Here is a 71,083-nt window from a genome sequence, read left to right as displayed (position 1 = left end):
ATACATTACTGTCTCTAACATGAAGGACATGCAAATGTTTTTTCATTTATTTTAAGGTCTGAGTTTTGTGCAATAACAGCTCTTTTTTGATGGACTTTCCTCTTCCGTGCAGGGGACAGTCCCTGACAGCCCCCGCCTAAACTCACCAGTCTTGATGTTTTGAATGCAGGAAGGGAAAAAAAACAATGCAAATCAACAGGGTTTGCACATGGAGTTTAGGAAACACAAGGACACGGATTCACAACCAAAGATGCGTAATACGCTTGTTGTCTGGACTTACTATACATTGTTTCCTGGTCCAAGCCTCTACTCTACTATCACAACAGCCATTTATGAGCACTTAATTTATAGCACACCTTTGAGCTAAGCTTTTAAAGACTCAGACACCAACATTTTAACAATTCAAAAAAGATGAATGACTGTATGGCAGTAATAGAGCAGCACTGTTTGTTGTTTGCTTTTGTTTGCTTTTGTGTTTGGAGCCGGAAACTGTGATATCAGACTGTCAGACTCCAGATTGTTGTGACCCATATACACTTTTGATTTGAATAATGATATTGATAAAGCTATTAAACTTTCTTTAATCTTTCTGGAAATTAGGAGGCAAAAAAAAAAAAAGAGTAGGTGTTTCAATTACTGGTGATTCTTCAACTACATACATTTTTAAGCCTCAGAAGGTTATTTATTTATTTTTTTTTTTAATTTCTACATTTTTTATAATTATATATTTTAAAACAAATAGCAGATTATAATGAATTTGTTTCAATTGTTCATTATTACACATGTACTAATTGATAAAACAGTTTCTGGACATGATTACTAAAAACTAGCTAAGAAGCAAAACTTTTATTTTGGATGCGATTAATCACGATTAATCATTTGACAGCACTAGAACAAATATATGTTGTGTATATATATATATATATACACACACACACACACACAAGCAAACACAAGCAATCAAAAGCAAACAACAAACAGTGCTGCTCTATTACTGCCATACAGTCATTCATCTGTCTTGAATTGTTAAAATATTGGTGTCTGAGTCTATAGTAAGTCCAGACAACAAGCGTGTTACACATCTTTGTTTGTGAATCCGTGTCTTTGTGTTTTCTTAAACTCCATGTGCAAACCCTAATGATTTGCATTGTTTTTTTCCCCTTCCTGCATTCAAAACATCAAGACCGGTGAGTTATATATATATATATATATATATATATATATATACACACACACACACACACACACACAACATACTGTACATTTATTCAAATATTATCCTAAAAACACATACGTATTTATAGCTTGTGAAATTAGCCATTTTATATAAAAACATTAAAACGGTTTAAAATAAATTCCCATCAGTTATTTCCATCACAGAATGCTTTAAACAATAATCATTTGAGATGGAAACAGTGATAATTAGCTGTAATCTGGATTACGGATTATGTCAGATTCCTTAAAATTAAGTACTTGTAATTAGATTATATATTTCAAAATACTCATAATCAGACTACAGTTACTTTTTATTGATTACATTATTACATGTTATTCTCACAATGGCGGTAAATTATTCATAATTCATTGATTCTCCCTACTGCTACTTTTTATATCTTTCAAATTTTCCTTTCTAAAAAAGCCTACTGTTTATATACGTTCAGAAGGTCTTCCGTCACAAACCTCAGTTTGGGAAACCAAAATATCATGTTGTTGATGACAAAGAATGGAGTATATCTTCTTTCTCTTTGTATTTTTATATCAGTATGGTACAAGATTATCCTGTTCAAATCAAAAGTAATCTAAAAGTAATCAAAATGTAGTCAGATTACATTACCTTAAATGTTTAATGTAATGGGTTACGTTACTAACTACAATTTTTGTCATGTAATCTGGAATCAGTAACCAACTACAATTTGTATGTAATCTAGATTAGAAATTGCATTAAAGTTCATAACTTTTAAAAACACTGGCATTGATAACAGACACAAAAAACTAGTTTGAGTGTGTTTTAAAAGCTTATTTTCCAAAAGTCCACCAAGACCAAAGCGGTCATATAATGTAGCACCCATACTGTATATTTCCCATAAATCAGCACAATACATCAACACAGACATACATCGTCTGCGACTTTCTCCAGTCGACTTTCAACAAAAACAGCTCTAAAGATCAGAATTTTGGGCTCATGTTCTTTTGAGACCTTCTAAATAAGACGTATAAATGGGATGATGGTACGACCACGCTCTGGACACAAAAGAGAGGGAGAGGAGAAAGAAAGGAGAGTGGGTCGCCGCCGTTTTTTCCTCCTTGTGCTTTTGAGAAGCGCAGGTTAAAAAGCAGCCTCTTTCATTGTGCCTCTCTGGGCCTAAAACAGTCCGGTTATTGTGGCGCCAAGTGAAAGGCTAGTGTGGCATTTATCTGAGAGACAAGAGGAGGGGGCAATGAAAGGAGGCCGAGTACAAAACACACTTGGAATAAAGAAATATAACAAGAGAAAGGGAATAAAAGATGTTAGTGAAGGGCCCCCTTTGCGAAAAAAGCTGCACAAAAACCTTCCGCCACCCCCTTCAGGCAAAGAAAGACAAAGGCGAAAGACATTAAAATGTGCTGTTTTCTAAGCCTGGCACACTTTTATGTCCAATCTTGAATCAAATGGACATTTTCATTTTGTTTTATATAAGCATACGAGTGTGTGTCCATGCAGCGGTTTGTGTGCAACGCATTAGATGTTGTTATCCAAAGGTACGGATCATAACATCACCAGCTCCAGAAGGCTCTGGGTCTTGCTGGCACGTCCTTGAATGTCTACGGGTCTTTGAAACGAGTTAGGGGTCTTTTGAGAAAAGACGGTGCATCTGTGGGGTTGTCATGGCAACCAGATTTGTGCTACGAGGAACACAACAGGTAATTCTAAGCAACCGCAGGTCTCAGTCTCAAGGCCGAAGTGAAGATCTGTCGGGAAGCAGCGGGTGTTGAGGATAACCTCGTAGTGTTTAAAACCTACTTAAAAACCACAACAAGAATGTTTTAGGACAGTCCACTGCTCCAAAACAACATCTTAAAAGGACAGTTCATTCATAATCTACTCAGCCTCATGTCATTTTAAAACTGTGGAACACAAAAGGAGATATTTTGCACAATGTTCAAGCTGTCAAGGTCCAAAAAAGCACTATAAAAGTAGTCCTTATGATGTATGTGCTATGTTCAAAATCTTTGTGTACCTTTTCAATTTGTAAATATAACAAAAAATTATTACAATACGTCTTACAAGAAAATACTATTTCAGTCTTTCTACTTCAAAACTTCATGGTTAATTTACTGCGTTACTTGCAGATTCTTCAGAATTATTTATGAACTTTACAGGCAATTTCTGAGTGAAAAATGTTTCAAAGTAAATCATATACCAAATTTTTTTCAATGTGTGAGAAACAGACTGAAATCTTAGTCATTATATTTGTTAAAAATATCTGCCTCGCTATCAGATCTAGCTGCTTAAAGGAATAGTTCACCCAAAAATGAAAATTATCCCATGATTAACTCACCCTCAAGCCATCCTAGGTATATATGACTTCCTTCTTTCAGCCTAACACAATCGGAGTTATATTAAGTAATATTCCGGCGCTTCCCGGGTTTGTAATGGCACTGAATTGTGCCTGAGTTTTTGAAGCTTCAAAAATTGCATCCACCCATCATAAAAGTAACCCATACGACTCCAGTGGGTTAATAAATGCCTTCTGAAGCAAAGCGATGGGTTTTTGTAAGAAAAATATCCATATTTAAAACTTTATAAACTATAATAACTGGATTCCGGCAATGCACGTTCACGAGAGAGTCGAGTAAAGTACAAAAACCCATCGCTTTGCTTCACAAGGCCTTTATTAACCAACTGGAGTCCTATGAATTACTTTTATGATGAATGGATGCACTTTTTGGAGCTTCAAAAACTCTGACACTATTCAATGCCACTACCAAACTGGGAAGAGCCAGAATATTATTTAATATAGTACCGGGTTCTAACCAGATGCGATACGATAAGATTCCAGCAACAAACAATTTGTCTGTCCATACCAGACGCGATAAAGTCAATCAAAAATCACAGCCAATCAGAAGAGCGCGTGGGCGGGCTCTCCCGGCAAGCTCCTGGCATTTCGCAACAAAATGGATAAGTACATAATCAAAATTAATGGATATTACACGATTTTAACATTATTAAAATACATACTGAGTTACTGAAACAATCTTTGTCATAGAATACACTGTCTGTTCACAATGAGTTGACAGTTTGAACGTTCTTGTTTCGTTTAATTTATTTTGAAGATCTGAGGTGAATTGTCCGTTGCTTTCAGTACGGCACACAAAATGATATTCAAACTCACATTAGATGATTTAACATTAAATAAAGCACCTAAACATTAATTGAGATTATCATTGCCATACTTTGTGTTGTTGATCTAGCCGTCACGTCGCAAAAAATAAAAACCGTTTCTAAAATAGAAACGTCGCGTGTCGCCATCGCGGCCAGTTAGGATAAAAACTCAGATTAACATGGAAAAGTTACCTTTTATCGCGTCTAGCTGGGACACAGTGTAACTTCGCCTGAAAGAAGAAAGTCATATAAACATAGGAGGGATAATTTTAATTTTTGGGTGAACTATTCTGTTGCCTGTTCATTTTGGGTGAACTATAACTGTTCCTCACACAAAACTATGGTAAACATGAGAGCGAGTAGCCTAAATAACGAAAGAAGCTTCATTTTTGCACAAACTACTTAACAATACACTGTAAAAATGATTTTTAAAGTGTTTGTCAAGATTGTTGGAGTTTGTTTCAGTATTTATACTTAAGAATTTCATGTTTAAGTAGCCTAATATTGTTACTTGCCTTTCTTTTTAATTATTTGTTAAATTTACTAGCAATTTCTGAGTGAAAATTGTTTCAAATAAAATCCTAGGCCAATTTTTTTCAGCGTAGAACAAATCAGTCAATCTAAAACAAGGCAGAAACTCAACTGTTCTCTCTTCGCCGTAGTACCACCTGGCAGTACATTCAGATGGGGCAGATAGCGGAGCTCCATCGCTCAACGTGAGGACCCAGACAGGAAAGGAAGAAGAAACCTTCACCTCTCAGGACATCCTGAGACCCCGCGCCTCCCTCCCCACCCCGCCGGCCACTTCACCGGCGCAGGACGGAGCACGTGGGCTCCTGCTGTCAAAAACAGGATACACACTCACCACTCGGCTGAGAAACAACGGCTAATAGAGAAACAAGGGTGGGAGAAGGAGGCATGACGGAGGAAGACCAGAAGGATATGATGGAATTGTTTGGGATGTTACGAAAGCAAAACCCAGAATTATGCCAATAGATGGTTTCAACCTCCTCCAACTGTGTGAACATCAAGTTCACTTCTGAGAAATTTTCTCTCTATGAGATAGGAGTAGTTCACCCAAAAATGAACATTTTAGCTTTATTTTCTCACCCTCATGGCACATTTTCTGCAGTTTTGGAGCTTGATAGAAGTGGTCGCAACAAACTGTTGTATTGATTCTTTAAAAAAATTCACCATATGGGTTTGAAATGAAGACAAAGTTTCATTTTTGGTTAACTATTTAACTTTAAATCAACTCTAAAAGCATGTGTTGGATGTTCTAAACGTCGAAAATAATCTGAACGAACCTGAAATAACAGGCAAAAATGGCACAAACAAACTCTAATCAAGAAACAAACTAATCACAAAAGCGAAGGATGTCGAGTGAAAGGCAGATCAAACGCAGCACGAGAAGGAGCGGCTGGAAAAAGTGCCTCTGCGAACAAATGTTGAGCTTGTATTTAAAAGCCACATCTGTATGCAGTATCACACTTTCTGATAACATCTCAGAGATGCTCCTATAACGTCTTGCACAAGCAAGCAGAGACGAGAAATACACACACTCCCACTTACATACACACACAACCCCCGTTTCTACAAAACCTAGCTATATTTATGAACGGTGCAAGTGCAAACTTTAATATGATCACGTTATTTAAGTCAGCAGTAAAATTATGCACTTTTCTCTAGTGACATTCAATATTTCAGCTTGATATTATCATGACGCTCCCTGGTCGCTCCACCAAACAGAAACTTTCAAGAAAGTTTTAAACTTTTACATTTAAATTACAACCTTTAAAATGTGGTTCAACTCTAGAGAGCTGATATTTGTCAGCTCATACGTACAGTGACATAAATTGACAGCTTTCTGGCAAAGTTGCTTCCCCCACGCTTTCGCTACATTAAAATTGCTTTCTCTGTAAGTCGTAAATGATACATTTCTGTGATTCTACGTTAGTGATGAGTCAACTAGGCATCTGAGGAGGAACTAATCATGCTATTTCTCTTTCACTGAAAAGCTCAGGTGTCAGACATGGTTAAAAAATATTTGTCTGACATGGCATGATATGAAATGCTGCCTTTGCTAATTACTAACTAATTAGTCACAGAGGTTTTTATGTTTGGGGTCTAATAGCAATGGAAAAAATAATTTGTAAAAACATTTACATGTAAAAAGAATAATAATTATTTCAAAACTCATCTCTTATTTTCCCTTTCTACTCTTTTAATAAGTTCCTCTGAACTAAAAAAAAGTTATGATTGATTAATATTATTTACCTCTCTGTTTACCACAAATTATGCACATAATCACGGGGTCTCGGAGACCCCAAAAAATATATAGCATTTTTCAAGCAGGATCTTTAAAGTGTGCTGAAATGTGAAACAGTCTATAATCAGATCTCATAATATTAGGAAAGAGCCTCAAAGACATCAAGCTAACAGTATTTTGAGCCAATAAAAGAGGACTTTCAGACCACAAATTACAACACATCTAAGATTTTAACCAGTCACCCTGCAAACCTCAAAATAACTGTCATTCAAGTTACCCAGTGTAATCTGTGGGCTGTTTGTTTGAGAATTAATAAATAACAATCCTTGATTAATTTGTAAAGAAACAAATCATGAGGCTGTGGTAGTTTATTAAAATATCAACCCGCAGGAACACTACGCTGTGTTCTCAAAGTTCACGGCAGAGGCCGGTGGAGTTCATGCAAATGACTGCGGGATTATTTCCTGGTCACATTCATTACAACTGAAAGCGGCCTTACTGCATTAGAATGACAGTTTATCTGACAGAGAGAGGATAGCAAGACATTTGTGTTTTTACACATGACAAACAAACAAATGAAGCCCACACAAATCTGTTGACAATATTTGCACTGACGTTATTATTCAGATTAATGTAAATGATTGAGCTGGATAGCATGTTTTATATTTAGTGTGGATTTTTTTTATACTTCTTATGTAAAGTCAATGATGTTTACATTTGAATTAGATATATTGATAGTGTTTCTGTAGGAAATAAAAACAAAAACAAAAATACAGTTGTATGCAATTTAAAGGTATAAAAAATAAGTGAAAACTGGTCTAAATTACCAGAAAATATTCTATTATATCATAAATTACCGGAAAATTTTAACTAACTGGAATTACGCCAATTTGAGTCATTTTGAATGACATTTTTACTATATTGTCCAGATGCTAGAAACTACTGGAGCCATGGGAAACTTTCTATTACCTAAACAAGATTCGAACAGTGGATACATGTTTGCTTTTCCTTGTCTCCTTTCAATTTTCATTTCATTCAACATAATTCTTCTCCTAATTTAAACAATTATACATTCAGGGCAATAAATCCACCCTGCAATTTGCCCCTGAAACTTTTATGTGAAACCTTTTGTTTAAGCTCACACCCAAACCAGCATATTCAGTCCAAGTCAAAGTCATGTTCAAGCTTGCATCACATGAAAGTTCACCTTTTGCCCATCTTTCTTTAATAAATCTCAGAACTTGGTGCAGAACAATCACACACGCGAAATAATTTCAAAAAGTCCAGCAACGGCATGAGGGATCAAACCTGCTTGGTAGTTAAAAAACTCAAAAAAAATATTACGTTAAATATTACAGCTTTAAAGTAAAGTAAAGTAAAATAAAGTAAAATAAAAAATAAAAACAATTAAATTAAATTAAATTAAATTAAAATAATTATTAATTAGTTTGACATTTCTAATTAATTAAATAAAAAAAAACAAAAAAACATTTGGCACGAAATAATGCTGCAGCATAAATGTGCCACCCAAATTAAATAAAGATGCAAAGAAAAATATTATTTTACCATTGTTAAAGTATTCTTTGTAACACTAAAGATCAATAAAAAAACAGAAATGTGTAAAAGCATGCAAAACTTAATGCAAAACTGAACACAAAACACGCAAAGTTGCATAGCAAGTCTTACCTAAAGTGGCTGAGATCACCGTTATGACAAAATCCAGAGAGTGATGTGCGTTTTGATGGGCGGCTGTCAGATTGTCAGATTGCTGAAACTTTCTCTGTTCTAATGTTCTAATGGAGGCCTTTCTAATTTCCGCTGTGGGTCTGAGATCATCTCATGGTAAAGAGAGAGGGTAGGTGGAACAAAAACTGGAGGTTTTTGGGAACACGTAGGCGAAAAGTGAAAGTCTCATGGCACTTTCCAGTTGACACCTCTCACGTGCGGAAAGCGATTTTAACCATTTCGGACAAGACGCTTGCCATTAGAGATTATTTATAGTTTACGTTTAAGTTAAGTTACGTTGCTATAGACTTAAGATGGATCTACAAAAATGTGTTCAATGTAGTAAATGTTTCAGACACAGCAACAAAACATGCACATTTTCGACATTTGCATTTCTTAGAAACAGTGATTTAAAGCAAATAAAAATTACATTTAAATTCAAAGTTTTGTAAGTAAAAAGGAAACCATTTTGGACAAGATAGCATATGTTCTTCTATGTTCCCAAACATTAAACTTGCATCAACAGAAACACACCAACAATGGTAAGCTGGAATTTACAAAGAGTTACAAAGTAATCTAACAAAGTTTTGACATTTGTACAGATAAAATTACGTTCCATATTTCTGACAGGCCCCCAAAACACTGAGCCCTTTGACTGCAAACACAAGCGTCTGAACAGAACGCAGTCAGTGAGCTGCACTCAAAGCGTGAAGATGATTTGATGGACAGCCGCAACGATCGAACGCATTTATCAGCGCGAGCTTCTCCGGCCTGCTCTGTTTGATTTCATTGATGTTGTGGCGAGCCCTGAAAAACTCCCTTAACAAGCTATTGTTGTCTCTCTCTCATCAAACCCCGGCTCAATAGGACACATGAAACAATGCAGACCCGAGCAGAAGAGGTCAAAGTTTGACTAACAGAAAGAATAGACTTTTGTTCATTCGCCTGTCCTAGCTAAACTCTCTGCTCTATGGGAAATAATGTCACGTCCATCAATAATGCAAAGGTTTCAGCAGAAGTTATCAGGAGAGCTTTTCAAACTTTTCCTGTATTTATACTTCACAGTTCAATCTGCATCATGTGACTGGCTGCATTTTGCTCAACGCTAACAAACGTGGCATCGACAGAGGTTAAAGTTATTGGAATCATCCAGCTGAAAATATGAGAGATGACAAAGAAATACAATGGTGAGTGAAAGTGTTTATTTAGAGCTTAATAATGTGTCAGCCTTGATATGGACATGAGTAAATGATTGATAAATGTCCATTTGGACGATTTGAACAGGATTGCATTAATTTGGAAATCCCAACAGCTTTGTCAATGGATTAACAACAACTTCAGATTCATTTAGTAAATCACAAGTGCATAAATTAAGTGTTTGTTTTCTTCTCTTTTTAGATTTTTCCCATCAAATTGTGTTACGATAACGACCACACTTCAATCTAGGTATCAGTCACTGGAAAACCCCTATTAGTCGACCACTAGAAACCAGAAGAGGACTCAGAATGCGATGCATTTTCAGCATGTTTGCCATCCAGTAGAATACTTCAGCCTTGACTGTCAGATAAGAACACAACAGAGTTTGTATAAATCAGCTTATGAAGTGATCTGGGCTCAAGACTTTGCAGAGACCGGATGTATAGACCCGCTGACAGCTAAAGAGAACCACCACTGGTTTCCTGACCTCTCAAACTGAGCATACAAATATACAAAGAGATTGATAAGAATGGAGAGAGGGACGCAAAGAAGGCAAATAAGGCATAGCGTAAACATAAGATGGATAGAAATGAGGGGAAGAGCAAAAGGTCAGAGACTCCCTGCTGACAGGCAGCTTTGTGTGCAGTCAGCCACTGTGAAGCCAAACACTCACGACCACTTCGCCAACTTCCCCTTTAATAATCTGTCGACATGCCCGCCACAATGGAGGTGCACAACTCAGGTGCTGGATGTTCTTTGGCAGGATACAGACGGGATATGCTGCCTGCACTGGCACGACAGGCTTATTTAACCTTGCACATACAAACGGAGACAATAAAATGACTACTTAGAACTCATTATCAAAGTTTTACACCTATTCAGCGATTGCGCCACAGTCGGTCTGCCCTGAGGTGCTTTGCTTTCTGGTTATTCCGGAAGGCTGATATTCTTTAACAAGAGAGCAACAGAAAATCTGTGAGACCTGTCAGCTACCTGAATAGCAACTCTTAGCGGGTGTCCAAATTAAAAAAAAAAAAAAAAAAAAAGAATGTTGAAAATCCATTGAAATCAGATACAGTCATTCTCATCTAATGATACAGTGATAGACTGATATATATTAGGCCAATTATCAGCTGATTTTTATTAATATAAAATAAGCAAATGTAAAGTTATATATATAATTAAATGTTAAATGTATTATTAAATAATTATAAAACATTAAATAAACTAATTTATATAGTGTAAGATAGATTTAATTTCAGACATTTTGTGTGCATCTTATTTGCTGTCATTAAATTGTATCATGTATAATAACATCTGCCAACTAATATTTAGATATCGACATCTGCCACTGAAAGGCCCATATCCGTCAACCACTAATGTGAGCTGCAAATTACTTTCCTTTCCTTTATTAGGGGCTAAAAAGAACCTATAAGTTCTTGGTTAATTGTATATGCACTTTTAAGCACATGAATCACTATTAAGACCCATTGATCACTATTCAGATATTTGAATGATTAAACAATCCAAAACAAAGCAACCTAAGAAGAGAAAAACACAAATTAAAAAATGTTTGTAGAAAGTTATAGTGTGAGCTCACCTCAATATGAGATAAAAACATACATGTATTTGGAAACGCGTGCATTCAAAACCCCTTTAATTTCCTATTCAAACATATGCGTTAAAGTTCACGTCAAATTGAGCAGGAACTTCTGTGAAACAAAACAACTAAGAACTGCTTCTTAACTTAGCCTACAATAAATGGCTGCAATGCCCTTAAGGTTAAATACTTTACATATATTTTTAGCTCACGTTAATAATAATTCATTGAGTATGCGTTGAAAGCAGGTTGTCATTTCCCATTCAACCGTGTGCACAAACATGCAGTCCTGACACACCACAGGACAGTTTCAGGTGGAGAAACGAGTTCGTGTGATGCAGAAATATTAGTCAAAATGAGATTTGTTTACTTTGCAGGTTCATAAAACTGGGACATTTTGACTTTACGGAAAAGTAAAACTCACGCCAAGGTAATTCAAGTGATGACAGTGTACCAAAATTCTCGTCCCAACGATCTACTTCTGTTAGTTTTAATATATCCCACTACAAACAGACACTAACGTGCAAACATTTGTGCGTAAAGTTTCAAACAAAGCGCCATTTGCCCCACTTACCAACTCCGAAAGAACTGTGCGCTGCGCTTTGCGCTCCCCAAACTTTATTCCTTCAGTCTTTCCGTAGTCTCTGGGCCCGCAGAATCGATAACGCCGCATGCAAAATGCGGTTTCCTCGTGTCAATGAATAATACGCCTCTGTCTGTCAACGGCTTACAGCAAAACCTGAGACTGTAAGCGCACAGCTGATGAATACGTCGCACTCTCTCCGATCCAGCCTCTCTTTACTCCACACTGACTTTCTGGTGTTCAGTTTCCAACATTCTCGGTCCTGCTGCCTGTCATCCACCTCCCTCTTAAAGGGAAAGCTCTTCTCTCCGGGTTTCCCTTGGTAAAAGGAAAAATGTTGGAATCCTTGAAGGGGGAAAGGGAGATGCTGAGTCCATGAGTACCTGCTGTTTAATGTGATTTTATCGTAAGGTTAATGTAGCTTTAATGCACACAATTAAGAAAATATGCACATATGGAGAGTTTTGGAAAAAGTGCATGATAACATGCATTTTTATACTTTTATTTAAAAAAATAATAATTTTAATTTAAACTATTTAGTCTTATTCTACCATAAAACCATAATATGTATAAAAAAAAATAAAAAAAAATTCATGATTTATCACATTTTATCTTTTGTCAAATCAACTTCAGTAATTAATGTGGTTCAGATAACATAATATTTTGAGTTTCTGTTGATTAAACCACTCGCCTTCATTGTATTAACTTAATTTCAATGAACTCAAAATTTTAAGGCAACCAGGTAACTTACTTTTTTTAAGTTAAACCAATAGTTTTTTTGTGCTGTATAGAAACGTTAGTGCTTTTTTTGTCAGTTTTCAAGCCAAAACTAACTCGTTTTGATGGTTTGCAGTGACATAAGTGACATTTTCTTGGTAAACTGACACATTAAATGCTAAATTTATTGATGTATGTTGTGTGTCATCTAAAGAATTGAGAGAAAAATTTGTTTAAATAATGACTTCTGAAATTTGAAAAAAACCTTTAATATTATGAGGGAAAAAATATACAAAAAAATTATATTTATTTTTTAAAACAAGTGTGAAATGTGTTATGACAGAAAAATAGTGGCATGCCATATCCATGCTTGCCAAAGCTGTAAATCCTGACACGCAATACTTAAACATTTAGAGCAAACCCTCAATTAAGACCTTTCCAACAGCAGCGTCATTGTGTTGAAGTTCTCTGTAACGAGGGGCTCCATCACAGTCACCCCACTTGTGACATTTGCACGGGGGCCGGTTAGCCAATCTGAATCATCGGAGTCCTTCAAAGCGCTCCAGACCTGCGTTTTTATGTCTCTTTCTGTCTCTTTTTCCCCCCAGCGCACGCACAACTAGCCATCACAGCGCAGGGGTGAGAGCGCAAAGCCGATGTGCCATTTCTAATCCCCTCTGTTCCTGCCTTTGTGTAGTGGCCCAGCAGGAAGTAGGAGCTGGGCAGACAACAATTAACAAAAGAGCTGTGAAGAATACAATTAGCCATCAATAGGAAACCACAGGCCTTTGTGCCTGTTTCCATGGAGATGCTTGACTACCACTATTCCAGGATTACAGAACCTTACCCCCCCTCCACAACACCACCACTTCTTCTGTGTTTTTTTCCACTCCGTCTTTCTTTAACCCTCTCCATCCTTCTTTTCTTCCTCTGCCTTTTATATCCACCTCTCTTTCTTTATTTCCATGTCACTCTCTTGTCACTAAGTAACTCTGGGGGCTTTAGGCGAGCGTTCGCACCTTTGTTCTGCTCTGAGCTTTTCAGGTCTTCTACCTTTGTGTCCCCTGCTGGGCTGAGGTGAAGGTGGCGACTTTTTTTTTTCATTACTCTCTCCCATTTTCTCCATTTGTCCAAAGGATTACCCAGAATGAAGCTTTGTAAGGGGTTGAGAAAGACCTGAGCTGATGAACGCCGCCTCAGTGTTCTAGCCCTTCTGAAAAGGGTTCATGGAAAAGAAGTCTTTATTGTCCATCTGGACACTGTATGCTTCGGCATGGACCCCGCACCTTTTGTCCTGGAGTCCATAGTGTTTATTAGTGAGTCACGCTGTTGTTTATCAAAGATAATGAGTTTTTGTTCTAAAACGTGTTACAAAGATTCCATTTACAGTGTGTGAAATGTTCCAAAAACATTCAAATGTTCTCTCAATGTTACGTCATCCTCGCAATTCTAGCGTTTCATTTATGAATCAGAACAAATTTCTGCCAAATCATTCAAAAATATTCTATTCATCATTCAACATTTAAATTGAACCCAACTGTTTATTTCAAAATATTTTATTTATTTATTCTGCTCGAGTTTTATGAATAAGGCCCCTAAACGTTCAAGCAATGTTGCACTGAGGAAGGTGAGAATTTTTATTAAAAGATCATAAAGATTTTCCATAAATATTCTTTTAAGAACACTTTTTTCTAACAATTGCACAACCTTTAGGACAGAAAAAACATACTCTTAAGAAAGTACTTGAACGTAAAACTCGAGTTTAATGACATAAGAATTTAGTATCTCTATCGCCCCCATGAGGTTTATTGCAGCCACAGTAACAATGACAATGAATGTTAAAGGGATAGTTCACCCAAAAATTAAATTTCTGTCATTAATTACTAGGGATGCACTGATACCTTGCACTCATACTCGTAAAAATACCCCCGATACCAAAGACCGATACCTCACGTGACGTAACTGACAGAATTGTCCGTGCACAGAGACACCGGCGGCAGCAGCAGAAACAATGTCAGCCTCAGGGGTGTGGAAATACTTAAAAATTAATGATGACAACCCACACATTGCGAACTGCATGCTTTCAATCACAATTCGTTTAAGTGACACATTCAGTGAAGGCGGAATCGCGCTGAATGACAGATCAGAAGCGCGCGCTCTCTCTCTCTTTCTTGCGCGCGATCAGTTCTCCTCGCGCCTGAATGGTCAAATGCACACATAGTTGTCAAAATGTCCATCGTGTGGAGTATCTCACGTAAATACAGTCGGTTGTGGCTTAAGTGGACGTAAACATTTGGGTGAAAACAGGATATGTGTCAGTATCCATCGATTCGGTCTTAAAGGGACTGTAGCCCATATTTGTCATTAATGTTAATAAAACAACAAAAGATGTTAAATAAATGTATACATGGTAAATAAACCCACTGTATCTGAAAAACAAGTTTATTTAATTTGTATTTTTGTATTGTTTGTAATTTGTTTATATATTGCAATTATATATATTGGTAATTATGCCCTTTGAAGGTTATTGGACACTGTGAAATTTTTGTTCTTTAAGTTTGTGACAAGCACATAAAAATTATTACTTTTTTCATTACAGTAATAATAAAGAAGCTGTCCTACATTCATTAGTCTCACTGTGTTGTGCCTAGAAATCTGCAACATCATCAAAAAAAAACGAGAGAGAGAGAGAGAGAAAAAAAATTAATAATAGGCATCGGTATCGGTATCGGCGAGTACTAGAAAAAAAGTATCGGTACTCGTACTCAGTCCTTAAAAAATAGTATCGGTGCATCCCTATTAATTACTCACCCTCATGTCAATCCAAACCCATAAAACTTTCGTTCATCTTTGGAACACAAATGAAGATCTTTTTGATGAGATCTTTTAAAATCCATTGACAGCTATGCAACTATCACTTAGACGCTTCAAAAAGTTCATAAAGAGATTGTAAAACTGATCAATATGAATCGAGCAGTTTAGTCCAAATTTTCTGAACAGACACGATCACTTTATATGATGAACAGATTGAATTTAGGGTTTTATTCACATATAGACATTCATCAACTCACACATCAGTTGTGGTAAACGGAAACCCAAGCATGTTCGCTTGACGTGCGAGAACCAATAAGGTTCATTCTTGTGTTACGCAGCACTTTTGAACTTCTGCAAGAACCAATGAGGTTCATTCTCGTGTTACGCAGCACTTTTGAGCTTCCGCAAGAACCAATGAGGTTCACTTTCATGTTACGCAGCACTTTTGAACTTCTGCAAGAGCCAATGAGGTTCATTCTCGCACATCAAGCAGTTTTGGATGAGCTTCTGATTATGTTCGCTGATCAATCTTTATATGTAAATAAAAGCCTAAATTAAATCTGTTCATCATATTATAATGCGATTGAGTCTCTTCAGAAAATTTGGACTAAACCACTCAACTCACATGGATTACTTTTATGATCTCTTTATGAACTTTTTGAAGAGTCAAAGTGTCAGTTGCGTCGCTGTCAATGGAGGGACAGAAATCTATCAGATTTCATCAAAAAGATCTTCATTTGTGTTACAAAGATGAACGAAAGTCTTACGGGTTTGGAATGACATGTAATTGATGACAGAATTTTCATTTTTGGGTGAACTAACCCTTTAAAAGTGAAGTTTCCCATACAGACTGGGATGCTCAAACAAACACAGCAATGTTTCAGCATTTATGCTTTTTGAAGGAATCAACCTATGAATGGTTTACTTGTGTGCTTGCACAGAGTATGTTTCTGGCCGTTGTTGGAACGTACCCTATGAGCTCCCAATGTCAGGACAGGCCTTTTGTGCATCAAAAGACTGGTGAACCCAAACACTCTACATCTTGCAAGCATTTCTGCAGAACCGTGGCATTTACAAATGCAAATGACTCCATAGAATGAAGACGTTAATTCAGTCTTTTGGAACACAACCAAACGTTCTTTAGACCCCTTGTCTTCATTATAACACAGCCTGCCTGTCAGGCCTGCAAGAATCACTCTGTATTCTCCGCGCTACACACTATGCCAATTAGGCAATCATTGTGACTAATAAGAATAATCTCACATTGTGGTTGCAAAAATGTCTCACATTATAAAAAGAACTTTGGGAGCGGATATGCCTGTTTTCTGCCTTCCTGTTTGCTTGTGCTTTGCTGTGCTGTTTTACCCCCCAACTCGCCTATTAAAGATCTTTATCAACACATGCAAATGTATCTCGTTGAAAGCATTATCAATCATGTGATTAACTTCTTTGTTTTCCCGCTGAACAGACCCTAGATATTTTAAGATACAAACATGTTTTTGTGCTTGTTTTTAATATGTGTGAATGATAAACTGATTAGAATATGCTGACTTAGGTAGTGTTTTACCACAGTATTTCAGTGATGTTATCAGGTAAGCGCTTGTGCAAATGTATAAAATTGCTTTGTTAATAAGACAAAACATATGGAATTAATTCATTTAGGATTCCAATAAGTGATTTACTTTTGAACCTTTGACATTTTATGGATTAACTAGGCCACCAAATCAATCATGCTTGTTCAATGTGGCTGCAGTGTGGAATTGTGGGATAACAACATAAACCACCATGAAATGATTATTTTCCTTTGCAACTGCTATTTGTGCCGCTTACGCTCCAACCAAAATGGCATTTTTGTCTATGTATGCACTTCGCAAAAACCAATGTGTCCTCATAAAAAAGGTGCAAAAAATGTTGATGGGGAAATAATACTGAGCCAGATACTCACTCAAACCGCATGGGAGGGAACCGGGGTGATATAGAACAGCAAACATGACAGATATTCACCTAAAAACACATTTGCGATAAGGTCAAGCGTATTATTTCTGAGAATTATCGGAAAGCCGCAACCCGTTCCGATTTCTTTTTCGTTGATATCAAGCAACAAACGTGTTTGTTTGTGAGAAACAGGCTGCAAAACATTCCTTTTTGACCGCAAGCGCTCAGTGAAATCACAAGAATCAGGTCTGCACAACCTAATTGAGGTAAAAGCAATAGCAAAAAAGCAGCAGGTGGTTTGAGAACCAAAAGATTTGAGTGGCAAGTTGGGCCCCGTGTTTTCGGGCCAATTACAAGCTTTTTGTGCAACTTGGCTTTCATCAAATATCTCGCACCTGAACAAAATGGGCTGAGAGGCACCAAACAAGTTTATCTGATGGGGCTTTCAGGCTTTCGGCATTTCCATGTGCCAGAATTCTCTCTCCAAACCGGTGGATATGGGCGAAGGGCATTAACCTCGCCTGTTTCATGTCTGCTTGTTTGGATCTCACATTGTAAAATGAAAAACTCTACAGAAATGAGTATCACAGCTCTGCTAAAGCAAAAATATACAATCAATTACAAAAAGGAGTATAGTATGTATGACAGAAAAGATATTGCACATGTAAATATCACATCTCCTTTACCCATAATGCAAACAAGCTGCAAAGAGGCTGTTGCCAAAATACTTTGTATATTAAATTTTATAGGAATAGTTCATGTACCAATGAGAATAGAATTATTTATTCACCCTCATGCTGTTGCAAACCTGTATTCTGTTTATATATATATATACATATATATATATATATAAATTAAACTCAGTCTTTTCAACTGCATCAATGATGTCAGTGCTTCAAATTTGAGCTGTTTTCCACATATGAACCACATATAGAACTTTTATATATAGTTTTGTTTTGTTTTTTGCCATTTTTGGAGCTTGAGAGACATGTACATTTATGCATTTGGTAGACACTTTTATCCAAAGCAACTGACATTACATTCAAGTAATTTTTTCCAGTTCATGCTTTCCCTGGAAATTGAACCCACAACTTCATTAGCGCCATGCTTTGCAGTTTGAGCTAACAAAACACAGGACAGATCTGGTCAAATGTGAACTAAAAACAATCCTTTAAATTGGCATGTTTGTATCCAGCAATCAATCTTGCAATGGTGCTTCAGATTGCTCACAAATCAGATGTACTGTAGTGCACAAGTCATATAGACTGTTTTTATGCAATACTTGTAGTGTTTTTTGTAATTTTTTGAGCTTGACAGACACTTGCATTTATGAATTTGGTAGATGCAATTCTCCAAAGCAAATGACACTGAATTCAAACATTTCTTTTTTCAGTGCACACATTTTCTAAGGAATCGAATCCATGACCTTGGCATATGCTTTACTGTTTGAGCTACATGAATGCAGGAGAGATGTGGTCACATAATGAGCTAAGGTCAATCTTTTATGCATGCTTGCATCCAGAATCAGTAATATCATAATTGATATGGAGCTTCACAATTTTCCATACAAAGCTAAATCTATCATAAGGCTTATGGAAGTCATATGGAACTATTTATTTATTATTTTATTTTTTTTTAGCAATTTTTGGAGCTTGGCAGACATTTACATTTATGCATTTGGTAGACACCAAATGCATAAATGCAAATGCACCAAATGCATTTGGTTTAACCAAAGCAACTGACATTACATTCAAGCAGTTTTTTCCCAGTCCATTCATTCCCTGGGAAATGAACCCACAACCTTGTCGTCATTAGCGCCATGGTTTACCATGTGACTGTTTATGCAATACTTGTAGTGTTTTTTTATTTTATTTGAATTTTTTGAGCTTGACAGACACTTGTATTTATGCATTTGGTAGATGCATTTATCCAAAGCAAATCATTCAAACATTTTTTTTTTCAGTGCACGCATTTCCAAGGAATCGAACTCATGACCGTGGCATATGCTCTACTGTTTGAGCTACGTGAATGCAGGACAGATGTGGTCACATAATGAGCTAAAAGTCTTTTAAATTGGCATGCTTGCATCCGGAATCAGTGATTTCATACTTGCTATGGTGCTTCAAAAATTTCCATACAAAGCTATCGAATTGCTTCAGGAGATTTAAGATGCAGTACACAAGTTGCATGGACTGTTTTTACACAACTGTTTTTTGTTCTTTTTTAAGCTTGACAAACATTTGGTAAATGCTTTTATCCAAAACAACTGATATTGCATTCAAATGTTTCTTTTTTCAATACATGCATTCCCTGGGAATTGAACCCATGACCCATGAGATTCTTTAAAAACTCTTTGCTTGTGTCCCATTTTAAAAAAGCAATGATACTGGCTTGGAACAATGTTGTATTTTAAGCCACAATGCAAGCCTAGATCAAGACCATGATGCCCACCAGGCCCCCAAACTGCACTAGTGGCAAGCACACACATGCACGCAGTGCATGTCAAATTGGCGTCGCATTCAAGTCTGCCAAGAGATTCCAGCTCTGGCTATTTCCAATTTGCCGTAGTAAACCCAGGTGACAAGGCACAAGTTATGCCCCACTCCCCCTTTTTCTCCGTTCAGAGGCCTGTCTGGTCCAAAACCACCCACATTTCTACTTTAGCGCTTGTGCAAAAAAAACAAAACAAACAGTAGCGAGAATAAAGGGCCGGCTCACGGCAGGGGCTGAAGGGAATATTGGCAGTGCCGCACACAAAGGCGGCCCTGAAAATAGCCCCCTAGCACAATGAAACCTGCCACTCTGTCTATGAGATAATGTCTAATTGAAAACAGTGCCGCCATTGTGCCGCTGTCACCGGCCTATTGTCCAAAGCCTACCCCCCCTTCTCCGCACACACTTTTTTTTCCATTGACGCGGCGCGATTGTTCCCTGCCATTGTGGCACCCGCACCCCTCACTCTCTCTCTCTGTATTGTTATAATTTCATTACTCGTTTGTTTTTTGTTCCACATCTCCTTTTGCTCCCCTGCAGGTCTTTTGTTCGGTACATTTAGGCACTTCATATTGAATTGCCAACACACTGTGTGTGCGTATGTGTGTGCGTGCAAAAGTCTACCTCACAGACACAAAAAAAAAAACTGCCATGAAAGGTGGAAAAGTGACCAATTTTAGCAAACATAAGTGAGAAGTTTAGAGAGTGAGAGTTAGTTGTTTACCACAGAAAGAGCAGCAACAAATTCTGTTCTAAAATGCACTAAATTACATAAGTGTTACTTTGTACTCTGTTTGTTTAGGGTCATTTTAAAACTGGTGCCTGTTGGGTTCCTCATTAACATATGTGCAAATAATGACTTTAACAATGGATAGCTGATGCCAAGTTTCATAGAAAGCATCAACAAAAATCCAATAAAACCGGCAGAAACACTTTATTTACAGTGTCCTTGTTACACATATTACATGTAGTTACTGAAGTAATAACTATAAATTATTAACTTACCCTAAACCAAACCATAATCCTAATCCTATGTAAGTACATGTAGTTCATTATTATTACTCAGTACTTAAACGTATTATTACACTTTAACACGAACACCTAAAAAAAGTAAAATCAAACTTTTTACAATTTTTCCATTCTTTTTATAAAAAGAAATATGGAATAAAGAAAGACATACAGAAATAAAAGCAAGCATTATGTCTTCATTCACAATTATATATAATTTCTTATTTAATTTAGAAATATTTAAAATTATATACAATATTACATTTAGAAATATTTAATATATAAAATATTTCTACATTTCTAAATGTAATATATATATATATATATATATATATATATATATATATATATACACATAAAATTCAAATTATTTCATTATATTTTTTAATATATATATATATTTCTAAATTTCTAAATGTAATATTGTATATGCAAGGTATATATATATATATATATATATATATTTTTTTTTTTTTTTTTTTTTTTCAATTTCATTATTTTAGATTGAGAATAAAATGTAATTGAAAACATTATATATCTCACAGAATGAAAAAAAACCCTTTAAAATCATCTATTCACAGTCGAAAGCAACCTTTTTCATTGAATCACCATTAGTGCTAAAAACATGCGATTGCTTTCATGTCATCTTTTATGTTTGCATAACTGTTGAAAAGATTACATAGAAAAGTTCACTGCAAACTACATCCATTCAGCAGCAGTCCCTTGATGCCCCCTATCAGCACTGATCATCTGATGATGCTGAAACATGGAAATGTCCGAAGCTTGTTCAATATTTGTTTGCACAAAGCCTGGCCTGGACCTTTGCCCAACGGTGCCACGTCCATTTCAGCCAAAGTGAGTCACAATGAAAAATGCTACAAATGTTTCCTTGGGTGAAAATGAGAAACAAAAGCCCTTATCGGACTTGCATATTATTGTATGTGTTAATAGGAGAAAAATAGAGGTATTATGCATTACAACCACACTGTTAAAACAAGATAAGCAACATGTTCACAGGTCACTGCCTGTGCACTCAGAGAACGCTTTGGTGGAGTGTCACCTTCGTGTAAACAGCATTTGCAGCGCTTTTTTGCCCCTTTAACGAGGAAGGTATTTTTTAGTTCTACATTAACAACCTATATGAGTCTTTGATAAATAATGACATCCAGGATTATGAAATATATTTTAATATAATATAAAATAATATATGGAGTTATTCAAATTGTTATACTTTTCAACAAATGTTTTGATTAAATAGAAAATTTCTTTACATGGTATGAAGTAAAAATTATCTAATATTTTTAAGAGACTTACTGACATTGACAGTAATTTTACATATATATGTATACATATATGTATATGTACGCATCCAAAATAAAAGTTTGTGTTTACATAATAAATGTGTGTACTATGTATATTTATTATGTATATATAAATACACACACATACATGTATATATTTAAGAAATATTTACATGTATATTTATATATAATTTATATTATATATAACTATTTCATATATAAATATATAATATTTCTTATTAAATATATATATATATATATATATATATATATATATATATATGCGCATGTGTGTGTATTTATATATACACAATAAAAATATGCAGTACACACATATATTATGTAAACACAAACATTTTTTGGTGATTGACAGCACTAATAAATAAATATATAAATATATATATATAAACTATATATATATATATATATATATATATATATGTATATGCATCTGCATATATATACAGTCAAACCAAAATTTATTCAGACACCTTGAACATTTCATTCATTAATTCAGTTTATTCACTATAGTTTAAAAAAATGGTAATAAAATATGACAAGATCTCAGAGTTAAACTGTGCCAGAACAAATAGATCTTAATTATGTCAGATAACAAGCAAACATGGTCAGGTCAAAGTGTGTGAATAATTTTTGGTTCCAAATTTTTATCAGTTTTACTGGTAGTCCACTGTATGAAGGATTTTTGGGTATAATATGTCACAGTTTACTTTATTTTGCTATCCTCACTTACATAAATGAACTACAGTGTCCTGCACCCACTAGTAAAAATATATCAAAAATATCAAAAACGTCTGAATAATTTTTGGTTTGACTGTATATATATTGCAAGTTGGAGGACTGACATTTAAAAAAAAATATATTATTTATATATTTTTTCCTTTTTAAAATAGATTTTTAAATAATATAAATAAAACAAGTGCTTTACTTCACTTAATTCTTCTTAAATAACAGGTCTCCAGCCTTATCAAGTCATTATCTTGAAACGGAAACAGTCTGGTTTTTTCAGAAGCGTAAGTGTCATTCACACATGCATCTTTTTTGTTTTTTTTAAATTACAAAACATCCATTTACAAAGAATGCACTTTTGAAAGGTCTACTACAATTCTTGTTTGAGCTATTTGAGTCTTTAAATGAAGTATTTTCATCCTCTCTTCAGAACAATGAAAACAAACAGGCCATCACTCTTTCTAAACAGAGAGGATGGCAGTCAGATAAATTACCTGAAGTCTTTTTAAAATCACTTTTTAATGCGAAAGCATCTCCTGTTTGGATACGCAGACACTATCCTTACAGTGTACAGACATCAGGGATTGATGGCAATGGATGTTGAGGGCAATGAAAGTATACAGACTGAACCTGTCTGGATGGAGCCGAGGTAGGAGACAGGTCGGGTCGGGGGGGAGGGAGAACAAAGGACACGCTCACAACAATCACACCCGCAGGAACAGGAAGGCCCCTCGGGAGCTCCCGGATGGCAATCTGACCTGGGCAGTGTTTCCGACGGCTAAACCCAGCAAGGGTTGACCTGCCTGAAAAGTCTTGGGTTGGTTTCCCATAGCCTGATGGTCATGGCAGAAATGGACTGTCTATTTGTTTTGTTTTTTTGCCTGGGATGAGAGGAAGGAAGTGCTGGTTCTTAGTGTAGGATGGGATTTGCATAATATAAGGAAACTGTGTGTCATTAAGTGTAGAAGTGTGCATGGAAGAGTATGACCGGAAAACCACAGTGGCCACATCACCTAGAGAACGAACTATTGACGAAAAGGAAATAAGGGCTTAAAAAAAATGATATCTCTCTCTCTCTTTCTCTCTCTCTCTCTATATATATATATATACAGAGCACCAGCTGTTGTCAAACTCCTTGTGTATTCAAACATATCACTGGATTATGAAAATTAATGGCAAAATGAATGTTTGGAAATGTGAACTGATATTTCCTAGACTGTTGCACATTACTGTATATATATATATATATATATATATATATATATATATATATAAAATTTGAATGACTTTACATATACATTTTTTATATATACATACAAGGGCTATAGAATATATATATATTTGTAATTTTGTTGTGTTTTGTCATTTTGTATTTTTATTTTTTTTTACTGTCTTTAAAGTTTTTATTAATTTTAATGTCTGTTTTAGTTATTTTAGTACATCAAGTTAAATAAAAGAAACAGAAATTTTGCCTTGGCAACTAGCTTTAAAAAAAATCTGTTTAATTTTTTTTTTTTAGCTAACATTTGAATACATTTTTATGGTTTTAGTTTTCATTTTAGTTAACTATAATAACCATGTACTTTGCATACCAGAAAATCTATTTTTCAGAGGTATTCCATATACACCAAAAAAATTCACATACTGTGCACACTATACATACTATAATGCAGATAAATTAAGAGTGTGCAATTCCAAACATAGCCAATTTTCAACAAGAACAAATTATATATATATATATATATATATATATATATTTGACAGTAAGATCATGAGCGTGTTTTAAGATTTTGCACTTTGTTCTGGAAATTCTGGACACTTTCATTTCCATCTGCGTATATGAAAAAGAACGCAAACCATCTCATCTGGAGCAATTTTGAGCATGTACCTTTAAAAGCCCCGAGCGAAGATGCACCGATATTTTCACAAGGGGATCGACTTTATGCAACATTACTGTGGTTGAACCCACAGTGAACGACTAAAAGCGTGTGGTCGCTGTTATGAAGTGAGCTTAAACTCTCTGGAGTCAGCAACTGACTTCCTCCCGATGAGTTTCACGCTGCATCTGGTTCTCCGGCTTTGTGTGAGACACGCAAAGCTCTTACTCGTGATTTAGATACCGCTTCCTCCACAGGTTGTCAGTGAGTCCCTATTTAGAGTACTACTCACCAACCACTGCCTCCGACTTCAAAGTGATATCTCTCCTGCTCTCTGGCAAACCCATCTGAGCACTGCTGACTTGCTGCTGTTTTCATATTTCCAGATTTTTATCAAACTTCCCCTTGAGGAAGACAACCGTTATTGAAATCTAAAGCTGTAAGCTTAAAATGAGCTAATTGTATTTTCGAGGCAAACACAAAATGGGGGTTTTGAAACTAATACCACAGACTGCAACACACAACAGCGTTTGGATAAAGAAAATGAGATTATTCATCTCTTGAACAATCATTGTTGATTAAACATGGCTTCATATTACGACTTTTTAGTTTTAGCTAACTGTTCTGCTAATTGTTTTAAACGTGGCTGGATTCTATAATTTCATCTCATATAATTTAATATAGCCTAATTGTTTAGAACCTTGAAAGGCAATACGAAGTAGGCTAATCTTTGAATATTAAATCATTTATTTTGCCTCAAATGGAAGGACGAAGAAGTTTCCAACTTCTCAGCAAGTTCTTATTGGTAGCCTATGGAAACTTGTTTCCGCCACAGAATTAAAAAAAAAAATACAAAAAAAAAAAAAAAAAAAATACAAAAGGCAAAAACTTATCTCGCAATTCTGACTTTATTTCTCAATTTTAATTTTCAATCCGGACTTTATATCTTACAAAAAGTCAGAATTGCGAGATAAAAAGTCTTTTTTTAGTCAGTGGATGGCAGAAACAAGCTTCCATACTTTGGCCTACAGCTTTGTTTTATAGTATAATCTTACTCTATTAAATCACATGCTGTATACTTTAACAACTAGCTGTTTTGGTTAAAAACCTATGTTAACCCATTTAATCCCACACGTAACATTTGTGGCCAAAATGAACTTTAAAATGTCAAAAAAAAAAGTTACGCAGTTTGTTACATTGGGCTATGAGTAAAGTGCACTTCAATACTGTGCTCACTCAACTGGGAATAAACATTTGAACACTTTAAAGGGTTAGTTCACCCAAAAATTAAAATGTCATTTATTACTCACCCTCATGTCGTTCTACACCTTCGTTCATTTTCGGAACACAAATTAAAATATTTTTGTAAAATCCGATGGCTCAGTGAGGCCTCCATAGACAGCAAGTTAATTTACACTTTCAAACACCCAGAAAGGTACTAAAACATATTTAAAACAGTTCATGTGAGTACAGTGGTTCTACCTTGATATTATAAAGCGATGAGAATACTTTTTGTGCGCCAAGAAAAACCCCAAATACTACTTTTCAACAAAATCTAATGATGGGCGATTTTAAAAACACCGCTTCGAATCTTTTGTTTCGAATCAGTGGTTTGGAGCGCCAAATCACGTTATTTCAACAGTTTGGCAGTTTGACACACGATCCGAATCACTGATTCGAAACAAAAGATTCGAAGCAGTGTTTTTAAAATTGCCTGTCACTAGATATTGTCGTTATTTTATTTTTAATTTTTTTGGCGCACAAAAAGTATTCTCGTCGCTTTATAATATTAAAGGAGAAGCACTGTACTCACATGAACTATTTTAAATTTATTTTAGTACCTTTCTGGGCATTTGAAAGTGTAAATTAACTTGCTGGCGATGCAGGCCTCACTGAGCTATCGGATTTTATCAAAAATATCTTAATTTGTGTTCCGAAGATGAATGAAGGTCTTACGGGTGTGAAATGACATGAGGGTGAGTAATTAATGACATTTAAATTTTTGGGTGAATTAACCCTTTAAGCATATCTAAAGAACTAGAAAACACAAAAAAGGTACAATAAAAAGTCTTCGTATTTTATAAGGTGTATAAATTACCACTAGTAACATCTTACATAGACACTTCTCACCTTTAACATTTAGTCCAAATTAACAGCAGTACAGAGACAAACTCATGTACTGCCCTCTAGCGGTTACACTGTGAACTGCAGACAGGTGTCAAATAGGAGTTTGCACATTTTTAAAGGCAATACTTCTAACAACTATTAAAATCGGTCTATTTTTAAATAATATAAGCTACAAAGAACCATGTCAATAAGCAGATCTGCTTGAGCGCACAAAATCACACTATTAATACTTAATACTTTTTTTTTTTCCAGCAAGGGTGCATTAAACTGAACAAAGTGTAGTTTGTGTTACAAAATATTTCTAATATTTCAAATAAAAGCTTTTTTTTTATTTATTTTTTTAGACTTTTTATTCATCAAAAATCCTGAAGAAACTTCTTAATAAAAACAAAAATATTAAGCTGCGCAACCGTTATCAACATACATTAATAAGAAATGTTTTTTGAGCATCAAATCAGCATATTAGAATGATTTCTAAAGGATCCTGTGACACTGAAGACTGGAGTAATGATGCTGAAAATTCAGCTTTGATCACTGGAATAAATTACATTTTAAAATATAATAAAATTAAATTGCAATAATATTTCACAATATTAGAGTTTTTACTGTATTTTGATCAAATCAATGCAGCCTTGGTGAGTATAAGAGACTTTAAAAAAAAAAAATCATAAATTCTTACCAAACCTAAACTTTTGAAAGGTATCATTTTCAACCTGATGAACAAGCTAAATGTCACAAAAAGATAAGTAGGTTTTAACTGCATTTATTTTCAGAGTGAAACATGACTGTATGGTAGACCAAACCTCAAAATTATAATATATTTTAATTTCAACATTTAGCCCACATTTCCTAAAAACAGAACTCTGAAATAGAGAAAAAAAATGTTTATTTTGGAAAATCAGAAATAAAAAAAAAAAAGGTTTCCACAATTATAAGAATGAATCAATCCAAATATTGACAAATGAAAAAAAAAAAGTAAAACCAACAATCTAACAGCAAACAAGTATATTCAGATGAACTCCTATCAGACGATCAAGTGGACACACTCTGCAGCAATGTGATGTTGTCTCCTTTCAACATAACCCGTCCTATTGAAAAGGAAAAAAGTTTTTCAAATCTTATCTCATTTACTTCAAGGGAGCTTTATTTCTCTGAAACGCCTAACTCACCACCATAGCAAAGTTCACACTTACCCAGGGGCTTCCTGTTCTTGGTCTTCATGTGAACCTCCTCTGCATCATCCAAAACCAAGTTCATGTACTCATCGAATCCCTTGAAACAAAAGAAAACATCCAAGAGTTCTTTTATTCACACTGACTGTATGCCTGCAAGATACTGTTCACAAGTTCATCTGTAACAGACAAGTGGAGAGAATGAAGAGTGTTAACAGTAAATCTGTTGTTTACTCACAATGATGCAGCCCTCTATCCGCATGTTGACCTGTTCGTAGAGCCATACCTGGATTCGGGAACGCTGCAGGGAAAGGAAAAACTATTAGTAACTAGTCATTTAGATACAGGGACAGTCTTCCTGCAATATCATGAGGTAAAGCGTCTTTCCCGCCACAGAATAAAAATTTTTATTTTTTATTCCATGGCAGAAACAAGCTTCTATATGAAAGACATTATTTCCAAGAAACAATTAAAATTGTCAAACCATCATACCACACATGAGGTGGATAAATATATAAATGCTGAAGGTAATGCTGTCCAAACAATAAACAACAGAATGTAGTCTCTGCTTCACAAATAATTATAATAACTAAATAAAAAGATGGAAGAGAAAGCAAAAATACATAGACATATATAGAGAGAGAGAGAGAGAGAGAGAGAGAGAGAGAGAGAGACACACTCAATTCAAACGTATATAGGTAATAGTAAAATAAAATTTGAACTTACATTCTGTAGATACCTGAAAATAAGGTTCTGATGGTGCCATTAAGGAAACAAATACAAACACAATAACATTATACTGCAACCCAAAATCTGACTATAATCATTTTAAAAGCATTTTTCATTCATTTGTAACCGATCAGCAGGACCAACACAAAACTGATGCCAACATCCCATACATTTATCAAAGATTCTGCATTCTTAAAGCCAGATACAATTATATAATACCTAATTCAATATAATATTATGAAACTAAAATATATCAATACAAAGGAAAGAAGCCGATACAGTTCTGCGGTCTGAAAGGATACAATGGGCTGCACCATGACCTTCTGAACCTTCTGTCCTTGTCCTCTGTACGCCATTCTTCTTAATAATATTCAGATATAATTAGAAGAGGTGATCAATGTAAAATTAAATGTAATAATTTTTGGCGCTGCAACGAAAATCTCACGTTGGTTGCTGGTGTTTCAATGGCGGCGCAATTCCGGAAACAGAATGACGCACATAAAATGACTCGTTGATTATATGTAACGCCGCTTGTGGCCGGGAGAGACATTACAGACCGTTGGATTTACCTTACAGAATACATTACAAAAATAATTATTTAAAAAAAAAAAACACACAAATATATCCGTTTGTACAATGATAATACACAATTTTCCAAATTTTAAATCAGTTTTTGCTTTCAATGTTTCATTTTAAATGTCTCATATAAATTTTTACATTAATTAAAGTACAACTATTTCATGTAACATCTTAATTAATATATCAAGACTGCTGATAGTGCTTGAAATTTCATGTTAACAATTCGTTAACAAAAAAATAAATAAATTTTGACGTATGCATTTTGAGTACTTTTCAGGACGTAGTACACAGAGTATGTGACGTATTACCCGTGTTTCCGTTCGGCCAGTGTGTCAATTGTTGTTGTTTTAAAGGCGCTCAGTGGTGAGTGATTTTGCATCGAGCTATATCGAAACACCCGTGATTTTTTTTAAATATAAGACCATATTCCTATTTATATTTAGAGTACATATTTATAGTGAAAGAATTGTGAAATTTAAGGTGATTTCCTTATATATCTGTTAAGGTTTTGTAACGTTATCTGTAGCCTGGCTAACAATTAGCCTAGCTTAGACTGTTGTCAACATTGATATTTAACGTTATATTATTAAAACTCCCTCTACTTTTGCTTAGCTGAGAAAAAAAAGGTTACAAAGCTTTAAATCGATAACGATATATATTATTTTTATTCTTTTGTTTAGCCGTAGAGCTTTTGTTTTTGCTCAAGAAACTCAGCACAATCTATAATTCTTCGTTTCTTTCTTTATTTTTGTATTTATTATGTATTATGCATTAATGTACTGTATGAATACATGCACATTTTTAATTGTCATTAAAAAAAAACTACCATTGCTTTACACAGATGACTTATCTATATTTCTAGCAGTTGAATATTTTTCAGCAAATAAACTGGAAAATAATTGTTTGTTTTTTCAGTCTGGTAATTATTGTTGCATATGGTCATTATTATTAGGCTGCTTTTAACTTCATATACATTTGGTTCATGATGAAACTGTTCTGTTTTTAGAACTGAACAGGTACAGAATGCTACGTCTGCGTTGCAAAGCCAAAAACGGAACCCATCTGATGCAGGGCCTTACACACCAATCTTGTGTCCGGGAGCTTAAAGATAAGATTGAGGAGCTAACAGGAATACCATGTGATGTACAGAAGATCATGGTAGGCTATCCACCGTCCAGTCTGGATCTACGCAACGGGGAAGCCCACCTCAAAGACTACCCTATCAAATCAGGTTTGACTTTGCTTTGCACAGGTCCTTGTTTATAAATCCATTCATGCACATTTGTTCTTGCGGAATTTCCTATGTTGGTCATTGTTATGTTTACTCTTCCAGGAGACACGCTGATTGTAGAGGAGGAGAAGAATAAACCCAAACCTCAAACGCAAACCACTGTGACTAAAGGCCCCACTTTCGACCTGGCTCCAGTTCTAGAGCGCCGCGTTGTCCCTGCCGACAACTCTTGTCTGTTTACCAGTGTGAACTACGTTATGGAAGGGGGTGTGTACGACCCAGCCTGTGCGGCTGAGATGCGTGGGCTCATTGCACAAATTGTAGCCAGTGACCCCACCGCATACTCGGAGGCAGTATTGGGCAAGACTAACGAGGACTATTGCACCTGGATCCGTCGAGATGACACGTGGGGAGGCGCCATTGAGGTTTCAATCCTCTCTAAGTTCTACCAGTGTGAGATTTGCGTTGTTGACACTCAGACTGTGCGCGTCGACCGTTTCGGTGAGGATGCGGGTTACACTAAACGAGTGCTGCTTATTTATGATGGTATTCATTATGACCCGCTCCAAAAGGTGATGCCCAGTGCAGATGTTCCTGCACAGACTGTGTTCTCCACCACTGATGACATCATTTTGGCCCAGGCGCTGGAGCTCGCGGATGAGGCGCGGAGGAAACGTCAGTACACAGACGTCAACCGCTTCGCTCTGCGCTGCATGGTGTGCCAGACTGGCCTGGTGGGACAAAAGGAAGCAAGGGAGCATGCTAAGGAGACCGGGCACACCAACTTCGGGGAGGTGTGACGCTCTCTTCGCTATATCCTTGAAATCACTCCCACCTTTGCCGCGTCACTGCCACGCCACTTGACATGGTACCCGCTCTTTCACTGCTGCCTGTTCCAGCTTGGTACAGTCCTCTACCTCACATTGTCTAGCGGCTTCAGGAGACTTTCACGTGTCGAGTTCCCAGAGAATTCAGTATTCTTTCAACTTTGGTTTGCTCTTGAGGTTGAAGTATTAAATTGTGCTCGTGTTTTTGAGTCTGTTGCCTGATATGACGACGAAGCCGTCTCTTCAAACCAAATTTTAAAGGGATTCTGCACTGATTTAAAACCTCCAGTTTTTACAATGATTATAATACTAATATTAATGTGAATCTTGCGAAACACATCCAGGTCATATTTCAAATATCAAAGAAGGAAAAAAGAAATATTGTGTGTATGTATGTATGTATATATATATATAATATATATACACATACACACACTCATATATTAGTGCTGTCAAACCGATTAATCACGAGTAATTGCATATAACAAAAGTTTATATTTATATAATATATGTGTGTGTATATATATATTATTATATATTATACAGATACACACACACATATATATATATGCATACATATATGTGTGTGTGTGTGTATATATGTATGTATATATATATATATATATATATATATATTGTACACACACACACACACACAAGTATGCATGTATATGTACACACTTATATAAACAAACTTTTGTTAGATGCGATTGATCGATTTGACAGCACTAATATATATATATAAGTGTCTTACGATACCATTCAATTAATATTAATATATTTTTTGCATTGTGATTTTATTTTCATGACAGTTAGGCACATTTCCTCACAAAATTCTAATCTGATATTATTTAAATTGTGAATTATTTATACATCATAGTATTGATTGTTGTACTGCTTTGCATTTATGCTGATTTAAATCATTTTAATTACAGTAATTTTTAACTGTAAACTGTAAATTACTGTATTACATTTAATAATTTAGTATGAAAATGACATGAAAATAATTATTTTTAATGGCCGTAAAATCATTTTCTTTATGCGAAGAATAACTACTACTTTTTCTTCTAATTTTAGTGTCAAATGTGACCTAGACATGTTTTCGCAAGATTCACCCATGACCTCATGTTAACACTTTTCAGTTGTCTGCAGCTCAAAGATGTCCTGAAGAGATAACAATCGTTTGACAATGCTAGCTAAACTCTTAGTAGTACCTAACAACTAATGAAACTTTTAATGGGTTATCATGTAAGGCATAATAGTTTTTTTAAACAAATGAATTACATATGTTAATCCTTTCACGCATTAGGTGCTTCTGGATAGTATTTCAAAATGGTGGAGCACAGCTAAAGACATGCCTTTCATGATGATTTAAACATGGCATTACTGTATTTATATTATCTGTCTTTTTAAGGTCATACGCACAGCTTCTGAACAATCGATGGCACTACATGAAGTCTTATGTTCACTGGCTCCATTGTACCTGTTACTTGAAATAGTCTCATAGATCAAGTGTGTTTCTGAATCCTCAGTATGGTTTTTACACATTTTGAGTAAGCTAGTTAGCTGGAAAGAGTGGATTTTAAGCTGAAGTGGACAACAATGGTGCTGATAGTAGAATCTCACTGAACTACTTTGTGAATCAGTAGATTTTGTTTTCCTTTGAAGGGCACTTGTGTAATTTCTGCAGATGACCACACAAGATTGTTTTATGCAAATGTGTTTATTCTCTCTCAAGTGACTATGACATATTGTTAGGAAGAGTGATTGTAGTGACTTTTGCTTTGCATTTTAAGTGGAGAAATATGTCATATTGAACTTTTTCCTGCTTACAGGGCCAATATCGGAGGTTTAGGAACACGTTTAGTGTAGCAAAGTACCATAGTATTAAGAGTGTGGATTAACTTTAGAGAGAAGACATCTTGTAAGGCCTGATGATGTTGTACCTTCTCAGTATTTTTCAGTCAGGTACTATCCACACTGTTGTTTACTTGTTTGCAGCCTTTTTATTTTGAAGAAATGGTGCCATTGTACGGCCAAAGGACTTTTTTTATTTTGCAGTGGTTTTTCTAAATGGCCGTGATCAGTGTTTTACCAACTCTAAGGTAACTTTGAGTGAGAAACTGCATGTACAACACTCATTGCTACAAAATCACTGGTTATACTGGGTTAATGATAAATAAACTTGAATTGATATATATAAATATTCTTGTGTGGTTGTCAGCTATATCTTTTTTTTGTGTGTGTTCTTGTATACATGGTTTATGAGGACACAAATGTGTATAATGACATGGGTATTACAATGTAAACATGGTTTATGAGGACACTTCCTGTGTCCTCGTAAACCAAATGGCTTAAAAAACATACTAAATTCAAAAAAATGCAAATGCAAAAAAAACAGGTAGGTTTAGGGGTAGGGGTAGTGTAGGGGGATAGAATATACAGTATGTACAGTATAAAAAACATTGTCTATGGAGAGTCACCGTAAACTACATATACGTGTGTGTGGGTGTGTGCATAATTCTGAAATAAATAGTGGTGTTTACTAAGGAAAGTTTCACTACTACTATTGCCAATACTTAATGATTTGTACAAACCTAACCATAAGTATTACATTTTACCAAGCAATTTGTTATTCCTATTGAAACAGGAAGACCAATGTTGACTTCATAAGGTTTTCAATGGCCTCACAACCACCTAACTAGCAACGTGTTAATTAAACAGTCACAACGCCTTGTTAACCAACCATGTGTTCAATATGGAGCAGTTTTGCGCAGGCAAGTACCACTCCATATTCTTAAAAACAATGTAAAAATCTTGCTTGCATATGCCTTTTAACATTTATTCCTTTAAACTATAACTTATTTTAGAATTACTAGCATATATAATCTATAGGTGATCCTGTATCTCATTCACTAGATGGTACTTAGTACATATTATGGTGAATTCAGGATGATTGGGACACTTTTTGCCATGGAGATGAATTGGAAAAAGTGTCCCAATCAACCTGAATTCACCCTATTTAGTGACTAAATGGCGAGTAATTGAAAATCTACTAGTCGTCACTACTGATATTATTATCTAGTTACGACTGGGTTTGTATTAGGAGCATAAAAATTGATAGTAGTTAAAGAAATAAATGTTAAAACCTAGTCAGTGTGGTGTGAAAACATAATGAATCCCAGTCAGCGAAACAGGATCAAATCAGTTCCAGTTGACGGGGATTAAACTAATGTTATTTTAAGAAACCCTCAATAACGCGATTAACTAGGATTTGCAGGTGATCCTCTTGACACTTTCTGTCATCATGTGTTTGTCATTACAGACGTGTGCAGAGACGTCGTAGCCTAATTATGTACGTTTACTCATCTTTTATATGTCTTTTCCCGCCGTAACTAAATAATTTTGATTTTGAGACGAACGTTCGTTTCATTCTCTACACTCACCGGCCTGTTCTCTAATTGGCTGATGCAGGAGAAAATGAAAATGATTGGTCGAAGATTTCCCTATGTACAGTACTAACCTACAGCACTTCACAGTGACACTGACACTGTTGAAGCACGTGAACCTGCTGAGCTATCATCTAACTCGTTTCTGCACTAAAGGTAAGCTTTTGTTAAGGCATGTTTCAGGCTTCCTATATTTATATCTGTGTATGAGTATTAAGAGTATTCTTAAGATTTTAATTAAAGGAGTTGGCCGATAATTAAGGAATTTTAAGCAGAGAAAAATAGTAAATTAATTATGAAATTGTAAAATAATGTGCTGAAATGTATCAATTAAAATGGGATTTAATTCAAAGCACTTGCTCTTATTTTTTCAAGTTCAGAAATATCGACTGTCTTACCCAAAACACTGTGAATTAGTTTGTAGTCTGACAGTGAGAGCTTCACACACCCTTAGAGCAGATAACATAGTGTACTTTATTGTGCAATACAGGTCATATACACTTTATGCAAAATAAAGTAATAAACTTTAGACATATTTAGTGTTATGATCATAGATATGAATTCTCTAGAGCTACATAAAAGACATCATGGTGTGTCAAAGTGCATACTGGTGTTACAATTACAAAGAAAACCAAGCGTCTGATAACTACATTACATAAGAAAAAGGCCAGTGGCTTTATTATGTCTGTAAAAATTGACGTCGCCATTGAGATATGGTTCACTGATTACAGTTAAATTATTACAGATCATTTAAATATAATGAGAATTTGTGGGACCTGGAAACAATTATGTCCTATAATACTGATGATAGCGTTATTCTTCATCTAACTGCTACTGCCCCTTATATCCTGTTTGCTGTTACATTTGCATGATATCACACAATATATCCCATCACTGAAAGAAAAAATGCGTTATCATCATCCACGTCATATTCAAATTTACAACAGTGATAGCGTTTTACCTGACAACTAATAAAGCAAAGTGTACTGACATTTTTCTTGCTGATTTTTTATGAGATGAAATTGGAAACTGGATTAAATGAAACCATTTCTGTAGGACTAAATATTAAAGAATTAAACATAATGAGCTGAATGTTTTTTTTTATCTTTATCTTTAAACAAACCGATGATTCATAGTCTTCCATTCATGCCGGAATTGATCCAACTACACTCAGCATGATCTGATCATTTCTTATACTGTACACAGAAATATAGATATGTTTGCCAGCTCTTTCAAATTCATGACCTTTTTGGTATATGATTGTTTTTAATTGCTCTACATTTTCCACTATCATTACTAATACTACCAACTCTTGCAAAGGGTGCCTATCAAGACACTCAGTTTGCATTTTTCAAATTCTACTTTTAGGGGAAATGCAGTTTCATCAACACTTTTAAAGAACTGAATTGATATCAGAGAGGAGGTTTCCATCCTTTGCAATGCCGATACGTGACACGTGGCAAGATGGCAATGGCCTTGACACAGTGGGTGAGATTGACAGTAATGGCAGCTGTGACAGCGTGGTCAGCTTCAACTCATGCTTTGTAAGACATACTTTTATTTTATGAAGACATACTGTATATAATGTTATAAAATACATGTAAATCTTCAGCTGTTTTGATGTGTATATATCTAGAAGTTGTGGATGAAACATTGTTAAAGGGATAGTTCACCCATAAATGAAAATTTACACTCTTTTTTTTTCAAATGGGTTCAGTGTTGTTTTTGAAACCATTGACATTCATTGTCAGGGCTCTACGTTAACATTTTTCTTTAGGAGCACTTGTACTCCTAATGAAAAAAAATTAGCAGTCAAAAATTTAGGAGCACTTCCTGATCAATAACAGATATTGACTTTCCCATTACAGGGCGATATTTGCCCCTTTAATTTCCATGGGCATTTTTACCATTATAAGAGCTTTTTTTTTTTTTTTTTTTTCTAATCTTATTAAATGTATGCATCATATTTCGTCAATTTCTTAAATTAAAATAGAAAATTTGTTTTTAAATGTTAAACAATAAATTCAGTTAGAACAATAAGACCCAATCAGACTGTTACCTATCAAAAAAAATCCATATTTGCACTGCAGAAGTGGCACAGAAGCTACATCTGAAGCACATTTACATAGACTGCTTAATGCAGCTCATGGGTAAATAATATTGTATGAATGTTTTTAAATATAATTTTTTGAATTTAGAAATATGTAAAAAATTAAACTTTAAAAGTTTGATATTTTAAGTAAAAACAGTCTAGTGTAAATATGAAAATAAATGTATTTACATTTACCGCCAGTAGGTGGCGGTAAGTTTTAATGTGCGAGTCATTCATGCAGTCGTTCAAAACGCAGATTCATTCAGGAATGACCATCGCTTGGAGATGCGCAACAGTTCTGGTGTGGCTTTGTTAGAAACTATTTTCACGAAATAGAGCAAAAACAGACAGTATTGTGTCTAATGTTAAATCACTTAATATCAACTTGTTTATTGGACTTCAATAAGATCAGTAAGTACCCCATTTGCAATCATACCAATACTCGGAGAAACAGGAGTATACTCGTGTGATATTACTTAAAGGTACAATATGTAAGAATTTTGCAGTAAAATATCCAAAAACCACTAGGCCAGTGTTATATATTTTGTTCACTTGAATACTTACAATATCCCAAATGTTTCCAACTGTTTGTAAATCGTGAGAAAATTGCAATTTCAACCAAGGCTCCGGGACGTGTGAGGAGTCGCCTGTCAGTTGCGTCATACCCGTGTTACCCTCGGTTTCCGGTTTTATTTTGTAGAAACCATAGAAACACCAAAGACGCTTTAATATATTACACATTTTAATAGACAATGGAACAACTGTTTTGATTTATTTATAGACAGAAAACTAATTGTTGTTATATAGCTCAACATTTTTAGTCGTATTGTTTAAATCTAATTTTTTTTTTATTTTTTGCGAGTACCATGCTTTACCATGCCTCAGAGAAAAACACAATTTTGTCAAGTAGCTAACATAGCATAATCAGATGCAGCTTTATTTTTAGTAACAGTAATACAGCATTTTTTCCATCATACAATACGTTTTAAAACTAATTGCATGCTATTTATCAACACAAGCCATCCAGCATTTAATATGATATTCTAATATCGATCTAGCTTACTGCAGTGTGCAACATTGTCTCACAGCAGCCGCCGAGCGAACGCTCAGAGTAATGTTATAACATTTTCAACACACTCAAATGTATCTAATATGATAAACAGAGCTGCGTTACCTCATACTCATGACCGGAAAAGCGGAAGCAGTGCTGGCGACTGTGGCATAATAAAAGTTCCGCTGCTCGTGAGGCGTATGTTGTGCAATCGCTCCAGCGGCCTCGTTCAGCTCCCACAACACTCGGTCCTGCTCTGCTTCATACTACAATAACGTTAATAATCGCATCCATGAACATGATTTCTTCCCGAATCCTATCCCTATTCTTTTGCACTGTCCGTTGAGTTGAAGACCACATGTCCCAAGATTCCGCGCTCAAACTTGGCGTCATCAAGCTACGCCTTTGTTTTGAATAGGCCTCTAGCGACCACTAGCAGACAGAATTCTTACATACTGCACCTTTAACTTACAGCTTAGGCTTGCTGAAATCTACTGTGTTACCAGTGTTCAGCCGCAACACCGGTTACATCACTTCAACAGTTTCCTTTCCCACCGTGACTGTGGCACCGCCCTCACCGTCGTTTTGATTTTTTATAGTAATAAAAATAATTTAATTTAGTTAGAGAACAGATACAGTTAAAAACTCAACGCGTCGCAGCACAGATCAGCAGCAGGAGTCAGATTTCATCTCACTTCGCCCATTTCGCCTCACTCTTCTGAATGACAAGACGATGGATGAAGATTTGGTTGCACAGCTAAATGTAAAAGCGCATATTTATGCGAGTTTGTCATTGTACTGTTTTGTTGTTGTGTTTTTCATTAAGAATAATAATGAACCCACCCACCATTCAAGCAATTGCCGCTACTTTAAAAGCGAAAGTAAAATGGCAGCACGAGCATTCATAACGGTGCATGTTTTTATTCATTTTTGGTGGCATTTTTGCCCTCAATGAAGGCATGAAAAGCAGCCGAGTGCAGTACGAAACATAACTGTTGTTCAGTGTAGATGCATTTTAGGAGGTGTACTTTTTGTTCAGATTGTATTATACTTCTATTCATGAGAATCGATCGGGTCACTCGCACCAGTGCGCCTAAATATTTTTTCACACTCGCACGCAGTTATATTCAGGCGCAAATGCGAGCGAAATGTTCACACTGTAGAGCCCTGATTGTTTCGACAAAAACAATTAAACATCCTTCACAGATGAAATACGGGTTTGAAGTTGAATAAATGAGAATTTCCATTTCGGATGAACTATCCCTGTACTCATCACATATTATGTACATCAAATATTATAACCCAGTCACAAACTTCATGTGATTATTTTTTGTTTCAGAGTGATGAAAGTCTGGAGTATCTCTCCGCTGAGGAGAGGGCTTGTCTCATGTACCTAGAGGAGACCATTCAGTCACTGGATATGGATGACGACAGTGGCCTGTCCAATGACGAGTCTGATCAGCTGCCTGCTCTAGGAAATGTGGCTAACAAAGCGGCCCACCTCTCTGGAATCAACAAGGTCCCTAGTCAAGGTGCGTTTTAGCTCTTTTAGTATTTCTAACTCCTAATTATTTCTGGTTATACACTAAAATACATTTCTTGATTGTAGATGTGCCCAAAAGTCAATTTGAAGGTCCGTTGTCATCTAGCAGCTTGGTGCAAAATGAAATTCTGAATTATATGGTCCCTACTCCATTTGTCCTTGCGCACCGTAACTCGCAAATTCAAACCAGACCTGGGTTAGCTGCATCCCAGAAAAAAACAGCACCTAAAGTGGCTTCAAAAAATGCTCAGCTCCATCAAGAAGCTCCACGAGTTCCCTCAGAGGTCAATGTGGTTGTGATACCACCTCCGCATAAAGTCAAAGGCAGTAAAGATACAGCGGAAGAACATCAGAATAATGAGCGGCCAGAGAATGTGGCGAGTCGAGGACCCCTTTCGTATGAGGCTCTGGTGCATGTGAGCAAGAGTGCATCGATGCGGAAAACCAATGCAACTGAAGCCAAAACCCAAGAACAGCAGGTTTCTACAAATAATGATCTTGTGGGAAACAACACTGGATCCCAAGCTCTTACCCAGAACTCACAGGCTGTGACCAGTATGGGCTCCAAGCCCACTCCTCCACCTGTGGCCCCTAAACCTAAAATGAAAACACCACACAAAGTCCCAGTGAACCAGGAAGGAGCCTCCAACCCTAAGATTGACTCGACCATGCCTCACTCTGGGGTATTGACTGTAGATAAATTAATGAAGCCAGAGAAAGTAAGAGTGGAGGCTCTTTGCAAGTTGGGTCTCCTCAAGGAGGATACACAGAACCCAGTCTGTCAACAAGTAAAGCATTCTCAATCCCCAGCAAACTTGGAGCAAAACCAGATCACAAGTCAACGTCTTGCTCCAAGTATCCCTGCAAGATCTGGAGGACAAATAAACCAGCCAATACAAAGTTGCAATTCTATCCACCAGAGGTCCGTGAGCAATCTTTCCACAGCTTCTTCATCACCGCAACATGCCGATATGACTTTAACCGGGAAATCTGCCACACTGGAACTCACTGGGATGGGACTGTCAGGTTCTAACAACACAGTTATAAATGCAGTTTCTCAGAACCAAAAGTCGTGTTCTTCTGCAGCAGGGACCAAGAACCACAGTAAAGACTTTCAAATGGATGCTAATGAATCGACACCCAGAAAAGTGGCGTTACATGTAACATCATCTCAATCCAAAGGCTTCAACGTGCCAGTTCCCAGCATCGGAAGGGATCGGAGAGAGGCATTACGAAAGCTAGGATTGCTGAAAAACTGAGATTTGTCGACTGTATGCTCTGCGGTTTTTAAAGACAGCTTAAAACGGAAGTTTGCGATAGTCTTTTCTTCTTTATTGTGAGTGAAACTGCTTCTCAAACAAGAATAAATGTTGGGCAGGATTTGATTTTGTCCATTGAGAATTGATTAGATCTTTGTGGTTTGCTATTGCGATCTCATGTGTGACAGGTGCTTTCAAAACATTGATCTGTTTGTTTGAACATTCCGGCCAACAAAGCAACATCAGCTCAACAAATTTCGTGAGTTTTGGCGTTTGACAGACCAATGGTCATTATTTTTGAAATTCCGTTTGGTAGCACTAGTGGCGCAGAAATTGCACTCTTCACTTTTTAGCAATTCAAAGTAAAACAGTGTGGTACTTTACTTTTAGTTGATTATTTACTGAATCTAAATAGTGACGAAAGGTGCGGTCATGTTAGCGAAATTTCGGTGAGATCTCGTGGGCAAAAAAGGTCTATTGCTAATAGTGTTCAATGTATGAAGCACAGAAGAAAGAAGTCACTTCCAAACCAAGCAGCTTTCTTTTGGTGAACTCGGCGAACTTGAACACAAGCGAAATCTGTGTGGGGAACTTTTTCACCAACTCCCAATCGCATGGATTCTTATTGAAATAATTAAATTTCGCCTGCGAAATTTTGCAGAGCAATGGTAAATGTGATCGCACCTTTACACCCAGATGCCTTTGCTTATTCAGCATTGAAGATTAAGATGAAACAGTATGTTTACTTTTCCAGGTGAAATTAAGTATATTTAATTTTGAACTGGCTGTAAGTAGATTAGCCTTGAATTACTCTTTGATCTTGCTATTGAAAGCATGCTCCAAATCTGTCTGTATGAATAACAAATCAGTTTTTTTTTTCAAATACAATGGAGTATGTCTTCTGCACCAGAGACTCTTGAACCCGAGGAACCCCGTCTCCCAAAGATCAGCTATCAGTCAAACTCCTCATTTTACACGCCGGTCAGTGAGATCTGACACAGCACTTTGGTGAATTAGTGCATTATCTTGGGTTGCAACCAACAGGCTGGTGTTCATGTTACCTGCCCTCTCAGATTCATCTGTCATTAAAGTTCTTTATCTCGGAATGTGACCTGGTTCATGACTTACACTGAGAATGGTTCCTTCTGTTTGTATTGACTCAGTTAACAGTTGCCCTTTCACTGTGGTATCTCTAACTGAATCCACACCATAATGCACACAGAAAGCAGCAATAAATTATAACAATGTTTAACCACTGAACACACATTAATAAAGTAATAATTTCAGGATAACATGTCTCACTTGGTTTCAGTATGTCTGGTTGCTGTGCTCTATGATCAGAATTTAATGCCTAAACTGTATCCAGTGCAAACATAACCAACAATTTAAACCTTTCCAGCTGATATGCTTGGGGTTGATAGCAAAACCATGGTGAAAAATATAACTGGTTTAATGCCAATGCAATTAGATCAATAAAAACACATGGAAAACACACTGCTGTTAAATACATTGATTAGCCCTCACAGAGTTTGTGAGTAGGATGTATCAAATGATACTCATCTTGGCTTCACTCTAGTGCTTTTCACTAAGAGGTTCTACTTACAGTGATTACTGTATTCTGGGCACAGGTCACTGTCACTATTGCATCTACTTAATACACTAATGTCAGAGAGAATGTGTATTTTACATATATAAAGCAATTCCCCCTGTAGTAAATTTTATCCCTTAAAAATCACTAAAATGACATTTAAACGTCTAAACGACATTTTTCCTGTGAAATATAATGTAAAAAATGTAATAGAGTACCTCAGGGAGGACATGTTTTTGCAGGCCAACCCGGAAGTTAGCGGTGCACGGGTTCCCTCGATCTAAAGCCTATGCGTTTTTCCCATAGACTTTTGGAAAATCGCAAAAAATAAGCTCGTTTTGTCTATCAAGATAATCTTTACAAGTTAACACAACATTTATACATTCTGAAGCCTAAATAAAGTCGTCAGATATAAAAAGCTAACAGTAGGCTATAAACAGACTATGGCACACCATGGTCATGGATCAACGTCACCACCACCAAGCTTCCTCAAACTTTATTTAGAAAACAACTTTATTTAAAAACATGCTCGCTGATTATGATCTGCACTGTGTATGAATACTTATCCACTTTTTCATGAGAAATGCTGTCCAAATGTCCTGTTTGTCATGATGACGTCTAAAGTCCCCGCCAAAGGAAGTAGTCCCTTTTAGCAATTTGTTAGCAACCGCCGTTTTTAAGACACAATAAAGGTTTAAAAAATCACAAGTGGGTTATAACTGGTGTGCTTTATGTCATAGATCAAAATGTGAAAATATGTAGAGGCTTTGTTAACCACAGGTTAACAAAGGCATAGTTGATCATAACATGATCGTAATATACATCATATATACGGTTGCCTGTATCTTGGCAACCGTACCATTTTATTGTCATGTGACCATATATTTTAGAGCCACCCATAATTTCTGCCAGACTGTGAAAAGGAGAAGCACATGGGAGGAGTGGAAGTCGCTTATTTACTTTAAAAACTGTTTTGGCTTGCCAAAGTAAAATTTTAACATTACAGACGTAATGGCTGTTTCATCAAAGCAAATTTGTCCAGGTCTAAAACTATTTATGATGCATATTGGTGACTTAGCAACGTATAAAACCATGCAAGTCATTTAGCTAAATATTATTCTGAATTGGTAAGCTAGCTAGCTTTTCCTAAAGTGGCAGCTATGGGGCAAAGTGAGCCAAATGCTGTGGGGTAAACTGAGCCAGAGTTTTAACTTACCCCACCATAAGACATTGAATTTAAGTTAAATCTGAAGTATAAACTGGTGTCATTTCAATGTAATATTACGCAACTGGTTTGGTTTATCTTTATTTTTGAGTTTATTTGATAGGAATAGTGTACAAGTACACCAAATCCTTCTCTGATACGAACCAGAGGATGTTTAATCATATATATCTTTCCATCTGTAGTCTCTAATGGCCTAACATGGACGACATTGCAGAAAAACTACCATGTCAAGAACCTTTTGACTAAAATGTTTATTAATTTCAGTGACATTTATTCATATTTAGTTTTTATTTAATTTTACTCAACACACTCCATGTTTATATGAAGGTTACAACTTTAATGTTTAACATATTGTTTCAGAAATGCAAAAATTTAAAGATACTGAAATTTCAACTTCATTTGGTTGGCTTTAAGTTGTTTAATTTAGCTTTAAAAAAAGAAATATTTGTAAAATATTTTTACAAAGAATATTTGTAAAAGGAAATTTGACTATTAAATTAGATTTTAAAATAGGTACATTATCTTTAAAATTTCACATGGGTTTGATTCAGATTCAGTTAGATGGTCAGTTTACACCCACCTACTGACTCAGCTCAACTTACCCCTAACCTGGGGTAAATTGAGCCAGAAGAACACTTTTTTTTATAAGAAGCCATATTTTTAGAACCCTTTGTCATAGATGTATTCTGATCATTTATAATGATAGGAAACATCCTGAAATTACTTTAAATACTTTCATTGTACTTCTGCTTCATTTTCCCTTATCTTGAGGACAACATAAGTAAAAAATGGCTCATCTTACCCCACTCTCCCCTACAGGCTATATGGCTAAATCTATCCGATTTTTCGTATCAACAGTAAAATATACCGTGACAACCTTCTATTGAGACTCCCCTGCTTTAGAGCGGTTATAGTTAATGATATGCTAAAGCCCCGGCACGTTGATGTGATTGGTTACAAGGTAGCTGTGACGTCAGAATCACCAGCGATTTAAAACACGTTTTTGAAACTGTCTTTAGATTACTAAAGTTTTAAAGAGAAAATACTCAGCAATGGTGTTCATTTATGAATTTGCTCATGGTTTGTCTTAAAGCATATTAAAACACCACATAGACATATAAACAACATTAAAAACTTTTTCATACCTACCTGTTATGGGTCTGGCTACAAGAGATGAATCACCAAAATGTCCAAATAGAAAAATGAAGGAATTTAAACAACACAAAACAACATTTGCAACCCATTTATATTGCTAATGCAATGTATGTTCATATTGGCCCATGGGAACAAAAGTGAGACTTAATTTTATCCATTAAAAAAGTTGCTTCAGAAGCAAATTGTACTTTAAAATGATGTACACTCAGATAAAATGCTATATAAGTGACTTAGAAAAAGTTTTATTTTAAATGGGTCCCATATTGAAGTACTTTCTTGGAAACATCCCCAGTTATTAGAACCTTACATTTGTGGGATAAATCTTAAAAAGGACAAAGAAACTAGTTTTTCAAGACAAAAATATAGTACAGACAGCAGCATGGGTTTTCAGTGCTGAAACCGCTCGGTGCAAGATAAAAACACTGCAGCACATTAGGTAGAATTATTTCTACTTCAGGTAGTATTAGTTCAAATTCCTGTTTTACACAGTGCTTACATGCCACATTGTGTGACATTTAGAAATGAAAGACGTTAGGTCACAAAATTATCCTGTATGCACTAATTAGCACTAATACAATAAAAATATATCTTTATATATCTACAAATGAAATAAAAACAGATAACAGCAGCTTAAAAAGACAAAGCTCTGGGCTCTCTTATATATACACAAGGGATTTGTAAAGCCGTGTCCCATCAGTTGCTCTCAGTTGGGATGAGCGTCTTGCTCTTCTTGCGTTTTACTTTGCCATGTGATGGTGGGACTCCAAGGGACTCGAGACGGAAGGGGCGTGGAAGGAGAGATTCCACGGTTAGAGGAGACAAACTGGACCCGCTGGAGGTCTGGTGGGCTGAACCATTACTGACTGAACCAGAATAATTCACTGTGACAAAATGATTAGAATTAGCAACATTTATAAACATACCACAGTTGCATGAGAGAAACAAATGAACATGAATCTGTAATGATTTATATTACAACAATTTCTTACTTGTGTTTTTAATAGAGTCGGCAGCCAACAGCTGACTGGTCCTTTTTGGCTTGAAGTAGTTAGTGGCGATATGTTGGCTATCACTGCGGTTCAACATTAACTTGTAGCGGTCCTCCTCCTCTTCTTGCTAAAAAGAGATTTGGAGTCAGTTGGACATGTGTCGAAGCTATGGATGTTTTTCATATTCATAAGTAAGATTCTAGGGATCTAAACACTTTTCACACTACACTTAACCCAGGGTGCTTTTAATCTCGGGTTAAGATTAAGAACATTTCAAACATATTTTGTAAAAGTGGGTTATGAACACTTTTAACCCTAGTATATTCCCAAACCTGGATTGTAATGCCAGAGTTATACAGTGTCAACTGCATTAGGGTTAGAATGTTAAACAATCATAAACTAAACTGTGCTTGCCTCATTAAATATTCATGTGCTTTGTACTTGTTACATAAACTTTTAACATGCTTTATTTAGTTCCAGTGAAAGCAAAAACATTTTCTGGAGTAATGAAAAGGCAATATCATTATATGCATGCACCTCATAAATATGCAAATAATTAAGGAAAAAGAGGATTGCTTTATTTCAGGTTTAAAATGATCCCCAGCTAGCAATTTCAAGTGTAAAACCCCATTATTGAACGTTGCACATGAATCTAGCACTGATATATCTGATTCATTTGTAGTGTATCTGTGTATAAATGTCAGAAGTCATGTTTGAATGGTGTTAATTCACTGTCTGAATACCACAAAAGGGTCAGCAAGGTCTGAGGCAGAATTCCTGCGTGCTGAAAGTCTGCCAGGGGCAATGGCACCTGAAGGAGGCACTGTAGAGCAAAAAGAGAGAGAATATATACACCTTTAAATCACACAAGAACTGACTGAAACATTTGCTTTTTTTGTGCACCTGCACATATTCTTTTTTGGATATGCACAATTTAAAAGCCTCTTCTTCTATGTGATTTATTATTATCATTTAAAAAAGCTCTTTTTTGTATCTTTTATTATCCAATTTGAAACTAGTATATAAAAGTATAGTGTATAAAAAAATTCAACTCAAAGATCATCAAGATTCTCCACTGCAGCCTTTCTCTTCCCAGCACTTCACCTGCAGGTAAGGTCGTTTTCTGCACCACAACCTCTGGCAGTCTCCATGTCCCTCCATCTTCATCCCACACTGCCTCCTTCCGCAGCCGATCCAGGTTGCTGTAGTTACAGTCCCTGCGCACCAGGGGCACCATGCGCTCCAAGATTCCTTGAAGGAGCTGGCCTTCCCGCTCCAGGCGCCGGATGGTGGCCAGATAATCATTTCTCTCCATCTCAAACTCTGCCTGAAGGTCTCTGATCTCCAACTTGGCAGCTTTGAGCTGTTGATTATATAAACAGATGGTTAGATATTTTAGATTGGCTCTAAAGTTTCATCTCGATAGCAAAACTAGAAATATAATTTAGAAGTTGGTACAAGAAAAAAACAAAAATGTATATGTTTTTTTAATTGTAGATAATAGCATCTGTACATTTACAATTTATATATCAGTATCTCACAGAAGTGAGTACACCCCTCACATTTTTGTAAATATTTTATTATATCTTTTCATGTGACAACACTTTGCTACAATGTAAAGTAGTGAGTGTACAGCTTGTATAACAGTGTAAATTTGCTGTCCCCTCAAAATAACTCAACACACAGCCATTAATGTCTAAACCGCTGGCCACAAAAGTGAGTACACCCCTAAGTGAAAATGTCCAAATTGGGCCCAAAGTGTCAATATTTTGTGTGGCCATCATTATTTTCCAGCACTGCCTTAACCCACCCTTCACCAGAGCTTCACAGGTTGCCACTGGAGTCCTCTTCCACTCCTCCATGAGTCTCAGTCTCCGAAGGGAGGGGATCATGCTCTGCTTCAGTATGTCACAGTACATGTTGGCATTCATGGTTCCCGCAATGAACTTTAGCTCCCCAGTGCCAGCAGCACTTATGCAGCCCCAGACCATTACACTCCCACCACCATGCTTAACTGTAGGCAAGACACACTTGTCTTTGTACTCCTCACCTGGTTGCCGCCAAACACGCTTGACACCATCTGAACCAAATAAGTTTATCTTGGTTTCATCAGACCACAGGACATGGTTCCAGTAATCCATGTCCTTAGTCTGCTTGTCTTCAGCAAACTGTTTCCGGGCTTTCTTTTGCATCATCTTTAGAAGAGGCTTCCTTCTGGGACGACAGCCATGCAGACCAATTTGATGCAGTGTGTGGCCAATGGTCTGAGCACTGACAGGCTGACCCCCCACCCCTTCAACCACTGCAGCAATGCTGGCAGCACTCATACGTCTATTTCCCAAACACAACCTCTGGATATGACGCTGAGCACGTGCACTCAACTTCTTTGGTTGACCATGGCGAGGCCTGTTCTGAGTGGAACAGGCTGCAGCTGCAGCTCAGTTTCAGGGACTTGGCAATCTTCTTATAGCCTACGCCATCTTTGTGTAGAGCAACAATTCTTTTTTTCAGATCCTCAGAGATTTCTTTGCCATGAGGTGCCATGTTGAACTTCCAGTGACCAGTATGAGAGAGTGAGAGCGATAACACCAAATTTAACACACCTGCTCCCCATTCACACCTGAGACCTTGTAACACTACTGAGTCTCATGACACCGGGGAGAGAAAATGGCTAATTGGGCCCAATTTGGACATTTTTACTCAGGGGTGTACTCACTTTTGTGGCCAGCAGTTTAGACATTAATGGCTGTGTTTTGAGTTATTTTGAGGGGACAGCAAATTTACACTGTTATACAAGCTGTACACTCACTACTTTACATTGTAGCAAAGTGTCATTTCTTCAGTGTTGTCACATGAAAAGATATAATAAAATATTTACAAAAATGTGAGGGGTGTACTCACTTCTGTGAGATACTGATTATATATATATATATATATATATATATATATATATAGAGTCATGATCCTAGTGCCTAATGTTTTGTAGTCCTTTGTAGTTTTTCTTGTTGATTAGTTCTCTGATTGTTCCCAGGTGTTTCTTGTTTGCCCAGGTGTTCTTTGTCTGATGTTGCTCTACATGGATGTACATTTGATGCTTCTCATTCTGTTCCCTGTTCCATGGTTCTCTGGTCTCTGTTGTGGTTATGTTTGTTTATTTAAACAACAGAGGTAAATCCAGGCAGAGAACACAAGAGTCCAGGCAATGAACAGGATAATCCATAACAGGGAACAACAAGAACTAAAACAAATGCACACGAAACATCGGAGTAGGACAACACCAGACAAAGACCATGAGAAACACTGGGGTATATATACACAAGGGGTGAACAAGAAACACCTGGGAACAATTAGAGAACTAATCAACAAGAAAAACTACAAATGACTACAAAACATGGTACTAGGACAGGAAATACAACAAAAGTCCACAAGACAGGGGAAGACAGGCTGGGATCATGACATGTATATTTAAATTCTGTCATTTAGTCATCCTCAAGTTGTTCCAAACATGTATGAATTTCTTTCTTCTGCTGAACACAAAACAAGATATTTTAAAGAATATGGGTAACCAAACAGTTGATGGGCCATATTGACTTCCATAGTATGGAAATAATCAACTGTTGGACACTCTTCAAAATATCTTCTTTTGTTTTCATTAGAAGAAAAAAATTCATACAGGTTTGGAACAACTTGACGGTGATTAAATGATGATAGAATTTTCATTTTTGGGTGAACTATCCCTTTAACAGTCGAATGTTGAGTGAATACTAAATACTATCTGAGTACTAAAAGCTCTAACCTTCTTCTGTGTATTCTCCAGGTGTCTGCTCTTGGCATGAACTTCCTCCTGAATGGAATCGTACACGTTCAGCAGCACGCTGTCACTTTCCTCACTGCTCTGGCTCAGAGCTTCGAATAGCTGCTTCTTCCTTTGGTCAGCCAGAGTCTTCCTCTGTCTGTGTCTCCGCTTCAGTTCCTCGTTCCTCACCTGCTCTCCACCCACAAACTCCTGCTCCAGCTGCTGCAGCCTTTAGGCCAACAAAATATAACAGAGGCAGCAATTAAGTTCATCCCCTCCATATTTATCCAATGTTATTTTGTCCATAGCTATTACCATCCTGATAATTAATTCTCCATACTTCTTAAAGGTCTGTTCACAGCAAGGGCGATAACTATAACAATAACGATAAATATATAGTTCTAAAAATCGTTCTAAATATAAAAGAATAGCAGAGTTCACACCACAGCTATTACAATATCAATGGAATCACTTTCAGAATGATTTTTTTCAGCTGATGACTGATAAAAACATTGACAGCCAATCAGAAGAGCTTGAGCTTGAGAATTTAAAGTGGCAGACAACAAAACTGCAGCATGCGTTTAGAATAAACTGAACAATATCGTCCGCTGGTGTGGACCAAGCCTAGCGTCACGAGGCGATTTGTGCGCTCACATTTTCAATTTGTGCCCCTCAAGAATTATAAACGCCCCCCAGTTTGTGTCCTGGTACCGGCTCTGGTGTGGACGCTAATATAGTTATCGTTCTTTGTGTGAACGGGGCTCAAGTCTACTTGAGTGTCACCGTATTACATCCAGAAAAAACATGCAACCAAATTACATTTATTTCAAAGAATTCACAGTCAGTCATTGCAAAAATGGATGACATTAGTTCTGAGAAAATACCTAATATAATTTGTCAGCAGATAGCACAGATAGTTTGATATTTTGTTATCTAATGCAATGAAATACATACATTTTAAGTGTTCAAATGCCTTTGTGCAGTATATTAATAGGGATGCACCACAGTATTTGACCAAACTCTTGACCCCAAATGGCTGTCTGAGCATCTCACCTTTCTAAAACATGTTTCTGGTCCAGTTGAACTGGTGTGGCAACCACAACTGTATCTAAAACCGAACTCTCGCCACTGAGAGCTCCTTCGACACTAGCAGCAGCAGAAGACGGACTCTCCTACACAAACAAGAGTCATTTAGATTAAAAAACTCAGTAACTCTTTTAAATTTTAAACACATTTGCATGACCTACTCGGCTGCATGATTGTTACAAAAATGTAAATTGTATTTTTGCATAGCTCTATATATAGTTATATTATCGTCAACTTAATCTGCATACATACAATACACTCACAAAGTAATATTAACTATATAGCAAATAGCCAGACTTTTTATTTCATTGCAAAATTTAACTCTATTATCGCCCAGCTCTTTATATAAAGTGTAAGTATGTACAACTTTATCCGCTTACATATAGTATACTCACTTAGGTGCGATATATACTAGAGCATATCTCAACTGCTTGATTGTTGGTATCGTTGCAAAATGTAAACTATATTATCGCCCAGCTCTAATCTGCTAAATGCGACTATAAGGCATGAAGATATTAAGATATTCTAAGCATTAACATCACAATTTTCTGTAAAGCTGCTTTGAAACAATGTGTATTGTGAAAAACGCCATAGAAATAAATTTGACTTGACTAAAACCAAGTTTTAGGCAAAAACAAAGCACCTCGGGTGCATCGTGGTCAACATTTGCCTGTTCTTCTGTAGCCACAGGTGCAGTGATGGGCTCTTCAGTAGGATGGTCCAAACAGGGGCCACCTGTTTAAGGAGAGATTGCAAGAAAATTCTGCCAGATTAAGACGATCTAAGACCCAAAGTTGTACCTAAAGTAAACTAGTTTCAACATTACCAGTGGTGTGTGCTCGACTAGCTCTTGACCTCTCCAGAGAAGAGAGTCTGGTCTCATATGATGTTCTCAAGGCAGCAATGTCCTCCTGGAGTTTGACTTTCGACTCTTGTTCGGCATCATACTCGGCCTGCAGCCTCGCTAGTTTCTTCTCATATTCCTAAATTTACATTTACATGTACATTAATGAATTTGGCAGACACTTTTATCCAAAGCAACTTGCTTTCTGTGGGAATTGAGCCCATGACCTTGGCAATGCTCTACTGTTTGATCTACAGGGAAAAATTTGCATAGTGTTTAATTATTTCTATTGACAATGAAAAAACCAATCAACACATTAAAATAGAAAGCTGCCTCAAAAATTCTTTATCTCCTGAGGTGAAGGCCTCATCCTAGTGCAGAAACAACAACTTGAAATGAACAACAACAACAAATGAAAATTCTGTCATTAATTACTTGGCTTCATGTCATTCCAAGCCTGTAAGACATTCGTTCATCTTCCGAACACAAATGAAGATCTTTTTAATGAAATCTGAGAGTTTTCTGTCCTTCCATTGACAGCCTATGCAACTACCACTTTCAAGGCCCAGAAAGGTAGTTAAGACATTATTAAAGTAATTCATGTGACTCCAGTGGTTTAATCTCAATTTTATGAAGAGATGCCAACATAACAACAACATAATTTACCACTTTATTTACAAAATTCACAAGAGTTGCGTAGGCTGTCAATGGAGGGACAGAAAGCGCTCAGATTTCATTAAAAAGATCTCCATTTGTGTTCTGAAGATGAACGAAGGTCTTATGGGTTTGGAATGACATGAGAGTGAGGGTGACAGAATTTTCATTTTTGGGTGAACTATCCCTTTAAGACTATTCCATAGATTTTATATCTGTACACACCTCTTTTATCCTGTCTTTCTCTGCTTCGCTCTCTGATGTGTTGCTCTGGGGTCGCGACACAACAGCTGAAGAATCTCCTGACTTTTGACCTGTCAAAAGTGCTGATAACACACAAAAATAAGTCGAAATTGTGCTCTGTCACAATTCAAAGAGATTCAAATGTACACAAATGGTGTGTTTCTTACAGGTGAGGTTGGTAGACCCCAGCTGCCCAGAGATTAACGCCCGCAACTTTTTGATTTCCTCCTGATACTCGCGAAGGAGGGCATCTTTTGGGTCCTCGTTGATGCGGGGACGGTTTTGGATGCTCTTGGCGCGATTGGCGTAGCGTAGAGTACTGATGCTCTCTTCGTAATTGTTGTCGGCAGGTGAGAGACAGGCTACCATGAGGGTACGAGTGTTTCCGCCCAGAGAGTCCTGAAGCAAACGAGTGAGCTTGGAATCACGATACGGGATGTGCTTGGAACGACCGTCCACCAATGCAGATATAACATTGCCAAGGGCTGAAAGGGACAAGTTGATCTTGGTGGCTTCTTGAAGGCGATCTCCAGTAGCACCAGTTTTCGACTGTCGTTCACTACCTGCAAGGTCCACGAGATTGAGCTTCCCAGCACGCAGATGTTCTTCACCTGCAGCATCTAAGCTCATATGAAGATTAAAAAAGTTTTATACACATTTATTTATGCAGAACTCAGTAAAAATGTGTGATTGAGAGACACAAACCTGTGTTGCAGATCTCCAGGTGAATGGTGAATATGGAGTGTGAGCGAGATGAATCTTTGTTCATGAGTGTGTATCCCACAGAGCGATTCCTCCAGCCCTGATCCATGATCCGCTCACATTCCCCAACGCTGTGCACCGTATGCATGGACAGATCCCGTACATACACACCACGCTCAGGATGCTCCTTCAGCTTTAACACATACAGGATTGAGACATTCAGTCCATGTTAACTAATATACACTGAGCTATGTGTGGTCAGTGGAGACGTACTTCCATCTTCTGTTTGGTGTCTTTTGCCAAAAGATCTCTGATTTCCTCCTTGTAAATTTCCAGGTAAGAGGCCCGTACAAGGAATTTTGTGTTCTCTGCACACTTTATAGAAAAGTTCAGGTTAAATGTCACTTAAAAACTTTATCACAATGAATCTAAACATCTTACTGACCACAAACTTTTAAATAGTAGTGTATTTCACTTTCATTTTACTGTAATTCATATGGAATATTTTAAGTCGGTGAATGTTAGGTTTTATACTATGATGGTATCCTATCTACATTATGCAAACTGGTTACCTGGATTGTCTCAAAGATGTGCTCAAAAGCTCTAGGGATGATTCCCCTCTGGGAAGGAGGATCTAGAACACCTTGCATAGTAAACGACTTGCCACTTCCTGTTTGTCCATAAGCAAAAATTGTCCCATTGTAGCCCTCAGTTACACCCTGTTTGTAAAATAATGATATATATATATATATATATATATTATATATATATATATATATATGACACTGATTAGTACATGATGCAAAAACATAGATAGATAGATAGATAGATAGATAGATAGATAGACAGACAGAGAAACAGATGATAGAGAGACATATGATAGACAGACCGATAGATAGATAGAGTCTAAAGGGCCCAACTTACAAGTGTATCTAATAAATAATCAATTATAGGAAGGGCTGTAGGTTACTTCTGTGACTAATTTAAACTCTATGGTATTTTGTTTCAGATAAGTACAACAGGTATCAGATAACCCATATCTATGGGTATGCACACTGGAAAATAAGCGGCCCTATAGAGGATCTAGCTGTCACACTGACCAATCACACACACAAAAAATCAATATTACCTCCACCAGAGGATATGCGATCTCGTTGTAGATCTGCTCAGTGGAATGGTTCATATAATAAGTCCCATCAAACGTGAATTGTTTGGGCGGCTCTTCCGAGGCTCCAGGTTTCTCAATGAAACACTGACAGTGACTGCTGTCAATGGAAACCACCATCTTACAGTTCAGCGACTTCTCTCTGTCGTTCAGTGGTCGACATCTGACGACCACCTTCACGGATTCGGATGCCATCTGGACGGGTGGTGTGGTCACTTAAATATCACTATAAAGATCAGACTGCAGTCATCTCATGAAGACAAGCAGCTCTCCTGTTATTAGAAAAGACGCTTACGAACACTGTCATCCGGTCCAGGTTCCATAAAGGCCCGGTTAAGGTCAGGCTGCGGTTCGCGACGTTAAAGCAGCGTGTTTCTCTTGCTGAGGCTTTCGGCGTTGCCTAGCAACTCCAAACTTCAAACTCGCCGGCTGCATCAGCACAAAGCGCCCCCAGTGACATGCGTACTCGAAATCAAAACATGATTTATAGAAATTAGCATGCTGATCGAGCAGATTCAGAGCAAAGCATGAGGGTCACTGAATATTGTTTGTTATTTTCATAAAATATAATAAATACAGCCGACATGTATTAATACATGTTCATGTATTTTGTATAAAAGAAGACCATTACTTTCACGAAAAATAAGCACAAAATATCCCCCAAAATCAGTATATACTTTAACACAGCGTTTTTTTAACTTAAAATCAACTACAAAATGTCAACTAATATTATCATATAACGTTACAAGTTAAATATCAATACAGGCTTTACAGTAATGACTATGGAGAAATGTGCATGATAGGCAGACATGAAAATGTGAAAGCAGAACTGAAAAAAATAAAACTTATTTTTAGGATATTGAGTATGTGTGTGTATATTTACTGTATATGTATGTGTGTGTATATTTATATATAATATATATATATATATATATATATATATATATATATATATATATATATATATATATATATATATATATATATATATATATATATATATATATATATATATATATATATATATATATATATATATATATACACACACATACATACATATATACATACATATACATATACATATATATACACACACACACACACACACACACACACACACACACACACACACATACATATATACACACACACACACACACACACACACACACACACACACACACACACATACATATATACATATATAAATAATTGAGTGAAGGTTTATATTATAGACATAAAAATCTAAAATCTTCACCCAGTAACCTATTCAAATATAATCTTTCTGGTTAAATGGCAATATTCCACTAATGAATGTTAAAAGGGGACAAAAATGACAGTAAAATCAGTTTTGCAAAGAGGCAAGACACTTCATTTACACTGATGCAATACTAATAACAGAAAATGTGTGTATTTAAGAGGTGATATGTGCAGGAGGTAAAAATATTAAAACAGCAAAGCCATTAACTTGGTAGTGGAAAATTTCTTTCTAAAACAGGTGATAATATATGACCAAGAGTGTAAAAAGGCCTAAAGCAATATAAAAACATACAACAGAATTTTAGAGACATAATAAAGGGTACAGATATAAGTATGCATCTTTGCACAAAAAACAAAAAACAAAAAAAGTTGCGTATACATTTAAATCTGACATTTACATGAAAAACATAAGTGCCTCTTTCCCTAGAAAAGAAAATTAAACCAAACAAACCAACAAAGTGAGTGCTTTAGAAGGTTGAGGTTATTGTCAACAGGCAAAAACAAAGTGTCCATTCAAAATATATTAAAAAAAAAAAAAGTGCCAGTGACTAAGATCCTGGTTAGGAAGGTTTACTAATATGTCAGCAGCTCTGTAATGGTTAAAACCAAGTAAAATATGTAGTATAAAATAAATAAATAAAAAATAAAAAAACCACAGAGCATGAAAGAGGATTCAAACCCAACTGTGATTCTTAAATGGGCCTTTCTTGTTGTCCTGTGGTGAACGTGAACTCTTATTGACAATCTCTTCCCAATCGTAAGAGTGATTGACGCGGGCACAGCTCAGAGAACATTCCAGCTCCTCACTGAACTCGGTGTAGTGCTCGATTAAAGCAGCAAGGCTTTCGAAGTCATTGTGGCACTTCTGTAAATGAAGATGAAACATTTGCTACATTTTAGAGTGGAGGAATGAAAACAAAACCACTAATAAAAAAAGGTTTTATTTTTGCTCACCTCAAGGCGGAACTTCCCCTTGGAATTCTTAATAGCATGAGTCACCAGTCCTGATGGGAAGCGGACTATAAGAGACCCACGGTTGGGCTTTTTTGGATGAGGACATAGGAGGAAGGCACCCAAGGCATCATCTTCCAGGAGTGAGGAACTACAGGTGCTGTAATGGAAACCAAATACTCAACACTAAACTACTGAACAATACACATACCAGATTAAAATCTATGTAAATTAATTCCTTTGATGTAGTACCATAATTTACTCACCCTCAAGTTGTTCCAAACCTGTATGAATTTCTTTCTTCTGCTACACAAAAGAAAATATTTTGAAGACTGTTGGTAACCAAACAGTTGATGGACCCCATACAATTTTTTTCCATACTATCGAAGTCAATGGGCCCATCAACTGTTTGGACATACATATTCCTCAAAATATCTTGTTTTGTGTTCAGCAGAAGAAAGAAATTCATACAGGTTTGGAACAACTTGAGAGTGAGTAAATGATGATGGATTTTCATTTTTGGGTGAACTATCCCTTTAAGAGATACTGCTTGAAAATAAGAAAAAGCATTAAGATTTTTGTGATTGTAACCTTGACAGCAGTGCCACTGTGCACCAATACTGACCTAGACACGCCAGCCCAGCACCACACAGCTTGAGCCAGAGCTTCTTCTGTCTCTGACAAAGTGGGAGCTCGAGACTTGCATGCGTTTGCACTGGCTTGTTCCTTTTCTGTTTCACAAAAGGAAAAGATTCTTCAGATTCCCACAGGAATCAAGTTCACATTGGTTTCACAAATGATATGTCAGTGTTTGTTTTCTTTGGCAAAAGAAAACATCGCAGCAATCCTAGTTTGGGCTGACCACAAGTTCAGTCTTATTTTAGAAAAGAATTTTAATGAAAATATTCTGAGTAGCACACATTTTACTGACTTTTTATAAATAAACTTTTTTTTATCATTATTATTAGCCTATTATTATTTCAAGCTGCAGTACGGATCTTTATCTCCTCTCTATTGCCATGTAGGTTTAAAACATAAAATTGCAAGTTATTAGTGATTTTTTTTTTCCCTCAAATGCACTGACTCAAATTGGAAACAAATATTCTCTGATTTTGTAAGTAATATGAATCCAAAGAGAGCTGCAGTCTTTTCTAAGCAACTGCATCCACAGCACATGCTATATAAGTCCGGTCAAAGATGCAAAGACAAATGAACACACACTGGCATTTCCCACGAAATTAAATTATATTTTATATATATAAAAATATATATATATATATATATATATATATATATAAAAAAAAAAAACTGGCAGTAATAACCATGTTGGAATCCCCACCACCTTTTCTGACTAACCAGCCACCAAAACCAAAAGTATAATAAATTAACCCATTGTGTTTTAATTAGGCCAGCCTCTTTAACCAGATGTGTGCATTACCTAAAGAATTCTCTCACTCTCGAAAGGGTCCTATGAACACTTATCCCACCTTGTGGTGCACTCAGTTTATCCTGAAGGTGGCGCTGCTTGAGGGGAGTATATGTAAAAGAGCGATACGCTCCGGAGCGCAGTTCTTTGGTCCGGATTGCCATTTTGCGAACTATAGTCGGAGAGGAAGTGGGACCATCTTCAGGACTGCTCACTTGCTCTGTGCTCGATTGTGAGAACACCTGTTAAGGGAAATGGACATGAACACCTTGCAGAACAATACAGTATTCCAATTATTCAAAAAACTCAGGAATTAGGCATTTTTAAAGGAATATTGACAACTTAAGCTCCATTGACAAGAATATGCTATCAATAAAAATATTTTTTATAAAAAAAATAAATAAAAGTTCTACAAGAATAGGAGCTCTTACACAAAAAAGACTAAGATTTCTTACATTAAAAAAACACTGATTTAGAGAACAAATGCAAAGACAAAATGTTTTCGATTCACATTGTCATCAGTGTTGTAACAATTATGGAAGCTTGTTTCCGCCACTGAATAAAAAAAAAAATAAAGGTAACTGTGACTTTCTCTCACAATTTTGAGTTTTTTCTCAGAATTGCATGATATAACTTTGTATTAGTGAGTCTTTTTTTTTTCCCCTCAGAATTGGACTTTATGTCTCAAATTTCTGAGAAAATAAGTCAGAATTGCAAGATATAAACTCCCAATTACAAAAAAAAAAAAAAAAAAAAAAAAAAAATTATATATATATATATATATATATATATATATATATTTTACCCCGTAATTCTGACTTTATAACTCGCAATTGCGCGTTTAAATCTTGCAATTGTGAGGAAAAAAAAAAAAAAGTTGTGACATTAAAAGTCGCATTTATCTTTTAAATTGTTTTATTCTGTGGCAGAAACAAGCTTCCATAGATATCACCCACCTGATTCTATTTCTATAAAAATATTTTTAACATATTACATCCAATAAAGTAAACTCAAAGTTGATTAAAAAAATATATAATTTATAAAACAATGCACAAAAATATAAAATTAAAAAAATTAAATAAATAATTATAGGCTTACAGCTCAATCAACTTAATCACAAGCTGCACATTTATGATTCAGAAAAAAAATAAATAAATAAAATAAAAGGGGACAAAAAAACAAACAAACAGTATTTCCCCAAATTCTGACTCTTTTAAGAGCCCCAAAAGGAATCGCTGAAATTTTCAGCCATTTCTTTTTGGGCATCATTCAGTAATATCAACCTGGTACTCATGTCAATGTTTTCCATGCCATTTGCATTAATTTAATTTTTAAAGTTTATCAAGGTTATAATAAGATATGGCAAGAACAAACCTTTGCCCCTGGTAGCAGGCCTTGAGTTGGGGCCCTGCGGAAAGATACCAAGGCGCTGACACTGAGAGGGAATCCTTGATTAAGCAGCGATGGTTTTCGAGTTGGTTTCTCCTCCGAACACTCATCCTGAGCTTCCTCTGGGTGCTTCTCCAGAAAATACAGTTGAAAACAGCGGCAAAGCAGCAGGTTCAGGAACTGGGCCTTTATATGTGGGGAAAAAAAACCCCATCAAATTCTTGCAGTGGTTGAGCATTTATTCTCATTTCTAACTATTGTGCTCTTTTATGACTCTTTAACTTTCTTTAGTGTGTAATGTTACTGTTTGAGCATGAAAAACATCTGAAAAGTTACAAAGCACAAAGTCACTCAAAGGGAGTTCTTCTCTATATCAGTGTTTCTGAACTCTGTGAAACCACCATTGTAGTCTTAGGTTTTCTTACGGGAATGTACACTTATTCCTCATTTAAATAATTCCCAAACAAAGCATATGCACAATAGGGGGCGAGACCTGGTTGAGTTGTGTTAGTAGTGTATTGAAACTTGCAGTTATGGTAAGGGGCATGACTTTGTAAAAGAGCATAATATGGCCTTTTTAATCATATCTAGTTAGAAAACATATGAGAGTATATAGCATAACAAGGAGATTAAACATGTTTTGACACTTCTAAACATCACTATTTTTACTCGAAAAACCTACAACCACATTCTTGATTCTAGAACAAACGTGCAATATTACAAACACAATTAAGTATGATGCTTTGTCGTGTTGAGGCTTACAGCTCGGGCATGTCTGGCTCTGAAGAGGTGGCAATAGAGCTGGGCATCAGAATTTCCAGGATTATGGGAGACAAAGGCAAACTGAGCATCAGACGGACGGGCGGTGGACAGCGAGACTCGACACATGGCATGAGCCATGAGGAGCGTCTGAGGAGATACACACCAAACAGTTAAACCATCTGACATACTCACAGAGAAACATTAGTAATCCCAAAATGATCTTACCTTTTCATCTTCATCATAAACTTTGACTCCTTTGACAGAGAATCTCAATGAGACTGTTCGCTTGCTCTTGCAGTTCTGCAGATACAGACGTTCAATAATAATCTGCATTACAAGTCAAAACTTAAGATTTTCTTCACATTGTACAATAACAGCAAAGTAAAAAACTTTTTCAAAGCTTAACCTCTTTGACCTAAGAGGTTGAGATTAAGTTAATAAGTTAGGTCAATGATAAAATTAAGTCAATATTAATAATACTAATTCTAATAATACAATTAATTTCACGGTTCTCTGCTGTTGGCTAATGGTCACATGCAGGTAAACAAATAAAATGTTTCATATTTTGTGAAATTTTCACAAATTTTGTGTTTTATTTTGATGGTTTCATTTTTATGATTTAATTAATAGCTTTTCATTAAACTTACGACCCCTCGTGCAGTTCCATCACAAACCCTAGTCTGGAAAACTGTGATGTAATATAATACTTAATGCACTTCATGTTGTTGATAAAAAACAGAATACATACATATATCAATATGGTACAAGATTATCCTGTTCAACAAATCAATGTGATAAGGTCAAAAGTAATCTAAAAGTTATCAAAAAGTAGTCAGATTGTATTACCTTAAACATGTAATGTAATGGATTATGGTACTAACTACAATTTTTATCATGTAATTTGGAATCAGTAACCGACTACAATTTATAAGTAATCTACCCAGCACTGTATGTAGTGTAGTAACGATAATGTTCTTAATATTGTTCTAAATAATTTTCCAAATTGTACAATAATAGCCATTAAAATGGTAAAATACCCAAATGGATGTATGTGCATAATTTATATTGGTTTACAAAACAAATTTCAAGCGCATATGCCTGTATTTAGATCAAGAGGCTCTTAAGACCATTAAAAACAAATTCAGTCAAGTATCCAAACTTTTGCATTGCAAACAAATATAAAGCAAACATACTCTTGAGATTCACTTCACACAAATTACCTTAAGAGACTTCAGCTGAGTGTGCAGCTGCTGAATCTGATCATCCAAACAACTGTCATCCACAGGAAATGAGCCAATATACTAGACACACAAAAATTTACTCAGTAAAAGCAAAACTGAGTTCATGATACAATCATTCCAATGTTTGGGAGGAAACTACAATAATACCACAGATGCAGTTTCAAAACGGAGTTTTTTACCTCAGCAGATCTTGTAACAATCCCATGTTCCCTGCCAGCTGTCTCACCCATATCTCAGTCTGAGCCTGGTGTTTGCTTTATCTACTATTCAAAATAATCATAAAACGAATGGAAAAACAGAAGTCAGCACGTTTGCCAAAAATAATAATTTAGAACTGCATTACAAACTCCTTCAACTTTTTAACTTCACGAATAACAGCACAGTACAAGTAGTGAAAGTAAACCCCCACATTCCTCAAAGATAAACAGATACAGTTACGCAAAACTCAACGAGCTGCCTACAGCAACCTGCCAATAACGGCCAAAATAAAAGTATGTTTGAGACACAGCCAAACAGTTTCCACGAAAAGCGAAAGACTCAAATAGAAATCAAACCAACGCTTTAATAATTAACGCTTGAATAATACCATAAGGATCCAGAAAGTGGTTGTAATAGTAGCAAAGAAAGACAGACGAAATAGCCTACAAACTCACAAACATTAGTCCGCGCGACTGAACCTGGCAGGGTGGGTCTATTTTCTGCCAGGGGTTTCACAATCCTGACTCACCTTAATGCTCTAAATCCCGCCTATTCAGACTGGATTCATCGGGAAAGATTTGACAAGATTCTCCGCCTACACCACACATGCATGAATGCACAGTTAATTAATGTCTGGAACTGTGACTGATTCATCAAACTGATTCACTTAAAAGGCTCTGGCTACGTCCCAATGTGCATACTATCCATCCTAAATAATATGTGACATTAGTAATTTTCAATACTATTTAAGGCAGATAGGGTGGATAGTATGCACATTGGGACGCAGGGTCTGATTTCCCGAATCCTGACTCTTTTAAGTTGCTCAGAAGGAATCGCTGAATCTTGATTCATTGAACATTTCGAACCAGTTGATTCAGTAAGTGCGTTTGAAATATTCGAGAAAATATTGAGCGATTCCTTTTTGGGAATTACTCGAATTTGTTACATTAGTGATGAATACTCTATATAGATTTGTGAAGTGCAGAATATGATTTGTTTGGTCGTCTGAGCAGAACGATTTTTTTGGCTAATCGAACATGTCTAGATAACCCTTTGAAATCGCTGTTTGTATGACTTTTTTCTTTCTGATGAGCACAATCGGAGATATTTTAGTAAATATCCTGACGCATCCGAGCTTTATATATATATATATATTATATATATATATATATATATATATATATATATATATATATTTACACAAACGCATCGCTTCAAGGCCTTTATTAACCCCCGGAGCCGTGTGGAGTACGTTTATGGTGGATGAAAGCGCTTTCTTCAGCTCATAGTCGTTGATCCCGTTCGCTGCCATTATAAAGCTCGGATGCGTCAGGGTATTTATTAAAATATCTCTGATTGTGTTCATCAGAAAGAAGAAAGTCATATACACCTAGGATGGCTTGAGGGTGAGTAAAGCTTGGGGTAATTTTCATTTGAGAGTAATCCTTTTCAAGCACTGACAAGTCAGGACATGAGATGTTTTATTTAAACATTCTTATGCTTATCATACTGAATTAAAGCATGTCTTTATTTTCTTGTTAGAACAAGGAGAAGAATTTGCCACTGTGATTTTGAGATGCAGCTGTGATAGTGACACAAACCATATGTTTCAGAGCTTGAATAATTTGGTAACCCATTATAAACACCTCTAAATTACTAGTTTATCATTGAGAATCAAATCAAATCACCCAAACAAAACAATGGCCAAATAATGAAGTACAAATATAGTCACTTTATTAATGACTACAGAAAAGTATATCAGTTACATGCATGCAGGGTAAGGTAAGCAATGCTCATAAAATTACAACTAACCCCCCTGATAAACTAACACTCAAGAGTATGACCGGGTTAATAGTGTGTATAATGCTTTAAACATCTGCTTGGAAAATCTTTTCAATTTATATTCTCCTTCATAGACTATACAGAACAAAAAGACAGTCATGGATATGGATGCCAACGTTCTTTTAATGCATCTCAGTAAATCCAATTTTGCATTGTTCAACTGAAAGTTAGGCATCAATAATCGTTCTTTACTTTGACTTACACGAAGGAACCAACATCAACAAAATTATTTTTTGATTACAATAGTAGCTAAAGATCTAACTTCACAAAACATGAACAAAAAAATTGAAACAAAACTTACAAAGAGAGGTTTCTTGAACACTGATGAAAAAGGGGCGACTGAATAACTGAAATGCGCAAGCATCTCTACAGAAAGATTGACTACAAGAACTTTAAATATTTGATTTTTTTGTTGAAGCACAACTGAGATGAAGCAACAGCTCCTTCACACTCTCATAATGAGAATGACCTGAATTAGCGTTTTAAACAACATAAACAGTAGCATTTCTACTCTACATCTTTACCTGTAACATAAAATGCCTGTATTTGAATGACAGAATAACTTTGAAGAGGTCCTAAATTCATCAGAGGCCCCAAGACAAGGAGAACATGGAAGTTTCTACAAAAATAAGAGGAGAAAATAGCCATCACTGCAGTCTACAGAGCTACAGTTGATCTTTTTTTAGCTGTCGGCAAGCGTGGGACTCATTTCCGGGATCGGAGCGACTTGCGGGCGGCAGGTTTAGCCTTCACAGCAGATTCAGTTGCCTCCTTCTTAGCTGCCTTGGGCGACGGCCGTTTGGACCCCCTGCTTGTCATCTTTTTGGCTATCGGTGTTTTAGGTTTGCTGGTTGGTGCGGCTTTCTTGACTGGTGTGGCTTTAACGGGCGCAGGTGCCTTTTTAGATGCTGCTTTGCTCGCAGCGGCGGGTTTCTTGGCTGGTGGAGGGGCTTTCTTGGCAGGCGCAACTGATCTCTTTGAAGCAGGAGGTTTTCGGCTGACTGTTTTAGCCCTTTTATTTTGACGAGCTTTAGACGCAGGTTGCCGGTTTCCACGCTGATTCCTGTGGACAAATAAAAAGCATGTTTAGCCTTGCAAAGAAACAGCCCAAGTTAAATGTCTCTATGACATTATGTTCTACAGTTTGGGATTTTTTTTTGCCCATTTAATGGAAAACCAGACAACAAGACAAGGTTTATTACTCCGGGTTAATGATTTGTTCACTTCAGAATTCAAATTTCTTGATAATTTACTCACACCCATGTCATCCAAGATGTTTACGTCTTTCTTTCTTCAGTCAAAAAGAAATTAAGTTTTTTGCAGAAAACATTCCAGGATTTTTCTCCATACAGTGGACTTCAAATGTCCAAATTACAGTTTAAATGCAGCTTCAAAGGGCTCTACACAATCCCAGACGAAGAATAAGGGTCTCATCTAGCGAAACGATCTGTCATTTTCTAAAAAGAAAAAAAAAAAAAAAAATTTATATACTTTTTAATCTGAAAAACTAATTTCTCATTTTCTTCTCCAATTTCAAAATCGTCCAACATCGTTGTTTTACCTTTTTTTTGTTAAGGGCGTATGACTTAATCTTTGCATGTTCACTTTGTTAACACTTGCTCGGTACTTCCGCCTATGTCACGCGTGACCTTTCCAACGTGATTACGTAGTGCGTGGCACATCGCAGACCTAGTGCGAGACAAGCATTTGTGGTTAAAAAGTACATAATTTTTTTTTTTTTTAGAAAATGTCTGATTGTTTCACTAGATAAGACCATTATTCCTCGTCTGGGATCGTGTAGAGCCCTTTGAAGCTGCACTGAAACTGCAATTTTGACCTTCAACCTGATGGTAGCCGCTGAAGTCCACTATATGGAGAAAAATCCTGGAATGTTTTCCTCAAAAACCTTGATTTCTTTACGACTGAAGAAAGAAAGACAAACATCTTGGATGACATGGGGGTGAGTAAATTATCAGGAAATTTTAATTCTGAAGTGAACTAATCCTTTAATGATTTCTTCAAATCCTAGTATAATTGCAAAGTGCTTTGGCACAAATAATTGATATTTTGACGTCATGGGATATACTTCACCTCTTTCTTCGAGGAGGCTCATCCTCTTCCGATTCTTCCTCTTCAGATTCTTCCTCTGAATCTGCTTCAGATTCTTCATCAGAATCATCACTTCTCTTGCGTTTGAGCTTCTGTCCCTCCTTCTGTTTGAGTTTTTCCATCATTTCTGGAAACAGAACCGCTGGGCTGCAGAGGAGGAACGACAGACAATTTATCAATTCAAGTAGTTCCATCATATTTCATTTTCGTCTTGCACAATTTCACACCTTTCTCACATTTGTATGACAAAACCAAAAAACTCTATGACTTTAAAAAGCATTGATTTGCATCTAATCAACTTTCCTCTAAAACAATCTAATTTATTTGATGGCTAAGTTGCTAAGAGTTAAAGGGGTAGTTCCCTCATGTTGTTCCAAATCTATATGACTTTTTTTCTTTTGTCTAACACAAATGATATTGTCTCAGTTTTTCTTGTCCATACAAAATGGTTTTAGACCCCGCTGTCGTCCACAGCATGGACACAAATAGCTGAAACATAAAATATCTTCTTTTATGTTTCACAGACAAAGTTTGGAACGGCATGTCAGCGCCGATAGCCTCGTGGGCAGCATGTCAACATATAGCGCCATTGCGCTTCAGGTGAACGGGCGATCCTGTCCCCCTCTCTCTCTCCCACCTCGCTTCCTGCCCGCTCTACATTATCCTATCGTAATAAAAAAGGCAAATCGACAAAAATAAATCTGTTTGGAACAACATGAGGTTGAGTAAATTATGACTGAATGTTCATTTTTTGGGTGAACTATCCCTTTAAGAACTAAGAGTTGCAGTTAAAAATGCCCCTGCAAGTTTTTCAAGTGTAAAAATCCCAAAAGAAAATTTTAGAATATCAGAATATGCACCATGCTTACAGCAGTTATTAAAATACTATTTTAGTATATATTAATATTTTGAATTACCTTTTATTTTTAAATTTTCAGTTATTATTTTTTAAATTTCAGTAATTTGAGGTTCTTTTGACATTTATAAGTTTACTTTTATTCAGCTTTAATTCATGTTTATTTTAATTTTCGTATTTTTAGTACTTTTATTTTAGTTAGTTGCCAAGAAAACATTTAATTTACATTCAAGTTTTACATTTTTCATGTAATATTTATTGTTTGCTTTATTTCAGCTTTATTTCAATCACCAAAAGTTTTAGATTTAGTTAACAATAACAACACTGGCTTACGGTGAGCTGAACTTACCTTGGGTAATATGGATAGCTTAGCTGGTACGACCCACTGAGTCCATGACCAGAAATCTGCTCCATCCATCCCATCATTTTACACTTCTGCAAAGTTCTCTTCAGGTTTGGCACTGGCAATCAGACAGAATACTTTCATAAAAATTCTGCATAACACACTGGCCTGGTTTCACAGACAGGGCTTAGATAAAGGCAGGATTATGTTAGTTCGATTAGGACATTTAAGTAGTTTTTATAAACATGCCTTAGAAAAAAAAAAAACATTACTGGTTTGCATCTTGAGACAAAATGGTAGTGACATATTTTAATATATGTCAGTGAAAGTTGAAACAGCTCAGTTAAAACAGCTCAACAATACATTTTAGTCCGGAACTAGGCTTAAGCCTTGTCTGTGAAGCCGGGGGATTAAGTTACAGCAAATACAGACATATATGAAGAGTGCCTATAAACATAAACCAATCAAGAAACTATTTCTGTACCAGCTCTCTTGTGAACAACTCATTTGAGAATAACAATTAGAAGCAACCCCAAAACAAAAGCAAATTAAATTCAGTCCTCAGAGAGCAAACGTGCCCTAGGCTGCAATGAGTCAGGAGTTAGTGTACCGTACCAACTATCCTGACATTCTTCTGGTCTTGTTTCTCCATCAAGAATTTGCGCAGTATGGTGATGCTGCAGGTCTTGGGCTCATTCATGGCTGTGATGGCGGCAACTATAGCATCTTCCAGCAGTCCGCCACTCATGAGCACCTTGTTTCCAGCTTTCTTTAACTGCCAAACACAAATGCAGATTCTCATCAAACCTGCTTGTAGATGTCGAGCGATTCAGAAGGGTAACTAACCTGGAATGTTCCAGAGGCTCCCTTGCCAGTGATCTGCTCCAAGTAGCCCTTTTCCACAGATCTCTGCAGGCAGTTCTTCAACACGTCAGGCCTTAAAGATTTACAGAACAACCTTTCATTATCAATTTATGAGGCAAAATGTACATACACTATTTAAATCTGTAATTAACTCCTAATGGTATTTACACTATGTACAGTTCTGCATGTATAGGATAACACTTTTTTATCATACCATGAATAAATTACATTTTAAAATAAATAAATTAACATATAATATTTCACAATGTAACATTTTTACAGTATATTTGATCAGACCCCAAAATTCATAATGCTAGTATTACATTCCCAATGTACCCAATGTTAAATAAATTCTGTCAGGTTCAAACTGTAGTCTAGTTATAGGATGCTGAGTCAAAACTGACCTGTTCTCCACATTGAGTTGTGGGAAGTATTGCTCCAGGTACTTCTTGATTAGGATGTAGGAAGCCTCCTTGGGTTCACAGAGGCGGGTGATGATCAGAGGCAGAGACTCTCCCAGCGTCTCCTTCGTCCCTGTAGATGAAGCCGACTTCTATACAACAACAAGACATTGACAAAATGAAAGATTAAATAATTATGACAAACCATCAAAAAAACACTCAACCTCATGTATCTTCAACTAATTAACACATTTAAACAGGACAATAAACAAACTATGTTTGGATACCTTCCCAATGGCGAAACTTCCAGAAAAGCCTTTGCCCTTGAGCTGTGGGTAAAGAAGACAAGACAAGGATGGCTTTTGACTTACTGTATATATAAAACAAGAAATATTCATGTATTAAACTGCAAATCACCTGTTTGACAGTGCCCTTCTCAACCAATCGCTTCAGGGCCCGCTTGTAGAGGTTTTTGGTCTTTTTGTCCATTTCCACAGACGGATACTTCTTCATGACGTATTTCATAATAGTAATAGAAGAGGCGCCACTCCGCTCTTTGCAACTCTGTAGGTAGATTGTAAAGATGCACACATGAGATGACAATTTTTAGACCTCATCTTAGATTTCCAAAGAATACAGTGCTGCAGGAATAACTTAACCCGAGCTAGAAACGATTCAACATTTTTGAACTTCCTTTTGGTTAAAGTCACCATGAAATCAAAATTGATTTTTCATGTGCCCATGTAATCTCATTAAAATAACTTCTCTTCCCTCTTGCAGTGACATCTCTTCTCTCATGATGTGTTTACTGGCGTGAGGGTGGGACAACCTGTCACTGACATGAGATCGACCAATAGCAAATCACAACCATCCAACGATCCAATCAATTCCCCATGGACAAAATCAAGTCCTGCCCTAATTTTTTCTTGTTTGAAAATTCAATTCACTTGGACATACGTCACAATAGGGAAGAAAAGACTATCGCAACTTTCATTTCATGGTAACTTTCAATATATGAAATAAGGTTTACAACTTGAAGATTGAAAGAGTTGGAAGCTTGGTGGTGACATTGATGTCATACAATCGCAGTGTCGTTTATTTATAGCCTAACTTTAGCTTTTTACTTCTGGTGATTGTAAGTTTCAAAATTCATATATATTGTGTTCATTTGTGAAGATTATCTTGATGAACAAAACATGCAAGAATCATTTACTTTTGTTGGTCACAGAGCTTATTTCTGCAATAATCCAAAAGCCAATGGAAAAATCCTATTGGCTTTTTGTCGAGGGAACCAGGGTGATGTCATCACTGCAGCACTGTTTACACATTTTAACGACTAAAATGTTAGGTAGTATCCAGTAATTCTAATAAATTAGTGGGAAGAAACATACTTAAAAGTGACAATCAAACACTCTCTATAAGGCAATGCAATAGTTCCTGTGAAATTCTGAACCAGACCTCAATTGCTTCTATGAGGATTTCTTCAACTTTGGGCTGGGAAAGAGAGGCTGAAGCCAGTTTGTTGGCAGAAATGGTCGCCCAAGCAGGAATCTTCTTTTTCACCTTTTTCCCTTTGTCATCTCCTTCCTTGTCACTGTAACATTTGAGCAAAAAATGCTTAACAAGCCACTTTTATTCAGTGGAAATAATCTAATGCTTAAATTATAAATAGAAATTTAAAGATCAGACGTTTCTTTTTTGTACAACAGCCAAACTTACATTTTGGCTACAACATCCTTGACTTTTTTCTTCTTGCTCTTCCCTTGTTCAGCTGCTGCTTCTTCAGTTTTCTCTCCATCAGGCGTCTCTCCGTCATCTTTAGCCTGTGCCTCCCCATCAGCGTTCGCCTCCTCCCCATCACCTCCTGCTTTCTTGTCCTCCGTGGTTGCAGGTTCAGTGGACGAATCTTTCTCCTTCTCCTTCTCACCTACAGGAGCAGACCCTTCAGCAGGAGCATCTGTGGGATAGAAAGCACCATGTTCAAGCAAGGATGCTTTAAAAAGCCATACCACTTGTGCATTATTTTATAAACTTGTTTGAAGTTGTATGTTAACTTTGTGTGAAAAGGGGAGGATTTTCAGTGCCTAGTAGTTCATGTTTTTTAGTATTATTTCATGGTATACAAATAGAGCTTTTTTTTTGTTGGTGAATTATTCCTTATGTGGTTCTGTATATTGTGGACGGTCATTCTCAATGACCGATATGCCATGCAAGGGGCAGTACGTACCTCCCTCAGGGGCATTTGCAGGGGTTGCATCCTCTTTGGGTGGGGCTGCAGCTGATCGGCGAATGGGCATGATTTTACCTGCCAATAAATAAACACTTTATTAATATATATATATATATATATATATATATATATATATATATGTGTGTGTGTAGTAAATGCATCTGAACTGGGAATAGAATAAAAACATGTTACATTGTTTAATAAGTTGTAATGCATTACATTGTGGACAAGGATTTATTTACAAAATTACAGGAATTGTGTGCACTGTTTTGGACACCTGAGATGTACGTCCATGACCTCTGTTTACCACAGGGAAGCTCGTGCAAAGAAAAGCACCCCGACAAACGCGCTGGACATAAAGGCACAGCAAATTAACAAGAAAGGAGCAACAATCTCATTGTTTATTTGCTCCATTTATAGTCCTTACTGATATATGTAGCGAATAACGTGCATGAAATAACTCCTGCACACATTTTACCAATGCACGGGAACTGAATTTCACATAAATAACAATATAATCGAAAATGGCCATTTTGTCCATTTTGCCTTGTACAGTAATGGCGCTGCGTTGAGCTGAAAATGGTAAATGCACGAGGCTGCAGATTCAAAAGAATAAAAAAAACATACGAGCCTGCAGAACGCATAAAAGAGTCTGTAAACTAAGAATGCACAATTTCAGAATGAGCTTTTTAATGCATACCTTGATGTACTGGTTTATCAGTTGAAAGAAACACTCCCTTCCTTTTTGGAATTCACTGTTTACGTGCCCCTCCCCCCTCCTGCGTACGCATAGGGACGTACGTGTCGACGCATGCGTGCGCGTGCCAGTACCAGTTCATCCATTGTGAGCTTCACCAGCGAGATGACCTTACTTTATTTTTTTTTGTACTTTAACCTAAACATTATTATGTTGCTATTTTATGAAAGATATTACAAAATTACTTGTTTACAATTACATTTACTTAATGGTTACACATTTTGTGTAACATGGGCAAAAAAGGGTATATAGGCATATAAAATTAATATTTATATTTCTGTATATATGTATATAAAAATGTATGTATATAAAAAGA

General features: G+C 36.3%; 7 protein-coding genes across 14 annotated transcripts in view; 2 read left to right on the top strand and 5 right to left on the bottom strand.

Moving 5' to 3' along the window:
- LOC127522331 (transcription factor SOX-13-like) overlaps positions 1-12,204 on the bottom strand; it is a 28,417-nt gene extending 16,213 nt beyond the window's left edge. Inside the window, exon 1 of one of the 2 annotated variants that reach the window (XM_051912164.1) lies at positions 11,729-12,204. The gene's annotated coding sequence lies outside the window, so the exon portion shown is untranslated. Of the gene's footprint in view, positions 1-8,318; positions 8,464-11,728 lie in introns of those variants that run through there. The other variant, XM_051912165.1, reaches the window with a different exon arrangement.
- Positions 12,205-27,625: 15,421 nt separating this feature from the next.
- On the bottom strand, positions 27,626-29,166 carry snrpe (small nuclear ribonucleoprotein polypeptide E). Its single transcript, XM_051913298.1, has 5 exons — positions 28,960-29,166; positions 28,655-28,681; positions 28,167-28,229; positions 27,950-28,028; positions 27,626-27,844 (listed from the first exon to the last, which is right to left on the bottom strand). The coding sequence occupies exons 1-5, from the start codon at positions 29,011-29,013 to the stop codon at positions 27,789-27,791; spliced, it is 279 nt and encodes a 92-aa protein (XP_051769258.1). The 5' UTR covers positions 29,014-29,166; the 3' UTR covers positions 27,626-27,788.
- A 300-nt stretch (positions 29,167-29,466) lies between these two features.
- Positions 29,467-33,498, top strand: yod1 (YOD1 deubiquitinase). Of its 2 annotated transcripts, none has more exons than XM_051912066.1 (3): positions 29,467-29,599; positions 30,243-30,467; positions 30,570-33,498. In XM_051912066.1, exons 2-3 carry the CDS (start codon positions 30,260-30,262, stop codon positions 31,265-31,267), a joined length of 906 nt encoding a protein of 301 aa, XP_051768026.1. In that variant the 5' UTR covers positions 29,467-29,599; positions 30,243-30,259; the 3' UTR covers positions 31,268-33,498. The 2 variants fall into 2 exon arrangements, with proteins under 2 accessions (XP_051768026.1, XP_051768025.1); XM_051912065.1 differs by having other exon boundaries at positions 29,592-29,716.
- A 696-nt stretch (positions 33,499-34,194) lies between these two features.
- zgc:158258 (uncharacterized protein LOC791186 homolog) lies at positions 34,195-41,980 on the top strand. Of its 2 annotated transcripts, XM_051912056.1 has the most exons (4): positions 34,195-34,899; positions 36,064-36,287; positions 39,226-39,418; positions 39,496-41,980. In XM_051912056.1, exons 2-4 carry the CDS (start codon positions 36,183-36,185, stop codon positions 40,686-40,688), a joined length of 1,491 nt encoding a protein of 496 aa, XP_051768016.1. In that variant the 5' UTR covers positions 34,195-34,899; positions 36,064-36,182; the 3' UTR covers positions 40,689-41,980. The 2 variants fall into 2 exon arrangements, with proteins under 2 accessions (XP_051768016.1, XP_051768017.1); XM_051912057.1 differs by lacking the exons at positions 34,195-34,899; positions 36,064-36,287 and adding an exon at positions 37,099-37,246.
- A 2,799-nt stretch (positions 41,981-44,779) lies between these two features.
- kif17 (kinesin family member 17) lies at positions 44,780-55,044 on the bottom strand. Its single transcript, XM_051912054.1, has 14 exons — positions 54,100-55,044; positions 53,543-53,689; positions 53,244-53,345; positions 52,974-53,163; positions 52,436-52,888; positions 52,251-52,351; positions 51,354-51,510; positions 51,171-51,262; positions 50,495-50,613; positions 49,442-49,670; positions 46,750-47,008; positions 46,389-46,468; positions 45,646-45,772; positions 44,780-45,537 (listed from the first exon to the last, which is right to left on the bottom strand). Exons 1-14 carry the CDS (start codon positions 54,328-54,330, stop codon positions 45,350-45,352), a joined length of 2,475 nt encoding a protein of 824 aa, XP_051768014.1. The 5' UTR covers positions 54,331-55,044; the 3' UTR covers positions 44,780-45,349.
- Positions 55,045-55,487: 443 nt separating this feature from the next.
- Positions 55,488-62,038, bottom strand: sh2d5 (SH2 domain containing 5). 5 transcript variants are annotated; one of them, XM_051912061.1, is made up of 10 exons: positions 61,895-62,038; positions 61,347-61,430; positions 61,147-61,227; positions 60,152-60,226; positions 59,927-60,073; positions 59,150-59,350; positions 57,837-58,017; positions 56,975-57,080; positions 56,353-56,509; positions 55,488-56,263 (listed from the first exon to the last, which is right to left on the bottom strand). In XM_051912061.1, the coding sequence occupies exons 2-10, from the start codon at positions 61,395-61,397 to the stop codon at positions 56,072-56,074; spliced, it is 1,191 nt and encodes a 396-aa protein (XP_051768021.1). In that variant the 5' UTR covers positions 61,398-61,430; positions 61,895-62,038; the 3' UTR covers positions 55,488-56,071. The 5 variants fall into 5 exon arrangements, with proteins under 5 accessions (XP_051768021.1, XP_051768022.1, XP_051768018.1 ...); XM_051912062.1 differs by having other exon boundaries at positions 61,347-61,427; positions 61,895-61,914; XM_051912058.1 differs by having other exon boundaries at positions 61,821-61,902.
- Positions 62,039-63,077: 1,039 nt separating this feature from the next.
- hp1bp3 (heterochromatin protein 1, binding protein 3) lies at positions 63,078-70,816 on the bottom strand. The gene is made up of 12 exons (XM_051912055.1): positions 70,711-70,816; positions 70,008-70,085; positions 69,500-69,737; positions 69,239-69,374; positions 68,198-68,344; positions 68,068-68,109; positions 67,784-67,932; positions 67,362-67,452; positions 67,131-67,290; positions 66,522-66,633; positions 65,299-65,463; positions 63,078-64,270 (listed from the first exon to the last, which is right to left on the bottom strand). The coding sequence occupies exons 2-12, from the start codon at positions 70,075-70,077 to the stop codon at positions 63,913-63,915; spliced, it is 1,668 nt and encodes a 555-aa protein (XP_051768015.1). The 5' UTR covers positions 70,078-70,085; positions 70,711-70,816; the 3' UTR covers positions 63,078-63,912.
- Positions 70,817-71,083: the final 267 nt, after the last annotated feature.

This window comes from Ctenopharyngodon idella, chromosome 11, assembly GCF_019924925.1.
Source record: "Ctenopharyngodon idella isolate HZGC_01 chromosome 11, HZGC01, whole genome shotgun sequence".
Taxonomy (NCBI): domain Eukaryota; kingdom Metazoa; phylum Chordata; class Actinopteri; order Cypriniformes; family Xenocyprididae; genus Ctenopharyngodon; species Ctenopharyngodon idella.
Note: the sequence above shows the minus strand (reverse complement) of the source record. Positions and strands in the feature narration are given on the sequence as shown.

Coding starts and splice junctions, on each gene's coding strand:
- snrpe (XM_051913298.1), bottom strand. CDS start 29,013: ATGGCGTACAGAGGACAAGGACAGAAGGTTCAGAAGGTCATGGTGCAG. Junction 28,682..28,959: donor AGGTCATGGTGCAGCCCATT/GTATCCTTTCAG, acceptor TGGCACCATCAG/AACCTTATTTTCAGGTATCT. Junction 27,845..27,949: donor CAAGAACAGGAAGCCCCTGG/GTAAGTGTGAAC, acceptor CCTTTTCAATAG/GACGGGTTATGTTGAAAGGA.
- yod1 (XM_051912066.1), top strand. CDS start 30,260: ATGCTACGTCTGCGTTGCAAAGCCAAAAACGGAACCCATCTGATGCAG. Junction 30,468..30,569: donor AGACTACCCTATCAAATCAG/GTTTGACTTTGC, acceptor TTACTCTTCCAG/GAGACACGCTGATTGTAGAG.
- zgc:158258 (XM_051912056.1), top strand. CDS start 36,183: ATGCCGATACGTGACACGTGGCAAGATGGCAATGGCCTTGACACAGTG. Junction 36,288..39,225: donor TCAGCTTCAACTCATGCTTT/GTAAGACATACT, acceptor TTTTTGTTTCAG/AGTGATGAAAGTCTGGAGTA. Junction 39,419..39,495: donor CAACAAGGTCCCTAGTCAAG/GTGCGTTTTAGC, acceptor TCTTGATTGTAG/ATGTGCCCAAAAGTCAATTT.
- kif17 (XM_051912054.1), bottom strand. CDS start 54,330: ATGGCATCCGAATCCGTGAAGGTGGTCGTCAGATGTCGACCACTGAAC. Junction 53,164..53,243: donor ACACCAAACAGAAGATGGAA/GTACGTCTCCAC, acceptor TATGTGTTAAAG/CTGAAGGAGCATCCTGAGCG. Junction 46,469..46,749: donor GAAAACGACCTTACCTGCAG/GTGAAGTGCTGG, acceptor TTTGCTCTACAG/TGCCTCCTTCAGGTGCCATT.
- sh2d5 (XM_051912061.1), bottom strand. CDS start 61,397: ATGGGTGAGACAGCTGGCAGGGAACATGGGATTGTTACAAGATCTGCT. Junction 61,228..61,346: donor TTGTTACAAGATCTGCTGAG/GTAAAAAACTCC, acceptor TTGTGTGTCTAG/TATATTGGCTCATTTCCTGT. Junction 59,351..59,926: donor GAGCCAGACATGCCCGAGCT/GTAAGCCTCAAC, acceptor CCACATATAAAG/GCCCAGTTCCTGAACCTGCT.
- hp1bp3 (XM_051912055.1), bottom strand. CDS start 70,077: ATGCCCATTCGCCGATCAGCTGCAGCCCCACCCAAAGAGGATGCAACC. Junction 67,453..67,783: donor CAACTCAATGTGGAGAACAG/GTCAGTTTTGAC, acceptor TAAATCTTTAAG/GCCTGACGTGTTGAAGAACT. Junction 64,271..65,298: donor GAGCCTCCTCGAAGAAAGAG/GTGAAGTATATC, acceptor ATTTGTCCACAG/GAATCAGCGTGGAAACCGGC.